The 72,089-nt window shown below is 41.7% G+C and overlaps 1 protein-coding gene, 1 long non-coding RNA gene and 1 pseudogene across 2 annotated transcripts; 1 reads left to right on the top strand and 2 right to left on the bottom strand.

Moving 5' to 3' along the window:
- Positions 1 to 21,078: 21,078 nt before the first annotated feature.
- On the bottom strand, positions 21,079 to 22,593 carry LOC121049238. Its single transcript, XR_005799500.1, has 3 exons — positions 22,463 to 22,593; positions 21,318 to 21,386; positions 21,079 to 21,240 (listed from the first exon to the last, which is right to left on the bottom strand). It is a non-coding gene; the product is annotated as an uncharacterized LOC121049238 (long non-coding RNA).
- A 3,546-nt stretch (positions 22,594 to 26,139) lies between these two features.
- On the bottom strand, positions 26,140 to 27,000 carry LOC112164406 (receptor-like protein 3). Its single transcript, XM_024300601.1, has one exon. The coding sequence runs from the start codon at positions 26,998 to 27,000 to the stop codon at positions 26,140 to 26,142; it is 861 nt and encodes a 286-aa protein (XP_024156369.1).
- Positions 27,001 to 43,525: 16,525 nt separating this feature from the next.
- LOC112164407 lies at positions 43,526 to 47,691 on the top strand (annotated as a pseudogene).
- Positions 47,692 to 72,089: the final 24,398 nt, after the last annotated feature.

A 72,089-nucleotide genomic window follows, 5' to 3' on the forward strand; every position in this document is an offset into this window, starting at 1 on the left:
TCTCTTTTCCTTTCTTCTTGACTTCATCTTCGACTTCAACACAGAGTGAGATCAATTCATTCACAGTCCACTGCTCCTTTTGAGTCTTGTAGAGTGATTTCAGATTATCATACTCTTCTGGTAGTTTGTTTAGAAGCATGTAAACCAGAAATGAATCTTCCACAGCCATATTCAGTCCCCTTAGTTTTCCAGCAACATTAGAACCTCTCATGATGAATTCTCTAACACTGCCTTTCCCATTGAACTCCATTCTCATGAGTGATTTCATGAGATTATTTATCTCAGCCTTATCTGAGATTTTAAACTTCTCAGCAATGGAGTTGAAGAACTCCTTGGCATACTCAGAATCTGGAATGCCTCCTCTCACATTATCAGGTATGCTTTTCTTGATCATGATCAAAGCCATTTTGTTGTGTTTGTGCCATTTTTCAAACTTCTCTTTGGCCTCCCTGCTTGCAGTTGGTGTCAATTCCTCAGGTGGATCCTCCTTGAGCACATGATCATAGTCAAGTATTCCCAAGTTGAGCTCAATGTCCGATTTCCATTTTCTGAAGTTAGAGCCATTCAGAAGCTCAATTTGGCTGATACTCATAGGGAAATGCATGGCTGCATATCAATAAAATTTAGTAAACATTCTAGTTTGCCAAATACCAGAATATTTTCGAGTCCCAAAATGAAATGAAAGTTCATGTTTTGAAAATTCATCCATGCCAAATCATATAAACAGAAAAATGAAACTCAATCACTTTCAAGATTCTGACAACCTTTGTGGTGTACTCATCTCTAATGATATCTAAATGTTCACAGTTATGCATATGCACAATCAAAAAACCAAATGCTTGATGCATGTTTCTTTGGAAATTAACATCAATTTGATTTTAAGTTTTATGATGTGATCTTGTATGAAGTAGACAGAATAGGTAGATAGTTTCTTGTATACTAGGCTACTTTGATAGCATGAAGTAAATGAAACTTATTCTGTCAATTTTATTCATGTCTTTATGATCTTCCCAATTCATTGAGGAGGATTAGACTTGTCTCAAAGGGATCTGTCTAAGATTTTCCTCCTCACCCGGATCCATCTCAATGGGATATTACCTCTCCAAGATTTGTCTAGAGAATATTTTACCTCACTTGAATCTTCCTCAATGAGATTTCTTCTCACTTGGATTTGGCTCAAAGAGATTTCCAATTGTATCAAAATCACAGAACATGTGATATACATACTTATAACAACTAGTTGAAGCAATTATTTTAATGTAAATTGATGAATTCATACTAATATTCTGTATCATAACATTCAGATCTATATATGCATTCAAATTTAAACGATATATATTGAAACCATATGCGGATTATTGTGTGATCCCAGAATTCAAATTGAAAAACACACAGAACATGTAATTCACATGAATATAGACATGCTCTGATACCAATTGTTAGAACTATACATGTAAGTAAATACAAATCTATATCCAAAATGAATACATGTAGATAGACATTTCTGTGCAAATAGAGCAAGGATACATACAGCATCATCAATCCCAGAATTCCAGTAAATATTAAAACTAGAAGAACTGCATACTTACTTGAAGAACTTGATTCGTTCATTTTGATCTTCTCCTAATTACACCTTTATGATTCTCTACAAGTAGATGGGACTATTTTATGAATGAGAAAAGGGACGTGTATCAGCAGGGACCAAAACCTGATTATATAGAGTTTAACCATGCATGGCAGTTTCTTCCATCAAGAAACTGTCATGCCATTTCAACTGCAATTTCAAACTTGTCCTAATCAGATTTATCCTAATAACTGTACTCATTTCAATTTGAAATCAAAACAGATTAATGAGGTGGACTAACATGATTTAATTTAGTCTGCAACCTCAATTTGATAATTGAATTCCATACCAGTAACATATATATGTCTATGTCCAGCTTAATACAATGTCTTGTTCTTAAGACAAACACCTTTTGTGTTGTGGTGTGGCTACAAACCAAGCTTAAATCATTTCCATGTGTGGGGATGTAAGGCAGAGGCAAGAGTGCATAGTGTTGAAGCTGGGAAACTTGATTCTCAAACCTTGAGTTCTTATTTTATTGGTTACTGTGACAAATCCAAAGGCTACAGATTTTATTGTCCAAGAAGAGGGACTAGGATTTTTGAATGTCACAGGGCTATTTTCTTTGATGAGTTGATTGATCAACAAGAAAGTGTGGATGATGACATGGATACAACAAGTTCAGTGCATAGCAGATTTGAAGATTGGTTCATATATCCTACTTACTGTGATGATGTTGAAAGCAATAATACTCTTCAAACGGAATTACTTCCATTGCAACAAATACAAAATGATCAAGTCAACATTGTGGGAGAAGTCCAAGGTGAAAATGCAGAAGTTGCTCAAGTAAATGCAGAACCTGAAATTGTAGAAACTGAAATTGTAGAACCAGTAGTTCTGAGAAGATCAGGGAGAGAAAGAAGGTCAGCAATCCCTGATGACTATCATGTTTATCAAATAGATGCAGAACCTGACATAGGAGCAGAAGATGATCCAACATCAGTTAAGCAGGCAATGCAGTCTATAAACAGTGTTAAATGGAGAGAAGCCATGGAGGATGAATTGCAAAGCATGTCAAAGAATGAAGTATGGTCCTTGGTGGATAAAACTGATGCATGTAAACCTATAGGCTGCAAATGGGTTTTCAAGACCAAAAGAGATGCAGATGGGAAAGTTGAAAGGTTCAAGGCTAGACTAGTTGCTAAAGGCTTTAATCAGAAAGAGGGAGTTGACTACAATGAAACCTTCTCACCAGTTTCCACAAAAGATGCATTCAGAATGCTTATGGCCTTGGTAGCACATTTTAACCTGGAGCTGCACCAAATGGATGTAAAGACAGCATTCTTGAATGGAGATTTGAGTGAGGAAATCTATATGTTGCAGCCAGAAGGTTTTGTGGAAGATGAAAGAAAAATTTGCAAGCTTAGAAAGTCAATATATGGGCTCAAGCAAGCTTCAAGGCAGTGGTATCTGAAATTTGACAAGGTGATTACTGATTTTGGTTTTCTGGAAAACAAGCTTGATGAATGTGTTTACATGAAGACCGGTGGGAGTAATTTCGTCTTTTTGATATTATATGTGGATGACATTTTGCTAGCAAGCAGTAACATATGTTTGCTAAAAGAGACAAAAGTTTTTCTTTCAAAGCAGTTTGATATGAAAGACATGGGGGAAGCACATTATGTACTTGGAATTGAAATTACAAGGGACAGAAAACAATGTGCATTGGGACTGTCACAAAAGAACTACATAGATAAAGTACTCCAAAGATTTGGGATGCAGGATTGCAGGCAAGGAGAAGCACCTATATCTAAAGGAGACAGATTGCACAAACGGCAATGTCCAAGCAATATTCTGCAGAAAAGGAGTATGGAAAATGTACCATATGCAAGCCTAGTTGGAAGTTTAATGTATGCTCAAGTATGTACAAGACCTGACCTATCTTTTGCCATAAATATGCTGTCAAGGTACCAAGCAAATCCAGGATATGAGCATTGGGTTGCAGGTAAGAAGGTTTTAAGGTATTTGAAGAAAACCAGGGATCATATGCTGGTTTACAAGAAAATTGAAGATGAAGATTTTGAGATAAAAGCATATGCAGATGCTTCATACAAGTCTGATATGGATGATTTAAAATCCACTTCAGGCTATGTTTTTGTTTTGGCTGGAGGTGCAATTTCATGGAAAACTGCCAAGCAAAGTTTGACAGCAACTTCAACATTCCAAGCAGAATATATAGCTATTTTTGAAGCAACTGGTCATGCACTGTGGTTAAGGAATTTTGTATCTCAATTGAAGCTAGTGGAGTCTATTGAGAGACCTATGATCATCTATTGTGACAATGCATCTGCAGTGTTCTTCTCAAAGAACAATAAAAGATCATCTGGATCTAAGAACATAGATGTGAAGTATTTTGCTGTTAGAGAAAGTGTGAGAGATGGTGAAATAGAAGTGGTCAAAATTGGAACAAAGGATCAACTAGCAGATCCTTTGACAAAGGCATTACCTGTGTCTGTTTTCATTGAGCACATCAAAACTATGGGAGTTTTGGGAAGTTTGGATGCTGATGTGAACTGATCACATTGTACTTGATACCATGTGTTCTGGTTTTATTCATTAAGAGTGAGTAAAACATTGTAGTTCATTTACATTAATGTATTTAATGTATTATTTGCTGCAAAATAAAGTTGTACAATTATAGATGCTGTGAATGTAATGGCATATTTGCAGACAAATGTTTTAGTATGAAGTTAATTCAGTCTTCAATGTATATTGAAATTTTGGTAGGACTATATATATATATATGCTTAACTGCAGATGATTGCTCAAGTTTAAGCATATATTCACTACTGTATTTTGAGGTAATTCATGTGGTTTTACTTGCTGCATTGTGGCTTTGGAAAGCTGGTGATTTACTAATTCACCAAGACATTCTTTGGTTCATTACAGTTTAAGTGTAACTGACAGAATTTTGAGAACAGATTTGTGATGTGAATTGAATTCAAGTGCACACTCTAGAATGCTATGTCATATATGTATATCTAAGTCTTAAACAATGTCTAGTTCAGTGGGAGATTGTTAGATGTCTTAAGAACAAGACATTGTATTAAGCTGGACATAGACATATATATGTTACTGGTATGGAATTCAATTATCAAATTGAGGTTGCAGACTAAATTAAATCATGTTAGTCCACCTCATTAATCTGTTTTGATTTCAAATTGAAATGAGTACAGTTATTAGGATAAATCTGATTAGGACAAGTTTGAAATTGCAGTTGAAATGGCATGACAGTTTCTTGATGGAAGAAACTGCCATGCATCAAGAAATTGTCATGCATGGTTAAACTCTATATAATCAGGTTTTGGTCCCTGCTGATACACGTCCCTTTTCTCATTCATAAAATAGTCCCATCTACTTGTAGAGAATCATAAAGGTGTAATCAGGAGAAGATCAAAATGAACGAATCAAGTTCTTCAAGTAAGTATGCAGTTCTTCTAGTTTTAATATTTACTGGAATTCTGGGATTGATGATGCTGTATGTATCCTTGCTCTATTTGCACAGAAATGTCTATCTACATGTATTTATTTTGGATATAGATTTGTATTTACTTACATGTATAGTTCTAACACCTGTGACTAATATGATTTCTGTGCTACCATTATAGCTACCATAAATTCATTCACGCTCTGACACAATTGCACTTCGCGCATATATGCGGCTTATGTCTATCTAAATTCAATACCCCATTAATAACACGGTAGCTTGATTATCATCTTTAGGCTTTGCCTAAAATATATGGGGTTCAAATTCATATCTTGATATCTACAGGTGCTCACGTTGTGAGAAACTCGCAAACCGCATCTCGAGATAAACTGCACATGCTGTGATAAAATTGTTTTGGTTATGCGCTTTCAACACAACGTAGACACACAAGCATGCTATATTTATTAAATACTGGTGGCATGGTCCATAATTGAAATAAAGTCTACATGCACACCCTACTTACACGTACAAGCATAGGCTTTGGGCCAAATTTATTCTTGCAAGCTCTAGTACGGCCTCAGCTTTATAATATGCTAGCTATGTGCCTACTTATAATTACTCTAACTAAATCAATCAATAGCTCCATATTGCCATGCATATACGGTATCGACAATCAAACACATCATGTTGGGTAGTCACAATTCGTATCCCCTGAGCTCATCCATATAGGCTCTAACACCTACATATAAATTGATATTCATGAGTTTGCTCTACTGCCCTCCGTCCTCCGATAATGGATTGCTCACATAAACTCGGCATATCCCAAGCCGTAGTCATGAATGTGCACTAGTATAGTGATAACACGACTTGCACTTCAATTTGGTTGGTGTGTACAATATTTATTCAAACATTGCAGCAAAGCCATACGAGCATATAATGTTTTAATTTAGTCTATTAAACATTTTGAATAAGCTACTACTCACTTGCTTATTTTCGACGAGACATTATCACCCCAACGGGAACCTCTCTTATATGAGCAAAAGAAAGTGCACTATATCGGTACTCGCTAGCCGACATGGAGTCTTATATATAGACAACTTCAATCTTTCTACAATATCTTCACCACTTATGAACGGCTCCAGATAAATTTTCATCTACACCTCTTAATTTGAGCTAATGTCATATTTCACATGCTTCATTGGTTACTACAATCTAAGCATATGTCTACAAACTGTGATTGTCTTAGTAGCATATTCACTATGCCTCAATGTTGATGCAATGTTTTAAATGTCTCCATGTTATCAAGCATGACTATAACATGCACAATGTTTAACATCTCCACTACAATTACATGCTAAACACATGACATACTTCTATCTTAATTACATTGCTACATATATACATGCGATACTCGCTTCACAAACTATGACATTTGTCATCAGTAGGAGCTTGAATTTGCTTCAATTATGACTCACTTGAGTATCGAGCATAACTCTCCCTGGTTGGGCCATGCCTACATGCTCAATGTTCATTGGTTCACTCATACCCAACTTGCTCACACAGTCTACCTTCATATTCTAATGAACCCAGTGGTCCAAAACTCCAAACAGTGTCATGCATCCAAAAATGCCCATTGAGCTATAGTCAATACTCTTATTTACACACTTTTAATCTTATATCCACTTATTGCTACATGTTTAGCACATATGTTGCTTATATACACATGAAATTTCACTAGCGAGATCAGTCCTCGCTCCTATCATGACAAATGTTCTCGTTACTGGGGGACTTGCACACCCTACCCTCCATACTCCAGTGGCATACACTCGCCATGCTCTAGCAGTATCTTATATATGCTACGACGTGTTATCTAAGCTTCAGCGACCTATACTCGCTGCACTTTAGCAGTATATTATTCATGCTTCAGCGACCTATATCTTATTTATGCTTCAGCAACATATTATCCAGGCCTCAACGATATCTTCCTTATGCTCCAATAGTATCTCATTTATGCTTCAGCAGTATATTATCTACACATCAGCAATATTTCTCTATGCTTCAGCAGTATCTTATCTATGCCTCAACGAGCTTCAGCAGTATCTTATCTATGCCTTAACGTTATATTCTCCACACTTCAACGATGTACTCGCCATGCTTTAGTGATACACTCGCTTAGTGCATACTCGCTATGCCATAACGATTCATGTCACCATGTTTCAGCGATGTACTCGTCATACCTCAATGACACACAATCGTCATGCTTCAACGTGATATATCCTCCTATATGATAAATGTCACACTCGCCATGTTTCAACGATACACACTCGCAATGTTGTAATGACATGCTCCCAATGCTTCAACAACGCAGTCACCATGCTGTAATGACATACACTCAATACTTGCCACGTTTCACCAATATCGTATTTGTGCTTCACCAGTATATTATCCAGGCCTTGGAAATCTCTTCTCTACGCTTCAGTAGTATCTCATCTACACTCTAGCAGTATCTCACTTATGCTTCAGCGGTAACTCCCCTATGTTTCAGCTGTATATTATCTATCTTTTAGCAGTAATTATCTATGCTTCAGCGTCATCTATGCATCAGCGATATATCCTTCATGCTTCATTGACACGTTCTTCACGCTTCAACAGTATCTTCTGTAGACCTTAGCGATACATTTTCCATACTTCAGCGATGTCATATACATGCTCTACGATATGTTATTTATGCTTCAGCGGCATCTCACCCATGTCTCAAGCAACCTACATTCGGTATATCTCAACATGGCGTACTCACCATGTTTCAAAGGACATGCTCACCATGCCTCAGCTGCACACTCGCCAGGCCTCAGAAACATATTCAAACTCGCCATGCCTTAGCGCCACATACTCGCCCATACTTTTGCTTCACCCTTATACCCTAGCAGGCACTCTTTTAACTCCCTGCTCGTACCCTAGCAGCACTCGGGACTATACTCTTACAAACCTGCTCCTCTGGAACTCTACCAATTCTCCAATGATCGCAACGTGTTCTCCAACGGTCTCAATGTATTCTCCAATTATCTCAATGTATTCACCAATGATCGCAACGCGATCTCCAGTGACCTCAATTTATTCTCCAATGATCTCAATGTATTCTCCACAATGTTCTAAAAAAGGGGCTAGGCGGCACCTAGGCGCTGGGCGTCGGCATCCCGTTCCGATTTTGGCCTGGGCGAAGTGATTAGGAGTCAGGCCTCCAGGCGGCGGCCTAAGCGGATCTGTTGGGCGCTGAAATTTTTTTTTTCTTTTGATTCTGGTAAGGTATCAAAAGGACGAAGAAGAAGATTCAAAAATCAAAACCATTTAGAGACTACTCTTTGAACTAAACCCAGTCCTCGATTAAGCCCTTGATTCAAAATTGACAACCCAGCGTCGACGACTTGACTGGACAGTAGTGGTTCTGGCGATGACTAGAAATGAAAGAGGGAGGAAGGGAGAGAAAGAGGGAGGAAAAGAGAGAAAGAGAGAGGGGGGGGGGGGGGTTAATTTGGTTCTGGTGCGAGTGAGGCTGCTCAGATGTGGGACTGTAAGCTGAAGATGCAGTGAGGCGAAGGAAGAGAAGAGAGAGAGAAATTGGAACCCAGCAAAGGAGGTTTCATTTGCAAATATTATAAAAGGATATACATGCAGTTTGCAGACGTGTAGCAATCAACACCCACTAAAATAGTGTAGTCATACAACACACCAACTAAAATAGTATACTGATATGACAAACTCAATCTAAATAAAAGGATATATGTCATATAACAAATGTGTAATTGCTAAATTCTTAATTTTATTCTATATTTTGACTATTTTTAAATTTATAATTAATTGTTAGACTTTAGATATTTTTATTTATATAATTATATGTCATAAAAATAATTAAAATAATTAAAAAAATAAAAACCACCTAGTCCCGGCCTAGGCGAGGGCGCTAGTCCTTGAGGCACCGCTCGACTAGCGCCTAGTGTTTTTTAGAACCTTGATTCTCCAATGATCTCACTGTATTTGTAATGATCTTAATGAATCCTCCAATGATCACGATATATTCTCCAATGATATCCTCCAATGATCGCCATATATTCTCTAATGATATTCTCCAATGATCGCCATGTATTCACCCACGATCGCGGCGTATTCTGTCATTGCCTTTGGCAGTTTTCAATGAAATTGGCTCGATATCGCCATTTCTTATATCGCTAAGGGCATGGGTATGCTGTATAGCAATCCAAACTATTGCCTAATGCATAACCAAACCGCAATGGCTCAAATCAATAATATCACTACTGGCTGGTTGTGCTGATATAGCACTATAAGTGCTATCACTCATAAACCCTTGTATTGCCAATGCGATCACAATGTGAAATGTTCAAATGCGATCACAATGAGAAATGCGATCACAATGTAATGCTTAAATGCGATCACAACGTAAAATGCTCCAATGCGATCAACGTGAAATGATTTGATGCGATCAACGTGAAATGCTTCGATGCGATCAACGTGAAATGCTCCAATGTGATCAACGTGAAATGCTCCAATGATATTAAGCCAAAAGGGCTAAATGCGATCAAAGTGAAATGGCTGAAATGGCGAAACGCGATCAAGATGAAATAGTCAACACTAAACACTACTACAAGCATGGTTGTGGTGACATAGCCTAGCACTATCCCATAAAACACCCAAGATCTCCACCAAGCATGATTACAACGCACTCTCCTTTATAAGCGATATCGCCATGTGTTTTCTCTCCATTATTTGATATCGGCATGAGTTATCTTCCTCTAATACGCAGTATAGCCGTGTTTTATCTCTCTACAATACGATATCGCCATGCTTTATCTTTATTATACAATATTGCTATGTTTTACCTCTCTATTATATGATATGGCCATGAGTTGTCTCTCCAACACGCGATATCGCCATATGTCATCTCTCCATTATATGATATCGGCATGAATTATCTTTCTTCCACACTCGGTATCGCCATGTTTTCTCTATTACGCGATATCGCCATGTTTTATTTCTCCATTATATGATACGATATTGCCATGGCTTCTCTCCATTATACAATATCGCCATGTCTCATCTTTCTCCATTATATGATTGCATGCCACTACATGCAAAACAAAAGGCTGTGCCAAGCTTAACAATAGTGATATCGCCACATACATTCCAGCCACTATCGGCTACATTCATTACAGTCATTATCGGCTTCATGCCAACTTATTACTATCGTCACATGCAAAAATGGGCTAATATAGCCAAGGCTACCCTTGCAGACACCAAGTGTATTGAGTATACCTTATATCGAGCATACCTGATGCCATATGCTAGCAGACCCTAGTTTAAACCCTCTGACCTCGATCTCGAGGGACTGGAGGACTAGTCACCCTATGAAACAAACTCTCGCCAAACGTCCAATGAATGCTTACACAGTTTCTACTTAGAAAACAAATTCACCACCCCAGTCAAGACTCCTCTTAGCTAGGGATTTGGGGGACTGGGGGTAGGGGTTGCACGGAAGTCACTTGCCGAGAATGCTCGGCTTGCACTTCCAATATTTCTACCATGACAAACTCCCCACCCAAGAGAACTCTTGACCAGGGACTTGGGGGACTTGTTGGTATATATACCACCTAGCCACAAATATCGGAAGCACGAGGCTCACTAGCTACTTAGAATGATGCCGATAACGCCCAGACATAATGCCGATACCATACACCAGTGGTATCGGGTAGGCTACACCTAGTCCCACATTGGAAACAAAGGGGTGACAAGCCTATCCCCACACTATAAATACATGCCTCTCTGATAGGAGCATTTTAATGTGATATTTTAGTAGTTAATTCCTCATATTTTGCTTAGTTAATTCCTTAACTGAATCGTTTTTTAACTGAATTTCTATTTTTAGGTATATTGGAGTAGATGAAGAAGAAACGAGTGTTAGGTCCATAATTACCTAGAAATGATGCAGAAAAATGGAAATGCACTAAAAAGGTCAACTTTACACATTTTCCTACTCCGGCTAGGAGAAACCAAGCCAAGTAAGGAAGAAGGTGAGGCCACCCGACCAAATGAACTCCAAATGAGCTGAAACTCTCCAGATCCATTCTAGACATCCCAAGGATCATTTCTTATGAAGAGTTCGAGAGCTAGTTTTGAGTGGACAGCCTTCAAACAATTAGTCTAATTTTCTGCAGAAGCAAAACTGGAAAACTGGACCTGTAAGGAGTACAGCAGCGTTTCCGGCCCAACCACATGGAATTAAGCTCTGAAATTCCACCACAATGATCTGCACTCATTACGGATCATTTGATATGAATAAGTCAAAGGCCCATTCTGATTTCTTGGTAGAGATATAACTGAAGGAATGAAGGAGCAGAAAGTGGCTTAAACCTAACAAATTCCATTAGTGTTTAAGTGCTTAAACCTAACAAATTCCTTTAGTGTTTAAGTGCTCAAACCTAACCCATCATGATTTGTTTGAGGCCAAACACTATGGCTTGATAGCATATATATAGAGGCTACAAAGAAGTAACAAGACATTCCTTCATCCATTACATCTTCCTTTCTCTCTTCATCTCATTCATAAAACCTCCATATCCACCTCCCAAAAATCCAAACTCATAGTATCCATACTACTCTTTCTCCTCCATCACCACCACCATTTCATGTCCTCTACCTCCATTAACACCATCACTACTACATCATTTCTCCACTCTCTTTTCTATCATCATTTTCTCCATCTAGTCCACCTATTCACACAATACATAATACAAGCTTCACTATCTTTTATCATCAATGTTTCAAGATCAAGAAGGAGAGGGAATCACCACCACCATCATCACCATCAAGACGTGAGCTTGGGGACCATCCGACACACCACTAAGCCAACTCTATCCCTTTTACTCTAGATTATATTTTGGTGTTTAATTTGATTATGAAGTTAGTATATGTAATTATGAGTGATTAGTACTTTGTAGGGGGTAGGGTTGAAAGCCCTAGCCAAACTTGTATGAATTGATGTTTTAATTTGCATTTGATGTTATTTGTCATTTTCATCTTCATATGCTAATTCAAGAAGTGAATGCATTCATTCAAACTTAACTATTTTGAATGTGTTGTGTTTGTCATCTCATGAAAAAATGTTTAGGGAGTAGTTAAACTTGAACATTAATAGCATGATAGCATCCTCTATGTGCATATGAAGGTTGTGAGTTAAAATCACCTAGATCTAGGATTGGTTTGCTTGCATGATTATCTAAACTCAAAGCTTTATGCATCTAGGAATAATGAATTGAGACTTAACCGGTAATAAGATTTGTTCTTAGGTAGTTAATTCTAGACTTATCCAGTTGGAATTGATACCATTAAAGGAGTTTAAGCCTTTGTAGTCTTATCCGGATGCAAAGAGGGTAATTGGGAAATTAGAATAGCATCACTTGTATTTGAACTTCAATACTTGCAAGGGAGGTTAGTGTAGACAATTCAACACCTAGCTTCATCCATTATATTACTAGTTTAGTTTAGAGTAGTTTAGTTTACATTTGAGCATTTAATTTAATTTGGTTCACCACTCTATCCAACAAATAATATCACTACCACCACAATGCACATACTCACCATGAACCTAGATTTCTTGTGAATTTAGGTTTGTGATTGTACATTTGCATATTCTAGCTCTCCTTAGGTTAACACCCTAGCTAGTGAAAGGAATCCAATCCTCGTGGGTTCGACAACCTTTCTTAAATCCCTATACTATTACGTGTACCCCTTATACTTGAGGGTGGCTATTTGGCTAACAAGTTTTTGGCGCCGTTGCCAGGGGTTGGACTAAAATCCGATTCCTAGCTTGGTTTGCCTTCGGGTGGCTAGAAATTTTACCTTTTTTGTGTTTCAACTTGTGTTCTTATATTTTCTTTGTTTTGTTAATTTTTGTGGTAGTCACCTTATTTTCGAATTTGTGGTAAGTACTTTGATGAGTAAATTAGTAAATTGTGGTAAGAAAAAGATAAATTGTGAGCTTGTTGAAAATAAAAAAGAATTAATCTTGCCTATTTGCTATTTGCTTATTACTTATTGCAATTTCACTTTCTAGTTGCAAAATTAAATATTTGATAGTTAGATTTATTTCTTTGGATTAGAAGTTGGTAGGAAAAAAAAAAAAACTTGTAAAAATACTTTTCATGTTTTATACTCACTTGTGTACTTAACTTGTGTCTTTTGTACATTGTACTTATTAATTTTACTTGTAGTTTGTAATTAATAGTTATACTTGTTTATATTTTGTATCTCTTTGTTAATTATAGTCACTAACTTTATTTAATGTAGGTACCGTCTGGCTGAAAAACGTAAAATACAAGCGCTGCTTGGGAGGCAACCCAATTCAGAATATAATCAGATTTGTTTTCTCTTTCCCTATTTCTTTCTATTTTTCAATTTTTCTCTTTTGTTTTTATTTTAGGATTTGTTTTCGTAAATGCCTTCTATCTATGTTTACTTGTTTCATTGCATGCTTTTAATTGATTACATTAAGGACAATGCAATCTTTAAGTGTGGGGGAAGGGATTTATATTTTTGTCTTTCATTTTGAGTCCTATATATTAAAAAAAAAAACCAAAAAAAAAATTACTATACTAAGCCAAGTCAGCAGCTCCGGAGGAGTTAAGGCTGAGCTCAAGGGAAATGTGAGAGCCACCGTTGTAGCCGCCCAAGCCACCAGAGTAGTGGCCATAGCCGCTACCTCCCTCGGAAGTAGTCTTCATATTGCCAAAGATATCCTCACCATGCATGGGAAACAGTGGAAGGGTTTCAATCTCCTTAATGAATCCACCAACACCAGCTGAAGAAGCGGAAGCAGATGCAGAAGATCCGAAGTTAATATGCTTATCCTCAGGTTTCCAATTGGTACCATTACTAACAAGCCCTGTTCTTTGCATGAGCACATGAACATCCGAAGTGATCTTCTTCTTCTGTTTATCCCGAGCCTTGTGGTTCTTGAACCAATAAAAGACATTCTTGCTCTCGATCTTTCCGTACCGTTTCAACTAGAAATAGATCCACTGAACCTACTCTACGGTTGGTGACAGGACCCGCACCGAATTCCACCCTGGAATCCGAAGTGGCCCTGCGGGACCCACTTTTAAAGAAGGTTTACCAAAAATTCGGCATAGCCTCCCTTAAAAATGGACAACCCAAAAACCTGTGGAAAACAATTTTTATATCTAATAATCCAACCGACCCAAACTCAAATTAAATACAAGTGTATATCAAATACTTCAAGTCTAAGAAACTCCAATTTTTAAGACCCTACAATCCACAAGGTTAGGTCGTAGACCTCAAATATAAATCATTACAAGTCTGGGTCATAATCCCATAGTAATCAGAGCAATTCTGGGAACATAAATTAACATAGAGTGCGGTAGGTTAAACAGGTAACCTACGAAATGTGATGACGGAAGCGGATGCGGTCACTATGGCTCACTCCTCAACGCCGAGCGGCAACACTGAAAACTGGGCATTTGAAACCGAAGGGCCCAGGGGAAAAGTATTGAAAACACGTTAGCGTGAGTGGACAAAAATAAATAGTTCTAGACAAAATGAAATTTATACTTTCCCCATTTAATTCTTAAGAAAATTCCCGATGCATGCAATGATTAACGAAAGTAAAATAAGAAGAGTTCCATTCATGAAAACCGACTAGCCCCGCTAGTCAAAAACGATTAAAGAAAAGATTGAAACTCTCTCAATCAAGAAAATAAAACCAGCCCCGCTGGCTAAAATAAATCGGACTAGCCCCGCTAGTCGAAAATAATAAAATGAGTAGGGGAAGACGATAGCCATACCAGTGAGCCTCCCAGGCTCGGGTGATAGCCTCCTAGGCTAAAGTACTCCCATTACTCCCGTAATATACCCTTACGCCACTAAGTGTAGCGATAGGATACTGGGCTTCAGAATTACTGTCACAAAGACAGTAACCAGCGCCACAAAGGCGGAGGGCTTCGGTGATCCCATCACCTCGCCACAAAGGCGGAAGATCAAAGCTAGCAATGATAAGTCACCCTAAGTATGGCAAAGAAAATCCGAAAACCTCATAAATCCATAAAACTTCCCCACTCTCATAAAAGAACTCTCATGACGTGTCCCACACGCCAAAATAACTCAAATCAATAAGTATAAATATAATATAAAAAGTATAGATCCGGAAATCCCATCGGAAATAAATAAATAAGAGACGATAGGCATAACCTAATGGCATGACCCCGCACGCCATAAAAATCTTCAATTAATCAAATAACCAAATCCGTTTCCGAAATTAGCCATATGCTTGAAAAGTAATACGGTAAACAATTTAACATTTCAGAAGCGATATATAAAAAGATAAAGAAAACAATCAATAAATAAATAAATGCATTCATCATTCTTTTGCAAATAAAAGTCCACTCACAGAGTACGGCTAATCCTGCCATCGATCCGAACCCTCCTCGAGGGAATCGTCCTCACGTCCTGTACGATATAACGTTCGTAAATCAAATATTATAGGATGGAAATTAATTTTACGAATATTATAAATTGGAATTTAAAGCGTCCCCCGTTAACATCCACCTCCTAAATTTACATCGAATTCATCCGAACATCCCATTAATAATCATTCGTCGATAAACAAATTCTAGAGTGAATTCGAAGGAAATTCGGCGATCGAATTCACGTAAATCAAATAACAACAATTCATACTCAATCGTAACTTCCTCCAATTTCCACCAAACTTCATGTATAAGCTTCTATAATCATTACAGAATTTATGGAACTAAAACGGTAATTAAAATGTAGTTCTACGCGCCACCCACAGTGGCGGCACGTGGGGCCCACGCGCCTGCGAATTACTAGCTCCGATGGCCACCAAATTCCGGCAACAACATCATCTCAACAGACCCAACCATTCTCTCAACTACAACACTTTCCAATTTTACCTTTAAACGCCCCAAATTGGCCAGTGAAGCAAACCCAGAAAAAACCTCCGAACCCTAGAAATGCAAATCGTTAATTCAACCTCTACAATGCAAATTGGAATGAAATACGTTAGGGGAAATGATCTCCATCAAAAACCGAACCTTCGACGTTAACTTGGTGGCCGGAGGTGGCCGGAAATGGCGGAAATCGGTGGAAAACCCCAACTGCAGCCGGAGAGGATTTTGCTTCGATCCGAGCTTTTCCGGCCAAATCGTCGAAATTCAAGGTCACCAGGGTGTTGGGAGGGAGGAGGCGCTCCTATGGTAGCCGGCTGCACGCCGGTCGGTGGCCGGAAAGTGGAGAATCGGAGGGGGAAGGGAAAAACCCGAAAGGGAGGGAAAGGAGATCGGGGAAGAAGAGAGAGAAAGAGGAAGGGTGGGTTTCCGGTTTTGGAAACCTACCCTGGGTAACTTCCATATTTAACCAAACTTTTACCATGAACAGTAAATTCTGTAATTCACTCATAACTTTCACATACGAACTCCATTTTTTTCGTACCACACATTCACGGACTCGGTTTAACGTCGCCTACAACTTTCGTGAACAAAATTTTTTCCAATTTTGACCCGAACAAAAAGTCAACTTCTAGCCCTCCCCCTAAAAGGTAAAACTATAACCTCGAACGGTAAAATCAAAAGTAATTCACTCGAACACAGAAAAAGGGTAAATTAGATACAGGGCGTAACAGTTGGGGACCTAACTCCCTTGCTGTAGAAAAGCTCATTGAGGATTCTTATCTGATTTCGAGTGGGAGTTCACCTGGTACTACTCCTCCTGCAAAGAGCACTACTCCCGACTGCTTTGTTGCTTCCTCCATCCTCGATTGGTTGCTGGGTATGTGGTTCCATTGGTGATGGGTTGAGAGAATGCGACAACTGAAGATCTGAGAGAGAAGGACTGAAGATCTGAAAGAGGAGAACTGAAGTTGACAGAGAGGTGTTCGTAAAAAAAGGAAGGGTATTGTTGAGGATCTGAAACTCAGAGGAAGGTTTTTGGCGTGAATGTTCCCATCCCCAGAATGCACCTAATGATAAGAACAGGGTATGCAAATCTCCACCCTTGGATGGACAGTCTCGGAGAGTCAAACTACGCGTCCAATTAAAATTGCCCTAAAACACGGAAAAGAAAGGATTATTGGAGTGTGGGGAGCGCGTGGGGGAACCAAACGAATTTCGAGGAGTTGTGACAAACAAACAATAGCCAAAAGCTGCCGTAAATCACGGAAAAAAAAAGTCATGGCATGTCTCGGATCAATGCCCTCAACTGTAGCTGTGGATGGAGGCCCGATGTACAACCATTTCATGGGCCGGCCTACAAGACTGCCATTGGTTGGACTCTAGTAGATATCAAAGGGGATCAGCCCAACCACATGTGTCCACCGGATCTTGTTATAAGATGGTGCCAAGCCCACATGAGAAGCCTAAAGACGTCTACATCAGCCCATGATGAAGGTGGTCCAAAATGAGGTGATCAAGTTGCTAGATTGTGGGGTGATCTACCCCATTTCTGATAATAAGTGGGTCTCTCCAGTGTAAGTGGTGCCCAAGAAGTCCGGGGTGACAGTGGTGAAGAACGAGGATAATAAGCTATTTGCAGAGCTCAAGAATGAAATGGGCTAAGTGGTGGATTTTATGGATCGGATTGCTGAAACAGGGAAGCTGCCAAGCAACATGGTGCCTAACCCAAGGAATGAGCAAGCCCAAGCCATCATCACTAGGAGTGAACGTGTGCTAGTGGACCCTCCCAGAGCCCACAAGAAGGCCAAAGTGGCCCATAATGAAGAAGAAGACGCTGTGGAGGAGCCATCAACGCAGATTTGCTTTCTTGAACTCTTCCTTCTCTTTTATTTTCATGAATTTTAATTTGTTTTAGGTTTCGTTGCGTTAACTTTCTCTTCTATATTTGATTTATGCTTTGCATGCTTTATATTTGTTTATACATTGAGGACAATGCATGAATTAAGTATGAGGGAAGGATTATTGCATTATTGTGTTTTTAATAGTTAGTTTTTGTAGTCATATAAAAAATAATAATAATAATTAAAAAAAAATTAAAAAAAAAAAATTGGTTTTGTTTTTGAGTCATAGGATGTCCTTTCAACTGTCTAGGATGAACTTATATCTTTGAAATTATGGCTAAGAGAGGATCACAATATCGAGATGATTTTAAAAGATATTATTTGGTTAATTGAGATATTTGAAAAGCATATGCATGAGTAGTGGATACGGATTTCGTGACCTTGGTACAGAATATGAGCATGTTAAGATGAGTTTTGATTCACAAAAGCCCATGTGAGATATTTGAGCCCATGTCCCTTTTTCTTGGAGTGATAAATGAAAAATATATATATTCTTATTTTCTTGGTGATGTTTTGATGATCTCATTATTCTTCATTTGATTGATTGCTTGCCATAGATTAAGTTTAATGGACTAGAGAATGCTAGAATTTACTCTTATGCTTGTTGAGACCTTTATCAATACATGTCCCTGATTCTGGAAAGAATAAAGGCACCTTAGGAATTACCACAATTGCCAAATATGTCATGTGTCCCTAATTGTGTGCACAAGTTGTACACCCCTTAGATAAACCCCTTTGAGCCTACATGTATAAGCCTTTCTTTCATCACCCACATAATCTTCACCATGTGAACCTTAGTATAGTTTTGACTCTACCCTTGTCCTTAGGGCCTAGTAGAGCTTAATTTTGTGATGTATTGTGTGAAGGGATGATGAGAAATAAGTGTGGGGGTGGATTTGTCCAAAAAAAAAAATTGTTGGACATGATTCTTTGTTTGTGAATTAGGAGTTTTTGTATGATGAAGGCCCAAAATCATAATATGAGGCCTTTGTTCTTTTTCACAATGATTCAAGGAGTTGAAAATGATGGTTGGGCCTAACAAAATGACATCTAGCCTTAATATGGAGACATAAGATGAATTGTAAATGCTCTGTTAGGTTTTTAGGACACTTTGTGAAAATCCTTATCCCTTTGTTTTTTAAAACCTTGAGCCTTTGCCCCATTAAAACCCTTTATAAGACCTTTTTGATCCTTAAGATGGGACAGCCTTTGATCTGTGGAGATGAGTTATAAGAGTTGAACCTATGGCTTGGGTCTCTTTGTACAAGTAGTTGATATCTTTCATGAGATCTTGAAAAATTATATTCACAAAGTACGTTTCGTTTCTTATATATGTGAGCTATTTGATTGCCTCAAAATATTTTCTCTCACATATAATTGAGTGATTATAAGCTTTTAAGCATCGCCTTAATCTGAGTGAAGAAAGAGTGGATATACCTTGTGAGGATATGAATCATACTTGTCTGAACCATTCTAAGCTCCATCCCATCACCATTGTTACAACCAAGTCCTACTTATGTATATGTGGATTATATGTTTGAATTAACTCTTGAATATCTAAATATTGATTATTGATTGAGTGCTAATCTTAGTGCTATGAAAGTAGGAGATTTCTGAGGCTAAATGTTGAAGGGTATATGTCGTAACGTCTTTGTCTTTTCTTTCGTTAAGTTTTCGTCGAGTCTAAGTTGTGTCTTTGTTTTGATTTTGCTAAGGGACTAGCAAAAGCTAAGTGTGGGGGAATTTGATAGGAGCATTTTAATGTGATATTTTACTAGTTAATTCCTCATATTTTGCTTAGTTAATTCCTTAACCGATTCGTTTTTTAACTGAATTTCTATTTTTAGGTACATTGGAGTAGATGAAGAAGAAATGAGTGTTAGGTCCATAATTACCTAGAAATGATGGAGAAAAATGGAAATGCACTAAAAAGGTCAACTTTACACATTTTCCTACTCCGGCTAGGAGAAACCAAGCCAAGTAAGGAAGAAGGAGTGGCCGCCCGACCAAATGAACTCCAAATGAGATGAAACTCTCCAGATCCATTCTAGACATCCCAAGGATCATTTCTTATGAAGGCTTAGTTTGGGATTGCTGTGCTATGAGAAGAAACACTTCTAAACTTGCTGTGAAAGGAAGCACTTCCTAACTTGCTGTGAGAAAAAGTAGCTGAGGTGTTTGGTAAACTGTTTTTAAAAGTGCTGTGAGAACGAAAAGCAATTTCTAGGTGTTTGGTAAGTTGCAAGGCAAAAGTGGTTTGACTGGGTATAATTACCAAAATAGTCATACATGCCAAGATATGCTACTAAAATACATAATTTTATTTTTTGATTATGTAACCATACCAAATAAAAAAATTTCTCATGTATTATCTTTGTACCCTTGCTTAGACCGAATAAAAGATTTACTTTAAACCCTTCAATATGCATATTATGTTTTACTATTACACAAAATAAGTCTAAAATATTTGGATTAATTTCCTGACCATAGTTCAACAGGAACCATTACACAAAATATATTAAAGTCACTTGAAATTTGCAACTAAATGCTAAGTAGATGCATTCATTAGACTTTATAGTAATATAGCCATAAGCTCCAATCCTGGTGTAAGGTTTCCAGGCAGATTCATATAACTTCGTGGCAGTTGCAAGATTATCTTTTATCCACCAAATACAAAGTTTTGTTCCAATTGAATGCAAGGTATACGTGGTAAAGCAATAGAGTTGCAATAAACACGGAAAAAAGTTCAGAAATTTTTTGGTGAGAAAACCACAGATCATAAGATAACCACTACCAGAAAAAAGGTCATTTACAGCCCACAATGTGTGTGGTAAATGTCTATTTACAGCGCACAAATGCAAGCCGTAAATGAATATGTTGTAAAAGACAATTATTATTTATGGCACACATCATGTGCGCCATAAATGAGTCTGGACGTGCGTCGTAAATGAGTCAAATGTACGCCGTAAAGAGGGGGGGGGGGGGGTACATTTACAGCACACATACAATGCACGCCGTAAATGATGGTTAAAAAATTAAAAAATCCAATAGTTCACAATTTATATATTTCATGTTGCTATATTTTTATTAGTAAATGAACTTCATTAATCTATTTATTGTACTTCATATAAAATTCGCTTATGAGCAAAGAAAAATATATAGCAAGCAAAAACAATCCTTCGTTGGATATTTTAAGCTATCAACCACATTTTGCTGTAAGCATGCTCCTCATCTCCCTGAAGGTCAGCCACTTAGTGATGTCTCAAAGACTCTGTGCTTGAGTCCTTCTGAAGCAATCTGTTAACAATCCATTGAGTTGTTAACAGTGTGAACTTTGTTGACAATTACAAAGAAATAAATTCAAATGTTCTCACCCAAGTAATACCATATCGGTTGGAACCCACATCAAGTCCATATCTAGTGCATATTGCTTGTGGAATAACCTGGCAGAATAAAAGCAAACACCAAATCAAATTTTGCCTCAACCATGAATGAGCACAAAGGTTGGTACTTATCTCTTTTAGGTACAAATATCATTTCCCTTTTCTTGAAACCAATGGCATTGTAACTATGGATGACAACCGTGTTGGGCCACTATATAAACATATCAAAGTGAACATTGTGCGTCTAAACTACAATCCTTATAAGTGAGCATTTGAGGCCTGAAGCAGAGGTGAATATCCAGGAAACTTATGTTAAATTCCAAACCATAATGGATGAAGGAAACCTTTATCTGCCTGAAGTCTTATTTGATAGAAGTAACTTAAAACTATTGAGAAGCTACATTTATTCTTAACTGATAATCTAATAATACGAGATTATTATTTCATTAAACTAAAATGTTCAAAACTTACCTAAATTCCATAACAATCAAATATGAGCAAAAGAAAATGAATGAATGTTACCTCATAGGCAGAAGCAGTGCAAATCTCTTTTTGATTAGGAAGGAAAGTAAGAACATGATTAGTAGAACAGTTCAGAAATGGTTGTCAACAAATTAGAATAATATAAACATCTGTACTTCCAGCACTAGGATTGCTATTCCTATCAACTCAAAAAGAGATAGCAACGATCTAGGCATCTCAAAGCTTAAACTTTTAGCTATAGATACTGGCCTAAGTTGGTATTAGAGAATCTGAGATACCAATTGCAATAGATGCTCAACCCCAAAGTCCTCAATTAACAACAGAAGATGTCAATTGTAGCATTGCCATATCAATTTTAACAAAATTGCAGGCCCCTTTCAGAATCATTATACAAATTACTAACAAAGCAAAAACCATGCATTCATGAAATACTAACCCTGGGCTAACTCAAAACAGACATCAATTCCCAGCAGATATCAATTCCAAATTGCTCTAGCAATTGAATTTGGAGGAGACCCATGGGTTAATGAAATATTGACAACAAAGGAGAAGAAAAAAATCATCCAAAAATTGCAAAATACATATAGAATTGACGAAGAATGATTCATCTTTCTTTAAATTTTACACATGGATCTAGAGGAAGAGAGGCATACCTTTGACGATATGGGTTGGCTCCTTGCCAATCAAAGAGAAGAAGCAGTGAGAGAGCGGAGGATGTGGACGTGAAAGAAGAAACAAGAAAACTAGAAGGACAATTTCGCCAATATCAGAAATTTCATTAACACTTCCGTGTCTTCAACTTGATTCCCGCAAAAGCAGATTTCCAAAGCTAAGAAATTGAGCTTCCTGATTCTGCGGTTCAAGGAAGAGCTTCCAAATGGAAGCTGATTCTACAGGTTTTACCAAACAGCCCAACTAAATTGTAAAAGCGCTTTTGGGACCAAAAGCAGCTCCAAAATCAATCCCAAACTGGGCCGAAGAGTGCTAGAGCTAGTTTTGAGTGGAAAGCCTTTAAACAATCAGTCCAATTTTCTGCAGAAGCAAAACTGGAAAACTGGACCTGTAAGGAGTCCAGCAGCGTTTCCGGCCCAACCACATGGAATTAAGCTCTGAAATTCCACCACAATGATCTACACTCATTATGGATCATTTGATATGAAGAAGTCAAAGGCCCATTCTGATTTCTTGGTAGAGATATAACTGAAAGAATGAAGGAGCAGAAAGTGGCTTAAACCTAACAAATTCCATTAGTGTTTATGTGCTTAAACCTAACAAATTCCATTAGTGTTTAAGTGCTCAAACCTAACCCATCATGATTTGTTTGAGGCCAAACACTATGGCTTGATAGCATATATATAGAGGCTACAAAGAAGTAACAAGACATTCCTTCATCCATTACATCTTCCTTTCTCTCTTCATCTCATTCATAAAACCTCCATATCCACCTCCCAAAAATTCAAACTCATAGTATCCATACTACTCTATCTCCTCCATCACCATCATTATTTCTTATCCTCTACCTCCATTAACACCATCACTACTACATCATTTCTCCACTCTCTTTTCTATCATCATTTTCTCCATCTAGTCCACCTATTCACACAATACATAATACAAGCTTCACTATCTTTTATCATCAATGTTTCAAGAGCAAGAAGGAGAGGGAATCACCACCACCACCATCACCACCAAGACGTGAGCTTGGGGACTATCCGACACACCACTAAGCCAACTCTATCCCTTTTACTCTAGATTATATTTTGGTGTTTAATTTGATTATGAAGTTAGTATATGGAATTATGAGTGAGTAGTACTTTGTAGGGGGTAGGGTTGAAAGCCTTAGCCAAACTTGTATGAAATATTGATGTTTTAATTTTCATTTGATATTATTTGTGATTTTCATCTTCATATGCTAGTTTAAGAAGTGGATGCATTCATTCAAACTTAACTATTTTGAATGTGTTGTGTTTGTCATCTCATGAAAAAAATGTTTAGGGAGTAGTTAACCTTGAGCATTAATAGCATGATAGCATCCTCTATGTGCATATGAAGGTTGTGAGTTAAAATCACCTAGATCTAGGATTGGTTTGCTTGCATGATTATCTAAACTCAAAGCTTTATGCATCTAGGAACAATGAATTGAGACTTAACCGGTAATAGGATTTGTTCTTAGGTAGTTAATTCTAGACTTACCTGGTTGGAATTGATACCATTAAAGGAGTTTAAGCCTTTGTAGTCTTATCCGGATGCAAAGAGGGTAATTGGGAAATTAGAATAGCATCACTTGTATTTGAACTTCAATACTTGCAAGGGAGGTTAGTGGTAGGCAATCCTACCCCTAACTTCATCCATTATATTACTAGTTTAGTTTACATTTGAGCATTTAATTTAATATGGTTCACCACTCTATCCAACAAACAATCTCGCTACCACCACAATGCACATACTCACCATGAACCTAGATTTCTTGTGAATTTAGGTTTGTGATTGTACATTTGCATATTCTAGCTCTCCTTAGGTTAACACCCTAGCTAGTGAAAGGAATCCAATCCTCGTGGGTTCGACAACCTTTCTTAAATCCATATACTATTACTTGTACCTCTTATACTTGAGGGTGGTTATTTGGCTAACACTCTCCATGCCACTCATTCAAGGTAAGCCACCACTCTCCATTTACTCCTACCTAGTCTACATTCTTACATGTATCTGACTTAGGCATCGGAGGGTTAAAGGACGGCTAGCCCGGTCTTCCCTCTGACCTCTGTTCATGGTTGGCAGGTACGGAACTCGGAGATAGAAGCTCTCACCACCACCCGTTTCTACCACAGGAACATATTGAATGAAAAACAACCTCACAACCAAACAATTGAATGAATGAGAAGCACCACAAGTCCAAACAAAACAACAACTTTTAATTAAAAGCCCTCCGGTCAAATTTCTTCTTTTGTCCACATTAGGACCACACATGCAGTACTGTATTAAAGTGCATAAAGTAGCTCCCCAACAACCATCACATGTATTCTTTACACTTTAATTGACTTTACACCACAATTTCTCTAAACCATAAACACAAACAGACAACAGCTCAATCGAATATGAAAGATGCAACAATAAAGCTACACACAATCATTTATAAACCCATTCCACCCACAATCAAACCCCTAAAATATTCATTCACATTTCCAAACACCAAATCAGAAGCACGTTTAATCCCTAAACCATCAGCGCAAACAGATAAGAAATGTACAAACTTTGCCATTAATAAACCCATTCCACCCACAATCAAACCCCTAAAATATTCATTCACATTTCCAAACACCAAATCGTAAGCATGTTTAATCCTCAAAACTTCAGCGCAAACAGACAAGAAAGGTGCAAACTTTGCCATTTATAAACCCATTCCACCCACAATAACATCCCCTAAACCTGTACAGCAAATCAGAAGCTTCAAAGAGGGCTAAACGATGCCCTAAACCCTTGCTTATAGCAATAACCACCAAACCCATTCCTAATCAAACACCCAAACCCTCAAAATTTCAAAACCATTGTTCAACCCACTCTAATTGAAGAATGGATTCAAATTTTCTAAACAACAACAACTTACCATATTTAGGAATTTCGTCAGCAACTCTATCCCCACCCATTTCGGGCTCTCAATTCATCCATTGATGCTTCAAATGGAGGATTTCTTTGATAGGGTTGCCCGATTTTAGGATTGATTTCGGTGCTAGATTTTGGGGGAGATTTGGGTCGCTCGGGGAGGATTTTAGGAGAGTGAGGTGTTTGATTTCGTTCAAAATGAATTATGTTAATCGAGTGGAGGCTGACGTGAAGTATTAGGGGCATATTAGGAATTTAACCCTTCTTGTGGGCCTTCTTGCTGGGCTTGTTAGAGCCAGTCAGCATTTGACGTCTATTTTGGACGACCCACAAAATTTTGGCCACGGGTGATCGAAATTGGTACCTCAGGGGTGTTGCTGATCAAATTGAAAGGACATGAACTGACATGATGTTAAGTGCAAACCACAGGGTACTAAACTAAAATTTTCCAAGAAATAATGTATTGTTATTTCCTCTGTGTGCCAACTAAAGGCACTGATCTACACCGCATAAATTGTAAGTAAATATATGTGAAAATTTCATGCTTGTCGATGAAAATTTGTGGGAATGTTTTATTATGATTATTACAATAAGAGTAGTAGAGTACTATGTCTACTATCTAACTTCTAAACAAACTTTCTCCTCATGCTTACCATACACTTTGCTATCATCACATGGAACCTGTCTTGTACATTGTCTAGGAAATGGTAATATGCATACCTCCACTTTCTCATAAGCACCAAGGGACCACAGACTCCCCAAAATCCTGTAATGAACCCAAGTGCAACAGAAACATAAATGGAATTTGATGCTCCTTGGTGTCTGCATCTTGGGTGCTCATATCAGGTGCATCAGCACCCTCTGTTGTCTGACACTTATTTGGAAGTGGGGCACCACAAAGTTTCAGATTCCCCTCAAATGCAGAAGCATTGAAACTTTGGAGTTGAGTACTTGATGGTATTGGTCCTCCGAGATTATTGTACGAGACATTCAAACTTGATAAGAAATTAAGACCTGTGAATGATGCCGGGATTTTTCCAGACAAATGGTTCATGGAGACATCCAGTACCTCCATGTACTTTAGGTTAGACATCTGGTCTGGAATGTTGCTAGAGAAGTTGTTAGCACTAAGATCCAGCTGGTTGAGAAGTTGCAATTGGCCAATCTCAATAGGTATTTTCCCACTAAGGCAATTGTGACTTGCGTATATAAATCGAGTATAAAATACATAATTGTATTGTAAAGGTAATGCATCAGCACTAGGATTGTAGTAGATAGGCAGTTCAGGATAAATACGACTTACTTGAGCTACAGTTTCTCCAGATACTAACATAGGTAGTGTGCACAAATCCTTTGGAAATTCTCCAGAAAGTTGGTTGAAGTGCATCATTAAAATTTGCAGCCTTGGAAAAGTCCCCAGCCAACTTGGAATTGAGCCAGTGATTCTGTTGTGATTCAGAACCAAGACCTGTAACTTTTTCAGCTTCGATAACCATGAAGGAATTACACCATTAAGATTACATGAACTCAAATCTAAAATTCGAAGATTTTGAAATCCATTAAAATCTGCCACTTCAACACCGTTCGGCATTTCCTCACCTAAAAAGCTAGATGCCAAGGAAAGGACTACGAGACTTTTGCAACCCATCAGCATCTTCAATACCCCTGTCAAATTGGTCAGACCTTTGTTCCAACCAAGTGAGAGGAAGGACAAGTATTCCAAGGAAAGAATTTTAGGGTGTATTTGAACCTCTAGATTATTATAGCTCAATCGAATTGCTTTCAAGAACTTGCATGAGTATAGGCTTATAGGCAAGATACCAGAGAAGTTATTTTTTTGCATGTCAAGTTTACCAAGTTGACCTAGCCTGGAGAAATTAAGCACGGAAATATTGCCTTCCAAGTTGTTCGATCCCAGACGAAGTTCTACAAGGTTCGTGCAATTCATCAAAGATAGGGGAAATGAACCTTCCAGATAGTTGAAATCAAGGAGTATGTGTTTCAACTTGGAGAGCTTCCCAAGATGGACAGGGAGGACACCACTCAATTGGTTATAGGAGAGGTCAAGGGTTGTAAGGTTGGTGAGGTTGGAAATTCTATCACTCACTGCTCCATACAATGAATTTAGTGGTAGTGAAATCTCTTCAAGTGTGGTAGAATTAAACATATCTTCTGGAAGCGATCCTAATAGGTAATTATAACCAGCACGGAAGATCTGCAGTTTGGAACACTTCCCCAATCCAGAAGATATACTACCAGTGAAATTATTGAAGGAAAAATCAAGGTGTCGTAACGAGGAAGAAGAAGGATGACAAATAGACGATGGGAAAGGACCTGAAAAGGTGTTGTTACTGACATTGAAACTAGTCAAATTCAAAGCTTGTTGGAAAAAAAAAGATGGAACTACACCATGTAAACGATTGCTGGAAAGATCCACCATCCGAATATGACTGGATGGTAGAGAAGATGGTAACACTCCAAAAAGAAGGTTATAGCTCAAATCTAGGATTTCGAGATCATTCAAGGACAAGAAGAGTTCAGTTTGATCTAGAGAACCATAAAGTGAATTGTGGGACAGATTCAAGTGGGTGAGATGTGTGAGATTTCCATGTGATGATGATGGAAAAATACCTTCTTTGAGTTTAAGTCCTTTGGAAGGTAACTGCAAATGGGTGATCCAACCACCCTGATTACATGTGATGCCCTCCCAATTGCAACAATCTGCGGATGTCCAATTCAATTGAGGAGAAGACAGAGTGAGAGCTAAGAATAGCAGAGAGCTGCGTTCTCTTTGGTTGCAAGCATGTATGTTTTCAAATATGATGTTGGAAGAAAATATCAAGAGGAAGAAGGAAAGGAATGCATTAGCCATTTGGTGATAAAGCTGCACTAGCAAGTCTGTTCGTTGTTTAGATTAGATTTCACTCATGTTTGTATTTATATTGAACTAAAACGAGATCGATCAGCATTGCCAAATTAATTGATGACCACATAAGTCCATAACCCCGTCTGACCGGCATTAAGAAAGATCGGTATCATTTTCATAGAGACAAATTATGGAAGATATTTTGGCCCATATTTATAGCAAGTTTTGTGACAGAGACCTTTCTTTTCCTGATTTCGTGTAAATGCAGTCAGCTTGTCTTCCTTTGCTCATATAATTATCTGCTACTGGTCACTGTTAACCTGGAGAGTACATAGCCTCAAAATTGAAAAAGATAAAAAATAAAGAAAAGATTTTTTTTTTAAAAAAAGGTATAATTATTCTGAGAACGAACTGTGCCTTGATCAGTTGAACCCATGTTATGTTCAATTGTTCACTTTGATCAGTTTGTGTACAACAAAAAGAACATTAAAGGGAAGCTGAGTTTCGGCTTTATTTTCGATGTGTCAGGGATTCAAGCCAAGAAGCTATTTATTTGGGTTATTGTGACAGGGATGTCAAATCTAGTAATCTATTTCTGTATATTCAAGCTCGTTCTTACATGTTTACAATTCTGCTCTTATAGAGCTGCTACCATAACTATCCTACCAATAATATAGTTGAAGGTTTACTGATACATCATTAAGATACAGATAAATAAGTCAAGGCATTAATGTAGTATGGACAACTTTGTCAATGGTGGAGATATGTTGATATAGAGCAGATCTCTTTGTCAAGGCTGGTGTGCTAAGCATCTTTGATATCTCTCTTTGTTAGTAAGCACTTGGTCTGGATATTCTGCTAATTTGTGATTTTGATCCATCGATGTATCTGCTTGTTTACATGCTAGTAAACCAGTCTCTATGAGTAAGTCAACGACATATTTCCTTTGAGATAAAGTAATGTCTTCTTTTGATCTAGCTACCTCAATGCCCAAGAAGTATTTCAATCCTCCAAGATCTTTAATTTCATCACAAAAATAGATGATAGATGTGCTTCTAATTTCTTGACTTCTTCCAGGTCATTACCTGTCACAATCATATCATCAACATAAATGACAAGTGCAGTAAGTTTATCTTTCCTACGCTTTAAAAACAGTGTATGGTTAGAGTTGCTCTGTTTGTAACCAAACTGTTTCATAGATTGGCTGAATCTTTCAAAAACCATGCCTTAGGAGACTGTTTTAGTCCATAAAGGGATTTTTTTCAACTTGCACACCATTCTTGCTTGTGAACATAGAGAATAGCCAAGAGGTAGATCTACGTAGACTTTTTCCTTCAAGGCTCCATGTAGCAAAGCATTCTTTACATCAAACTGCTTCAGAGGCCAGTTTGGGTTAGCTGCTAATGACAGTAGTACTCAAACGGTATTCATCTTGGCCACTAGTGATATTTAATACCATATGTCTGAGTATACCCTTTGGCGACCAGCCTGGCTTTGTATCTATCCAGTGTACCATCTGCTGCGTACTTCAATGTATAGATCCATCTGCACCCTATTGTTCTCTTCCCTACGAGTTTTGGCACTAGTTCCCATGTGTGATTCTTTTGCAAGGCTTCCATTTCATCTTCTATAGCTTTAGTGCACTTACGATCTGCTAGAGCTTCCTGCACTTTATTTGGAATGACAATAGCAGATAAATGAAATACAAAAGACACATATGACTTGGATAACCTATGGGATGACATGTAATTGCTTATGGGATATTTGGCCTTGGCTTTAGGATCTAGTTCATATTGAGCCTTTGGTTGACCTCAATTTTTCCGAAATGGCAATTTATAAACCCCTATGATGTTACTTGGTTATGTTTCAGAGTTAGGCTCAAAATTTAAACTATCATGAAATTCAAACATAGGGTTATTAATTACCTCTGGATCATCCTCAGGGCGTATTAGTGTTGATGGGTAGTAGAAGGGGAAGAAATATCTCTCACTACTGATTCTGGAGTTGGCAGCTAATTTCCATTTTCAGCGACTTTAGAATCTATTTCTGATGTTGGTAACTGGTTGCTCCTTTCAGTATTTCCATGCTCAATTCTTGTTTTTCTAGTATTTCCATGTACCTGGATATCCATGGTTCTAAGGGACACAAGCAATCCCTCAAAGACTACTTTTCCTCAATATAACTCTCCCCCTGAAGACTGGTCTTCAGGGAGAAATATAGATCATGTTCAAAGAATGTAACATCCATGGAAACATAGGTACGTTTAGTAGTAGGGTTATAGCACCGATATGCCTTCTGAGTGAAAGCATAAACAATAAAGATACATTTTTCAGCATAAGCATCCAACTTAGTCCTCTGGTTTTAATGGATATGTACATAAACTACACAACCAAAAATCTTTGGATCAAGGGCATGGGTAGGTGGTAAAGGTAAATGACTGGCAAGGGCTTGAATTGGTGTTTGTGGTGGTGGACAATTTTCCTTGGCTGTGGACTGAGGGGCTTGTGTAGGAAGTCTATTTATGAGGTAGGCAGTAGTTAGGATGGCATCACCCCAAAATTATTCTGGCATATGAGCTCCGATCAACATGGGGCGAGCAACTTCAAGAATGTGGCGGTTCTTTCGTTCCACCACACCACCATTTTGTTGAGGGGTTTGAGGAAATGTGGTCTAATGAATGATGCCATGGGTAGCTAGATATTAGTGAAAGAGATGATTCACATATTCTCCACCATTATCTGAACGAAGGACTTTAATGGGTGTTTGGAACTGAGTTTGGACCATAGCATGAAAAGTTTGAAATACTGAAAAAACATCACTTTTATTTCACAGCAAGTAGATCCAACTCATCCGGGTGCAATCATCAACGAATAAAACAAACCATTTCATTCTAAAGTCCGTTGGTGGACAAGTCCCCCAAACATCAGAATGAACGAGATCAAATGGAGCAATACTTTTATTTGAGCTCAAAGGATAGTTTACACGATGACTCTTACCTAAAATGCAAGTGTTGCATTTAAAGTCTAATGGTCTGTTGTGCTGAAATAATAACGGAAAGAGAGTTTAGAGATAACCAAATGATGGATGTTCCAATCTCTTATGCCATAACCAGATTTGTTCTTCATCTGTGGAATTTTTTTTTTCTGAAACTGATGCACTTCACTTACACAACGATTGCGAGCAGTGGTCAACTCTATATAATATAATCCCCCCTTCTCAATACCCTACCCAATGGTTTCCTCTGTTAGGATGTCCTAAAATATACAACACCAAGGGTAAAGAATTACACAACAATAAAATTATCTGGTTATCTGTTTGACAGACAAGAGATTATGAGATAGGGAAGGAACAAGTAACATAGTATCAAAGGTAATGGATTTTGTAAGAGTGACAAACCCAACACTAGTAATGGGTAGGAATCGCCATTGACATTAGTTACGCCAGACCAGCGAACTAGAGTTAAATGGTGAATAATGCTAGAGTTATTAGTCATATGGTCAGTTGCACCCGAATCAATTATCTACAAATCTTTCCAATTAAAGGCATAGTTACTCGACAGCAAAGAGAAAGGTGTACCTAAAGTGGTCATGAAGGCAAAAGTGGAGTTACCAGAGTGATCATCGTGAGAAATGAATAATTAATGAGGAGAGAGGAATGGACCTTTTATAGGTGAGGAAGAGGCTGACCTTTTCCTTGTTTTCGATGTGGGACTGATATGCTTCAGTTCTCACCTTTTGATGCTTCAACGATGTGATCTTGGCGCTGCGCATGGCGGCGCGTCAGCGGTGATCTGGGGGTGAGCCGGGCCTCCGTTGATAGCTTGTATTGCTGTGTTTCTGTAGGTCACACCCTTGATGGTTATTAATATCGCTGGTGGTAGCATGAGCGTAGCTCATTATGGATAATTATGCTTGGCAAATGCTCATGTAAGTACAGTGAGATAGCCAAGTTTGCATCGGCTAGTGATGTTCAACTTGGCATGTTTAGACCAAGAAATAAAATTGGTGCTATCCAATTTTTCTAGAGCAATAGGGCCATGATCATTGGATGACGATCGCCCTTTATATTGAGAAGAAGCTTTGGAGTTGGTTGCTGATGTGTGGGTTGAATCAGTGTGTAATTTGACAGGACCCGCCCCGGATTTCACCCTGAAATCTGAAGTGGCCCTGCGGGGTCCACCTTAGAAGAAATTCTTCTAAAAATTTGGCAGAACTTCCCCTAAAATGAACTATCCAAAACCTGTAGAAAGAAAATTTACACTCCTAAATCAACCCATCCTTATCCTCCTGGAGCCACCTGCTCCCCAAACCACAACTCCAATTTCACATATAACAGTCTCAACCCACATTATAAGATTAATTTCACAGGTTATCAGAGCAATACTATTCCATTAGGTAACAAAGATCACAGAAATAGAATGAGTACGCGGAAGCAATGCTGTTGGCTATGCCTCGACTCCATGTACGCCCGACCTCATCTAATTTCGCCTGCAAACTGGGCATTTGAAAACCGAAGGGCCCAGGGAAAAGTACGTAAAACGTTAGCGTGAGTGGACAAAAATTAACAAATTAAAAAGAAAAGATTTCATACTTTCCCAAGTTTATTTCTTTAAAAACCCGATGCATGCAGCAATAAGAAAACACATTTAGCTTTAAAACCAAGAATTTCAAAACGATACACTGACTAGCCTCGCTAGTCACAACATTCGAAAATTATAATGAAAAACAGAAATCTCGTTTGTCAAGAAAAGAAATAAGACTAGCCCTGCTGGCTACAGTGAAAATCGGACTAGACCCCGCTAGCCCAGCAATAATACAATGAGTAGGGGAAGATGATAGCCATACGAATGAGCCTCCTAGGCTCGGGTGATAGCCTCCCAGGCTAAAGTACTCTCATATACTCCCGTTATATACCCACACGCCACTAAGTGTAGCGATTAGGATTCTGGGCTTCAGAATTACTGTCACAGAGACAGTAACCAGCGCCACAAAGGCAGAGGGCTTCGGTGATCCCATCACCTCACCACAAAGGCGGAAGATCAATGCTAGCAATGATAATAGTCACCCAAAGTATGGCGAAAGGGTAATCCGTAACCATATAAATACATAAGGCTTCCCTAACTCTCGCACAAGAATTTCCAATGACGTGTCCCACACGCCAAGATAATCTCAAGTTCAAAAATAAATAGGAGATAAATAAAAATAAAACATAATCTCCATAAATCGAAACAAAACCAATTCCAAGAATCATCATCGAGGCATTCCTAATGCCAAAACCGAAAGTCGATAAATAAATAAATATGAAGACTAACTCCATCGAAATCTCATTTCGAAAATCTCTTAAAAATCCCAAATCGACGAATATAAATATAATATAAATAGCATAATTCCGGAAATCACCTCGGAAATAATTTGTCGAAAATCAAAATCAATTATAAATTCGAATCCGCGCATAACAAATTAATATCCGTAATTCACAACCGGTATAAATCATAAATACTTCATGCAAATCATTATTGACAGCAAATCCATAAATCGAAATCAAATTCCGAAATCAATTCATATGCTCGGAAAGTAATATGTTAATTAAATAAAACATTAATTCAAGAAAAATAAACGCATGCATCATTATTTAAAACAAAAGTCCACTCACAATATACAGCTAAGCTTGCCATTTATTCAAAGTTTCTCCCCGTGTGGTTCCTCCTCACGTCCTGTATAATATAACGCTCATAAATAAATAAATACAGGACGAAATTAAAATTTACGATAATTAAATCGAATTCCTAAACGACTCCTTTAATCTTAACTCCCTCAATTCTCCTTGATATTCATCCAAACTTCACCAATAATTTATATTCATCGATTTACAATTTCTAAAGCAAATTCGAAAGAAATCCGACGGTCGGATTCACGTAAATTTATAATCGAAATTCTAAATTTCAGAATTTCATAATCGATTCAAAACTCCTCCAATCTTTATCAAAATCACATATACAAACTCTACATCAATTATGTGATTTAATTAGCTAAAAATAGAATTTAAGTTACTGTTCAAGCACAGCCACTGTTCACGCGCAGCCACTGTTCACGCGCAGCCACTGTTCATGCGACGGCCAACTCCTCCTCCGGCCACCAAATTTCATCCACAGCATCATCTCAACATTCTAAGCATCTTTCATAACTACAATATTGATCAATTTTGAGTGTACAGGGTCGATTTTTACTTGAAAACCGGAACAAAACCCTCAATTTTGCTCAAATCTCCGATTCTCCTTCCACAGCTCAAATTTGATGATGAAACTTGGTAGGTTGGTAGAACATGGCAAGAGGAACAAAGCCCAGTGAGCCTCAACATCCGATTTGGCCAGATATGGCCGGGATTTGAAGAAATAGCCGAAAAACCCAATTTACAACAGTAAACTTCTTGGCTTCGATTCGTCGTCTATAGTGCATGATAGGATGTAAGGGATATATTGATGGAAAGCTTGTTTCAAGACGAAGAGATAGGTACTAATTTTACGGCCATAGGTGGTCGGACGAAGCGGTAGTGACGTCGGGAAGTTAGGTCGGCGGAAGAAGCATGGAATTTTCTGGGTATTTCCAGAAATGGCAAGTCAGACTTGCTATTTATAGAATACGTTTTCAGCAAAATTACAAAACTGCCACTGACTTGAAACCCTTATAACTTCTTCGTTATAACTCCGATTTTAGCGTGCCACATGTTTACGAACTCGGTTTAACGTCCTCTACAACTTTCATGAAGGAAGTTTTCTCAAATTTTGGCCCGATCAAAAAGTCAATTTTTAGGGCCACAAAAAATACCGAATTACGGTAAAAAGTGAAAGTAGTTGTCGTTTACCGTCCAAATGACTAGTAAACGGGTAAGTGAAGATACGGGATGTTTCATAATTCATCAAGAACCATGGTTTGGTACTTACTAAGTAAAGAGGAGAGGAATTTGATCCTTAGGTGTTGTCTATCGTGCAACCTTTCTGTAACTCTTTTTAATGTGACCAGGTAAGGAGGATTAATATTTTGGTGGAGCAATGCTCACTTTCCAACCTTTCGGTTACCTTTCTCTTATTCGATCTTTGGCCTAGACATCGTATTAATTAGATGGGCCTAATTGTGTTGAGTTTGTAAGCTTGACATTATAAGGATAAAATTTCTAATCTAATTTACTTTTATTTTTTGTAATCAGCTTGGTATTGGAGTTGGTCGGGTCGAAACTGATTGGATCTTGGTAACTCAGAGTCAAAAGGGCCGGATTTGGCTTGGGCCTCAGTGAACGGGTCGGCCCGGAGCTGGTGGGTATATTTGCTTCGTGCAATCTGTCTAGGTTTCGCGCTCGCTGCAATCTGAGCTTGGTGGGTATATTTGCTTCGTGGTCAGACTAGATCAATCTTCACCGGCTTGATGAAGCAACAGCTTCACGATCAGTTTGGAATTTCTAAAAAGAATGGAACTCTAAAACTGATCCGGAATGGGTATGGTTTGGGAATGGTGAGAAAGGAATCAAGGTACTTTGATTGTCTTCCTAAGTGTAGTATGGGTACTGTGTATATTGAAGAACCGAAATTGTTCTTGGTTTTCTGGGTATGAGTTTGTGCTCGATCTTGAGCAAAAAACATGGTTATGGGTATGATCTGGGTTTGTTCAGAAAAGAATCAAGATCAGTTGATTTTGTCTGAGAATGGATACGGGGAAGAAATAAGCTTCTTGGGTATGATATTGGTATGGATATATTTTCTGGATAAAAATGAAGAAACACAGTTCTTCTGTGTCTGGTACTGGTATGGTTTAGAGTTTCTGGTGCTGGTATTTTCTGGGTACTTGGGTAAGATGAAGAACAGAGTTCTTCTCTTGGTATTTCTGGCAGCAGAATATGGGTATGGGTAATCTAGATTTCTAGAGATGGGTTATCGTTCTTAAGAGCAAAACCGCTCTAATACCATGTTAAATCTGGTAATGTATTTCTGTATATTCAAGCACGTTCTTACATGTTTACAATTCTGCTCTTATAGAGCTGCTACCATAACTATCCTACCAATATTATTTGGAAGTTTACTGATACATCATTAAGGTACAAACAAATAAGTAAGGCATTAATGTAGTATGGACAACTTTGTCAATGGTGGAGATATGATGATATAGAGCAGATCTCTTTGTCAAGGTTGGTGTGCGGAGCAGCTCACGTAACAGGGGATGCATATGGAACGAGGGTCTGATTCAGTTGAGTTTTACATTGGGGCTCTGTCCGAGAAACTGCCTGCCAAACAGTTCGAGGATATTCCTGCTTGTAAGAGCAATGCTTGCCGATGAGGAGCTAGTGTTAGTCTATGAGGTAAATTTGGATTTTTACTTCGAAAGAAAAATAATGCCTTTACTGCTTTTATGTGAATTATATGAGAAAGACTGGATTTTTTTTTTGTTTATGAGTTTCCTTTGCTTTTAGTTTGGGCAAACAAAGCTAAAAACTACAACCAATATTTACTTCTGCTTCAAGTTCAGGCTAAAGATTGAGTTTCTTTTGGTAGAGAATGTGTTATTGTACATAAAGAATCAGCTTACAAGTTTTTTTATTATGTCCATATTCCTAGTTAAGTTAAAGGACTTAAAAGATTTTTTATTTATGGGTAGTACATATCTTGCATTGAAATTGACATTGATTCGCTACTGTTTATGGGTGATTTTTTGTGGGAAAGACTGGATTCTGTGTTTTTGAGGTTTCTAATTTTACTTTGAAGAGTTGGGCAAATAAGCAAAGAAACCATAGCCAACATTTACTTCTACTTCAAGTTGAGGTTGAAAGACTGAGTTTCTCTTTGCAGAGAATTTGTTATTCTACATAAAGAATGAGCTAGGTTTTAATTGTGTCAATATTCTTAGCTAGTTAAGGACTTCGAAAGTTCGGAAATTTCTGTTTTTCCAAGTGATTCAACTTATAAGTGTGAAATTTTTATGCCATTTTGATGATAACCAAATCATAGTATCAAACAAAGGCAAAGGAAGATAACGTTTTTGATTGGTTTTGTATTAGAGCAACAATTGAAGGATCAAAAGATTCTTGTAGTCATTTTAACAGGAGATGCCTGATGAACTATTCAATAAAATCATCTTGTTGAACCTATGCTATGTCTTTGCTTTCCATATTTCTGAGCTTATGATGAATAAGAAGTTTTTCCATTATTTTTTTTAATGGACTAAATTCAGTTTAGTCCCTTAAACTTTAGGGCTAAAATCACTTTGGTCTCTAACTTTTTTTTTTAATCACGATGGTCCCTGCACTTCCAAATTACATCAACCTAGTCCAAAATTTGACTTTAACTCAAAATATGACGTCATGTGTTAAGTTGGAACCGACATAGGGGCCCACCTTTCTGATTTTAAACACCCAAAAAGGGCAAAATGGTCATTTCTATTTTTTTTTCTCTTCATTTTCTCTCTTTTCTTCTCTCTCTCTCTCTCTCTCTCTCTCTCTCTCTCTCTCTCTCTCTCTCTCTCAGTGACTCTCTCTTCCTCTCTACAATTTCATCTGAAACAAAAGTAACTCCCTTATGTGAATTTTGAACTCCCATTGGGTGCCAACAATAGCTGTACACCAACATTACCACTATCACATTTCTCCAGATAACCCACTTCTGTATCATTTTGAGCTTTGAGAAGAAAATGTCCTACTTGGACTGCAGTGGAGATGCATTTTTCTTCTATTGCCGCTTCTCCAGACACAAAGACCACTAAGTGATCCAGGTCTGGTCAATTAAATTTCCACCAACGAGGTCCTTGAGCAGGTTGGGGACGAAGCCAGTAACTAAGGCCAGAAATCAACTCCGACAACCACCATCGCCGCTGTGCACAGTAACTACACGGTGGTCAGCCACTGCTCAAAACCTAACTTTATTCAAATCTCATCCAAACTCAAATTCAAGTATACAGAGAGGTAAAGCTCAAAGAATTGACCAACTTTCATACCTGAGTTGAAACCAAAGGTAGCCGGAAAAGGAAGAAAACCCACCTTGAAACCCGTACACCATCTCCTTCGATTCTCGCTCATGCTTCATTTTTGGGACAATCTGACATCATAGGGACGTCCACGATATCGAAAGGAAGCTTCGGCTATCAGTGAGTAGTCACGAACTAGCTGGAATCGAAAAATTTGTCGGCGAACCTGAGAAGCTTTCGGGCTTCGATTCTCTTTCACCGGAGCTCTTCTGTGAAAACCAAAGTGGGATGAGAGTGGTGTCGAGAGGAAGTTTTGGCCACCGGTGTGTCGTCGGCGGGGATGGTGGTGACGGCGGCGGTGATTACCTCGGAGATGAGGGGATTGGAGAGGGAAACGTCGTCGTTTTGGGAGATGGGGGTTTGGTGGCGGTAGTTGAAGTGGTGGGAATGGGAGTGGGAGAGGCGGGTGTAGAGGAAAGGAGGAGAAGGAGGAGGGCGGAGATCATGGCTCAGATCGGGTTTTGGGTTACGCGAATCGAGAGAGAGAGAGAGAGAGAGAGAGAGAGAGAGAGAGAGAGAGAGAGAGAGAGAGAGAGAGAGAGAGAGAGAGAGAGCGCAAGAGAGAGAGAAGAAAAGAGAGAAAATGAAGAGAAGAAATAGGAAAAAAAATTAGAAATTGATTAAATTGAAATGACCATTTTGCCCTTTTTGGGTGTTTAAAATCAAAAAATGGGCCCCTATGTCGGCTCCAACTCAGCACATGACTTCATCCTTTGAGTCAAAGTTAAATTTTGGACTAGGTTGATGTAATTTGGAAATGCAGGGAGCATCATGATTAAAAAAAAAAAGTCAGGGACCAAAGTAATTTTAGCCCTAAAGTTCAAGGGACTAAACTGAATTTAGTCCTTTTTTAATCTAAAACCTGCTCTTTGATAAAGACAATATCCGTGAGAAGTTTGTAGGTGTGTTGCTCCAATCCTGCATTTATGAAGGTTTGGAATCTCAAGTTTCTTACTTGCATCATGTATGTCTATGTGCATGTTTCTGTGAAATTGCAAAGTTTTCTGTAATCCTCTCACTTCGTATCACTTCCATCTATGTCTAATTCTTGAGGTCAATCATATGTACTGCTCACATGTGGGTGGGTTCAGGTAAGGAAGAAAGTTCTCAGCCTGACTTTTAGCCTCCAAAAGATAAAAGTAAAAAAGTTATCGTCCCCATCTGTACTGTCTACTATAGGAAATTTAGATGATAAGTGAAATCATCTCGTGTTCATTGTTGTCTGAATCACTTGTTCATTCAGTATAGAATGATAATGCAATGTCCTTTGTCCTTTTGATTGAATATATGGTGGAGTTTCAAAATCTTGAAATCTGTCCAAGTTTACTCCAGGAAACATTTAGCAGCAATTTGAGCCTATAGTTCTTCAATTGTATTATTGTCATTGATCCTTTACAATAAACATTAGGCACATGCATAATCAGCACATTTTTAAGGGAACACATTCACATGTAGAAACTGATGCCTCTGGAACTATACGAAAACCAAATTTGCAATCTTTAAGCTCTAAACCTAAACCTTCTATGTCATGTTGCTGTTTGATGTGTGTGGATCAGGAAGGCTTTTGTATGAACAGTCTGCAGCTTCTTAGCAGTGTGTTTTATGTCTGAAGAAAATTCTTCAACTTTACAATCGAGGACACATTCCCATGTTCAAAGTTAAATTCCCTTTTTCTCACCTATCATCTTCATTGGTGTGAATAGGCTCGAACTAATCACTCTATTGAGGTCTACTCCATGCTGAACTTGCTCTCCATGACCTATATACATCTCATTTAATTGCCAATTCGAAATTATGCTAATCTTTGGAGGTATAGTGAAGTTGCCTTGATGGTGTTGCAGACAGAAAAAAGTCGATGGAGTTAGAAATTGGAAGAAGGACAAGGTGTGCAGAGTTTCTATCTTGCAATCACTTTGTGCTAGTTGCTCTCAAGGTCCCTCTACAAGTGGCCTACACAAGCAAATATATGCCATATCAATTTTTTTTTGGGAGCCACAGAAGGAAATAATGTATTGTTATTTCCTCTGTTTGCCAACTATGGACACTGATTTACACCTTATGAATTATGAGTAAATATGTGTAAATCTCATGCTTGTCAATGGAAATTTATGGAATATTTTATTATGATTCTTACAATAAGAGTACTATCTAACTTCTAATAAACCTTCTCTTCACTCTGGCCATTCGCGTTACAATCATCACCTGGAACCTATCTTGTACATTGTCTAGGAAGTGGTAATATGCATACCTCCACTTCGTCACAAGCACTAAAGGCAGTGGCGGATCTAGAAAAATTTTTCAAGTAAGGCAAGACAATGGCAGGTTGAAGGAAAAGGGGAAGAGCGAAGCTATAAATTTTGGAGGCAATTGTGAAGATTTTGGAGGAAATTGTGAAGAGTTTACCCTGATTTTGCCATGGTTTTGCCCTATTTCTGCCATTTTCTTCCCCAATTCACCTGATTTTGCCCTATTTCTGCCATTGGTACATACCTTGCTTATATCAAACCTGTGTAAATTCAAAAATTCAGTCTAGGCAACTGCCTAATCTGGCCTCTTTGTGGATCCGCTAGTGACTAAAGGGCCACAGACTACCCAAAGTCCTATTATGAACCCAAATGCAACAGAAACATAAAACCATGGAAATTTATGCTCCTTCATGTGTGCATCTTGGGTGTTCATCTCAGGTGCATCAGTTTTTTTTTTTTTTGGATATTAATGAAACTTCATTAATAAATACCAATGAGTGTAAACTCAATGGAAGGTGCCCAAAACAAGGCCCAAGTACAAATAAACCCGATAAGGAAAATTACAACTCAATCATAATCCACATGGATAGGGCAAAAGAGTGTAACCCCAAAAATTAAATAAAACATCAACTCCAACACTAACACAGCTGCCGCCACCCAAACTCTTCCTCACAACTGCCGCTGCAATCGCCGCCGCTGCCAGAAGCCAAGAGGATGCGAGAAGTGCTGAATCAAAGTGAAAAGTATCGAATAGTCATTGCAAGAACAATCCCAAAAAGAAAATCCAGTCAAAACCAAAATTAAAGGGGATGAGAAAAAGGAACCAATACCACACACTGACTCGCACTTCTCCACCAGAGAGACTCAAACCGGGAAGGGGAGAAAGCCACCGAGATGGGACAAAAGCCAGTAGCAAAGAAAAATTCCAGCGGATAATGGGGGGTGGAACACCAATGCGTGAGCATCCATAATCCAATCGGTAAGTGATTCTCACTTTTAAGAGGTAGCCACGAAATCCTTCATGGAGAAGGTCATTGGTAGAAGGAAGGGAGTTGGTGTGAGGTGATGGGTGAGGGGAATCATGGGGTTTTTTGAATCTGAAATTTTTTTGGGTTGATCGGCAAAGAAAGGAGGAACAAAGTCCTCTAGAGCTGGACATAAGCCAGTCAATCACCATAAGATGGGTGTAATTCACCACAGGGGTGTGAGAGAAGTAAGAGAAAATGATGAAAGACAGGAACTGAGAAAAAGATAGGCCAAAATGAGAGAGTCTGCCCCCAACTGTTAAGCCATCGATCTAGATCCGGAGGGATCAAGATCCGAGCAAGAGAGAAGGGGGAGGGAGATGGGTTTTCTCAGAACTGTTTTCTCTCTCTAGGTTTTAGAGAGAGACGCTCTTGTTTAGCGACTTCGTATACTCAATTGCAAAGATTGCTCCTCCCTCAGGTGCATCAGTGCCCTTAGTCGTCTGACACTTATTTGGAAGTTGGGCACCACAAAATTTCAGATTCCCCTCAAATGCAGAAGCATCGAAACTTTGGAGCTGAGTGCTTGATGGTATTGGCCCTTTAAGATTATTGTACAAGACGTTGAATTTTGATAGGAAATGAAGACTTGTGAATGACATCGGGATTTTTCCAGACAAATGGTTCATGGAGAGATCCAACATCTCCATGTCCTTTAGGTTAGATATCTGGTCTGGAATGTTATCGGTGAAGTTGTTGTTGCTAAGATCCAAAGTTTGGAGGAGCTGCAATTGGCCAATCTCAGAGGGCATGTTCCCTTGTAGGTTATTGTTTCGTAGGGATATAGATGCAGCGTAATATAAGTAATTATACTGTAAAGGTCTTCCATGATCAATACTGGGGTAGAAGATAGGCAGATCAATAGGAGTACGATCTACTTGAGTTGCAGCTTGTTCAGATACCAACATAGGGAGTGTCCACAGTTCCTTTGGAGGTTCTCCTGAAAGTAGGTTGAATTCCATACTTACAGAACAGAGCCTAGGAAGAGTCCCTATCCAACTTGGGATTGAGCCTGTGATTCTATTCTGATTCAGATCCAAGAACTCTAACTTTTTGAGCTTTGATAGCCATAAAGGGATTTCACCAGAAGGTTACAGGAACTCAAATCCAAAACTTGAAGATTTTGAAATCCATCAAAATCAACTATCCCAAGATCAGCCGGAAGTTCCTCACCTACAAAACTAGATGCTAATGATAGGACTACAAGGCGTTTGCAACCCATTAGTATCTTCATTGCCTCATTGACATTTGTCAAACGTTTGTTCATACCAAGTGAGAGGAAGGACAGGGATTTCAATGAAAGAATTTCCGACTGTATTTGAACCTCTAGATTATTGTAGCTCACTCGAATTGCTTTCAAGAACTTTCACGAGTAGCTAGAGGCTTCTTGCCAAGATACCAAAGAAGTTATTTTTTCGCAAGTCAAGTTTACTAAGTTGGCTAAGTCTGGAAAAATTGAGCATGGAGATATCACCTCCCAAGTTGTTGGCTCCCATACGTACTTCAACAAGGTTTGTCCAATTCATTAGAGATAGAGGCAATGAACCTTCCAGATAGTTGAAATCAAGGAGTACGTGTTTCAACTTTGAGAGCTTCCCAAGATAGAGAGGGAGCACACCACTAAATTGATTATAGGAGAGGTCAAGTGTTGTGAGGTTGGTGAGGTTGGCAATTCTATCATTCATTGCTCCTTTCAATGAATTTAGAGGTAGTGAAATCTCTTCAAGAGTGATAGAATTAAAGATATCTTCTGGAAGCGATCCTGACAGGTAATTGTTACTAGCACGAAAAACCTACAGTTTGGAACACTTCCCAAATCCATGAGATATACTACCATTGAAATCATTCAAGGAAAAATCAAGGTGTTGTAACAAGGAAGAAGAAGGACGACAAATAGAGGACGGGATTGGACCTGAAAAAGTGTTGTTACTGACATTGAAACTAGTCAAATTTAGAGCTTGTTGGAAAAAAGAAGATGGAATGGCACCATGTAAGCGATTGCTGGAAAAATCCACCATCTGAATATGACTGGATGGTAGAGAAGTTGTTAACACTCAAAGAGAAGGTTATAGCTCAAATCTAGGATTTCGAGATAATTCAAGGACAAGAAGAATTCAGTTTGATCTAGAGAACCAGAAAGGGAATTGTGTAAGAGATTCAAGTGAGTGAGATGTGTGAGATTTGCAAGTGTACTCCTCCACTGAGTATAGATGTTGGAAGGCAAATCCTCAATAATCACTCGACCACGTGCCCTCAAGTTTACACAGCCGCTATTGCCAGTCTTCGTCGAGTACTGCATCTTAAACATCGAATTAAACTCGTCTATACTGGGACACTGCTGGCAACTGATTTTCCATAACACCAATACTCCCAGCATCTGCCTCACAGTGTTGGGCGATAATTGATCGACAGAAATGTTCAAACAGGACAACAAATACTGCATCTCCTCGGGTATCGGAAGCAACTACCCGCACTTTAGCTGATATTCATAAACACACGCCCACCCCATCTTCGATGGCTAAAAAACTCGCATGCCCTGAGGGGGCGCAACAATACATCACCTGGGATCTCCCAAGTTGCCATCATATCATCAATCTGCTCTTGTGTCATGCTTGGACCGGGCTGGTCAATCGGCATATCATCAGGAGCAAGCAGCAATAGCCCACGCGGCGATTAAGGAATCTCCAACACTTCATACTTCTTAGACCCAGCGTTCTCGCCATCTTACCGCCCCCCCCTCCCCTCTCATGCCGCAGGAGGCCTAACCTCTCCTGGTTTGGCCTCGGAAGGCCCAGTAACACCACTACAGTCTCAAAAAGACCCTTCCCCACTTCCCCCCACCATGAGTACGTCGCTCCTGATCTATACTGCAAACAGTATGCCTAAGGTTAGTTAACTAGCCAACACTTCATATCACCTTCTCCCCCCAGCCCCATGACAAAAATTTTCAAAATACCAAAGGATAGTCCTTTGGAGTCATAATACCCAGACAAATACAAAACCCAAAACCCATATTCCCAAAACTCACCACAACACATTAAAGGCCAAAATTCCCCAACCAAGACAAACACGAACCCATTCACATCCACATTCTCCAACATTAAACAAAGCAAAAGCACAAAACCCAACAAAGGGAGGAATTATTACCTGCCTGTATATCTTGGCGTTCTTCTCAACGGAATCTGTTGAAACAGGCAGCAACTGCAAACGCTGGAAACTTCCTCACCAATTAGAAGCACTCACACAAGAAAAGACCCAAACTTCTGGGTATTTCAAAACCCAAAACTTGAAATTGGCCTCTTTCCCTGAATACATGGTCAAAATATCAAATAGTAGCCATCTCCATCTCTTTCCTCAGCTTATATAGGGACCGCAAGTGCACAGGGACCGTTGGAAGTGAAAAGACGACACTGCTAGATCTCGCCACTTTTCAGACACGACTGACATAAATATAGATATGCACCGTTGCCTCGGTGACCACCATTATTACAAGTTATGGAATCTAGTACGCGAAACTTCTTGCACACGAAATACAAATGACACCAAGACACATGTCGCCAGGGCATAGAGAATACGCCAAAAAGACGCCTGAAACCCTACTCCACTATCCCGATAGCGATACGTAAAAAAAATATTTTAAAAAAAACTCTCCCCTTCACCTTAGTCAAGACTCCTCTTAGCCAGGAAATTGGGGGACAGGGGATACATGTACGGAAGTCACGCTCCAAAGAGACTCTCCTTGCACTTCTGATATTTCTACCATGACAAACTCCCCACCCAAGAGAACTCTTGACTGGGGACTTGTTGGTATACATACCTCCTAAACACAAATACCGGATGCATAAGGCTCATCTAGCCACAAAGAACAGCCAGAATACTCATAGACAAGTGTCGCGGTACCTCCCCTCGGGCGGTATCGGGAACCCAAACATCCCACACCGGAAGTAAGGGAAACCACATTCTCCTAAATCCTCTACAAATGGGTTATCGATCTCCAACATCCTAAAGAAGTAATTGTTCACTATCGCTCTCCACTTTCTATATCTTATAACCAAATTGACTTAGGCATTGGAGTGTTGCAAGCCGCGCACTCGGTCTTCCCTCTGACCTCTGTTTGTCTTGCAGATAAACGAGAGCAAGGAAGGTGATAGTGATCCCACATCCCGTGATTCTGCTGGACTAGACCATCCCTCTACTCTACAGAAACAATTTTTCCTAAGAATAAAAGAAAAGAAAATGGTCAGTAGTACGGTTGAATCAGAATGACATCTAACACCATATAATTGGGACCCACATCCATTCCGATTCTCTTACATGTAAGTAAACGACGGAATTCTCTTATTCTGGAATTTCATCCATTCTCATTCCGATTCCGAGGTAGTAAACATGCCATTAGACTACACGAGGAACCATTAATTCTATCCGATCATCAATATCCTCTCCTTCAAGCTCCGAGGATTTTAAACGCTTTTCCACGACGCGTTATCTCCACCATCATGATGACACTTCCAAAACAGACCAACAAAGGCAATGGGAAAAGGCCGAGAAACAGAGGAGCAAAAGTGAGGCAAGGAGAATGAAATCGAAAGACAATGATAAGAAGTAGCAGAGCGCGTATGAGATTGATGATGATTCTGGGTCTTCGAGCGGTGGTGATCTACAAGCGGTTGTGCGAGACTTGTTGAAGGAATTTCGTAATATTGGGTGCGATTTGAAACAGCTTTTGGAAGTGATTGATGGGGGCAAAGCGGTTGACATAAATGGACTAGCTCAGAAACATCTGATCAAGCCTCTCAGGACTCTATTCCTTTCCTTGAATCTCAAGGAACTGAATCACGGAGGTTTTGTACTGCGTCCAAATGTTCGTCTAACTTTGGAGGTTGTTGGTCCCATGATTGCGCCATCTTTAGATCATGTTGTTCCTCCTGAGAGAAGGCCAATTGGCCCGGAGAAGCCGTCGCCGGAGATACTTGATGCTGCAGCCAAGTTGAGAGATGCAGAGGCCGAGTTAAGGGAAGCTGAGTTGGAAGAAAAAGATGATGGGGTTTTTATTGGACCTGCACCACGTGTTGTGGCTGTTGAAGCTGAATCGGCTAGCCAAGATGATTGGTTTGAAGAGGTGACAAGGATCATGGAAGCAGAGGATGATAGCTCCTATGAGATACTAGGAGAAAGCCATTATGCGTCTGCTGATAACATTAAGAAAAGGTACTGGAAGTTGTCACTTTTGGTGCACCCTGATAAATGCTCACACCCTCAAGCCAACCAAGCATTTGTGAAGCTGTACAAGGCCTTTAAAGAACTACAGGATCCGAAGAAGCGGAGAGCGCTGGATGAGAAGATTGAGCTCAGGGAGAAGCAGGAGAGATTCGTTGTTAAGTTGAGGGCAATGCGGGAAGCAGCAATGTGGAGAAAGATGCAGGGGATTTCCATGGAGGGTGATGAGGAGCTACTAGCAGGAGATGTGAGTGGTGTTAAAGTGGCACGAAAAAGAGATGAGTGGATGACAGAGCTTCCACCGGAGAGGAAACATGGTATGAGTACAATGCAATCGACAATGTTTAGCAGGAGTGCTAAACAAGGGCGTGGGGATATTAGTGGATGGACTGATGCTCCTTCTGAAAGAGCTTGGAAAGCTAAGATGGATTACTTACAAGCCTATAATGAGTTTTCATCACTTGCTTCGAATGAGGAGGAGAGGAAGAGGAGTCTAGAAGCAGAGTTGATGGACAATTACAAGAAAGATAAACGATCAAAATCATTGCTACAAAAGCACTAAGAGGAGATTAGAGCAAAGAGAAAATACTCCAAGCAACAGGCAGAGGAGGAAGACTGGGTGGGGAAACATCCGTGGAAGCCTTGGGATTGTGAGAAAGATTTGGCAGGTGGTAGACAACGTGTGAAATTGGATTCAAAAAACATGACTCGAGGTTTGTCATCTCTGTTTTTTGGAGGATCATACCAGAGGAACTTCCTTTAGCCAAGAAATGGGTGAGCATCTTGGTTTTTCCACGCTTTAATTGATAAGTCTTACTTTTTACACTGAATGGACGCCTTGCCTTGTAGTAATTATAAATGAATGATTGTTGTCTTGTATCAAATTTATTGTTAACACGAGGAGAAATAGTTTGGATATTTCTATGTATTTTGGGGGTGAAATGTAAAATTTTATGACATGCTATATATCTTCGTTTTTTCTTGAGTAATGCCTTTCACTGTTCTTGTGTGAATTATACTGGGAAAAACTGGATTGTTCGTTTCTGGATTTCTTTTTACTTCTAAGCATTTGGGTAACAACCATCAAGTTAGCCACTTTTTCTGCGCTGTCACTGCTGTGGGGTTTGATCTTTGTTAGAAATTATAGAAAATCAGTCTATGAGGTTCTTGATAGCATGTATAGTTCTAGTACATAAAGGACTCGGAAGATTTTTGATTTTCTGGGTGCTTAATGTACCATTTCTCGCAATGGAGTATAGATTGGTTCTTTGACTGTACACCTTCGAATTGATAAGCTTTGTTGATTTACTGGTTTGCATAATTAGACCAACAATTGAAGGACATCCTTCTTCCTTCAGGCCATTTTGATAGGAAATGTCTTGTGAATTTTCTTGTTGAACTTTTTTATGTCTTTGCTTTGAATTTTTTTCTTAGGTCATGATAAACAATGAAGTCGTTCAATTTTATTTTTCAAGAAAAAACTTGCTTGCTTGAATTATATATATGGAACATTTACTCAGAAAGAACATGGCTTTGGATAAATTGGTAATATTTGTCAGAAGTATGTAGGTGTGTGACCTGAGCCCTTTATCTCAGCATTAGTGCGTGTGTGTGTGTGCACGCGCATTTTTTTTTTTTAATGTTTCTATATGCACTGCTCACTCTCAAGCGGTTCAAATCGGGTTGAAAGAGATCTGCCTCATCTTCAGCCTTTCTGATGCAAGACAAGAATTGCAAATTAAAAATAAAACCTTTTCTGGTGTGTTGTTATGCTCTTTGTACTAATGTTACCCTGTATCTGTTTGGCTCCAAAACCAGCTGGTGTGCAAACTATCTCTTTTTTAGCGTGTGCGCAGGCGTGCCAGCACTGTGGGGTGCAGTCGTTGGGGTAGTCCCTTGACCTGACTTCTTCTTCAAACGTTGTGGACGAGGAGAGCACCAACCTCGCCACAAGGTTCTTCTCTAGCCTTTCGGGAAAGGACTTTTGCCTTACGGATAAGGACTTGGGGTGTGATCTCTTTGGTCACCAAATCGATACTCAACGTTGTAGGTTGAGCAGAGCAATCACTGGGAAATTCTGAGAAAGCACGGGATTTGCTAAAGCGTATCTTTAGCTTTGCTGGGTTGCGAGGGCGTTACCCTTGCTTCGCTGCTAGTATCTGTGGCAGTAGCACTGACAGTCGGCTCGGAGAGACTAGGACTGAGAGTACTGTCACCGGGTTTCAACAGGGTTGAAGGTTTGCTCCAGGAGGCTTTGTAATCGCTGGGATTGATTGATTCGAGAGAGGTCTATTCTTTGCTGCTTAACCCTGTATTTATACACCTAGGGTTTCGACTGCTCCTTGCCTTAGAAGGATTTTTAATTGAAGTTTCCTATTCAATCTCTGCTAATCGATCCCAACAAGGTTTCGTTTTTCTTATGGATCATGGAATGGGTGAAGCTATACCCCAAACCCAAGTAGGCTTATTTTTGGGCCACAGATATTGGCCCGCTGGCTTGAATCCACCAAAGGATCTTGCCAAAAATACTTTTGGGCTTAAACATTGCCCCCCAGGCCCCGAAATCGGGCCCACGAAGATGTAACTGATTGAAGGGGACTAAAACGACGCGCCGGTCGCTTGAAACGATGTCATTAATGAAAGTCGCGTCCTTTCGTTCGCAAAACGCCTTTCTGTCGTATCGTTTCCCTCACAAAATTCCTTATTTAAACCCACGGCCGCATAAGACCCGTCACATCAGAAACCCTTTCAGTCTCTTAAACCCAGAAAAACTCATTTCCTCCAACATCTCCTTCGCAGAAACCTAGAAATGGCTCCCTCGAAGAAGATATTCATCGATCAAGAGGAAGAATTGCACGAGAAAGTTGCCCATACTTGGGGAACCAACATCGGTGCCCGCATTCATCTCCACACATCTATCCATCGGCCCTTGCTCCTTCGATTCTCCGACCACCACACCGGATTGGGGCCAGCGCCGCAAGATGCTATTCCTGCTGACGCTATCACTCTCTACGGCCTACCCGTCCGTCGGTCCATTCCAGTCTTCCGAAGGACTTCCGTAGATTTCAGTAGTTAGGGTGCCTAGAACCATCGAGCCAAAATAGAGCATTGGCAGTCCTCCATCAGCCCAGCATAACTTTCTTGGTATCGCGAAACACGGGCGCTAGATCTGGCTCGCTGGAACGTAGCAGGTATCACACACACTATCGATCTATGTTTCCATCTTCCACGAGGCGGCAATCGTTCGCCGCTCGCTGCCTTTCTTTGTTTCTAGAATACCGCCACAAATACTTTTGATTTTAGATTCGGTCAAATGAGTATTACCCTGCTGGATATTCTTGCCATCACCGGCTTGCCCGTCGATGGCGAACCTTACTTGCATGGTCAATTCGATTCTATCACCTTCACCTCGACCATGGCCCAACATGGTCGCAGTTCTCACAGTAGCTCTTACCCACGATGGTTGGCGTATTACAGTCGGAAGCACAATGCGACCGACGGAATCACTTTCTTGGAGTATTGGCTCTGTAAATTTATCTTCTGCACTTCCTCTTGCAAGCCCACTGGTACTTAGACTATTCTGGCGACAGCCCTCTATAACTGCCGCAACGTCGGGCTCGGGCAACCGGTGCTAGGAGCCCTTTATCGTACTTTGTATCAGGCTACTATGCACCCATTCAAGACTAGCATGTCTGGCCCCTTTTGGATCTTGGACTTCTGGATCCAAACTTACTTTCCATTCTTCTGCCGCGATGATATCCCGCTACTTCCGCCGGCCGACCAACTCTTGGGTCAATGGTTCAACCGCGAGGAAAGGTACTCATCCCCTCCTCACTCTGAATGTTTTACCTATCAGTACCTTCTGAATGAGATGCCATACTGCGATATAATATTGGGTAGAAGATTCCCACCTTTACTTGAAAACGGCTTCCTTCCCGGCGCTCCTCGCTACAGTGATCGCGCGTGCTTGGCTTTTCGCCGCGCGATCTCCTGCTCAGATATCAGGATCGCTGCTGAAGAACTTAGTTACGAGCTTTACGCTCCTAACCACTTCACTCGCCAATTCGGCCTCGTCCAATTGGTGCCATTTCCTCTGTATGACGCTTGGAACTACAACACTTCTTGGCGTAGATCCGATTCGGGCCCCCTACTGGGCCTGTGCCAGCACAAAGTATGCTCGCGCTGGTCGATCTTCCTGATTGGGCTCAGGTTATCGACGCCGTAGATGGGACTGAGGAAGGATACGAAGAATGGTGGAAAGAGGTCTCCGTCAATTGCTGGACACAACGGGATGACGAACTCTTTGCAGCCATCATTGGAGAACTGAAAAATCCCTATCCTGCCGACATTGAAATGCTCGCTAGCTTCTCTGAGGATGCTGCACGATCCCTGCCTCCTCTAGCAACACAACCGGTGCGAGCCCCACGACAAGCCCAGGTTGGTATCATAATCCGCTAGCCCCTTTCAGAGGTAAGTATCTTAGTTTTATCTTCTGTATCTTCCTTCACTACTTTCCTTTCACTCACTCTTCGCTATATCAGGGAAACGTGCCACTTTCTGGCAATAGCACAATCCATGCTTCCCCAGCCACTGGCCAATCTGGAAAGCAGAAGACGGTGATCGCGGCGCCTGAAGTTGAAGATTCTTCCTCTGACGACGATAATCCGCAAATAGTAAGAACCCTTTGTTCTTAAAACCATGCTTTCTCCGTGAGCTAAGTCTAATCCTTTGATTCTGGCAGGTCGCACTGCTTTAGCTCGTAAGCGTAGCCGCTCGGACCCTCGTACTGACCCATGGAAAGAGGATGAACCAATCGCTGATCGACTGGTAAGAGACGGGAAACCCATGTTAGAATTTATTCGCCTTCTAGTCCAATTCCTATAACTGTCTTTACTCGCAGGTTCGTCGCCGGTCCTCTGGACAAGCTGGGGAAGGCTCTTCGGCCGCTGGTGAAGGGACATCTGCCTCGCAGACCCAAGCACCCACCAATTCTGGTAATCTTCCACCTCCTGCCAGCACCACGAGCGATGCGCAATTGGCCTCAATTCCGGTGCAGGTCATAGACGACAACTCGCCTGAATTGGAAGAAGGAACGGCATCTTCGGACCCATTGCCTGAGGAACCGATCGCCGCACAACCCCTAGCACAAATAGCGCTTGATCGAATTCCCGATGAAGCAGCTCAAGAGCCTGCACCTATAGCAATCCTGCAAGAGCCTCCTGCCGCAGAGGTACACTCTATTCCTGAGTATAATGCCTCGGTCCTTATTTTATTCTCTGTGCACTAATAATTCTTCCTTAACCACAGAGTCCTGGTCCTGTTGAGGAAACATCTATCGCTGCGGAGGTACTTGTCGCTGATCCTGCCGGACCAGTCGGTGAAGACATGGTAATCCAGGAGCCTTCCCCCCATGCTCATGAAGTGGGAGAAGGGGTGAATGTCGAACCGGAGCCGGCAGTGGTCCCTGTTATAGAGCCTCAGGAGGCCCATGCTGCTGCTGCTATTCCAGGTCCACTGCCTGAGCCCCCTTCTAGACTGGAAAGGCTTGTTCGCGTACTCAAAGTGGCCCCTCCCGGAGTTATAGATGAAGCAAGGGATGGGCTACAACGTCTTCTGAGCCCCGACATCTTACTGCCGGGTGCGTTTGCCAGAGCTCAGGAATACTTGATGGTTCTTCGCCGCAAGCGAACTATCACTGAGGCTGAGTTTACCGAGATATATGAGCTGCTACAGAATCTTCCCCAACAGATCAATGAAAGAGCCACCGCGACCGCGCAAGCTAGGCAAGCTTAGGCCTACTATCGGGGCCTCGCGCAACAAACAGATGCTTCTTGCAACTTCTTGGGAGATAGGGCTATCCTTGTTAGAGATCTGCGAATTACGCAGCATCACCTTCGGACCCAAATCCAGGAACTTCAAGCCCAATTGACAGCGGTGACGGCCCGGCTTGAACATGAGGAACCTTTGCTAGAGCAGCCCCTAGCGGCCTTCGAAAGAGTTAGCTCAAGCATGCGAAGCAGCCCGACAAGCAAAACGAGCTGCTGCTGATGCTAGCTTACGTGTGGATGAACACTTACTTAGCTTGACCCATGCGGGCCGAAAACTTTAGGCCTCTTATGTTAGGCCCTTTTTGTTTTGTATGAACAATATTATAATTAACAGGTTGAATATTTAGCCCACTTTGTTTGGCCCAAATATTACTTTAAATTCCGGTAGTTTATCACCTCTTTATTGATATCGAAACTGTTGAAAAGATAATTCCAAATTGGGCGGTTACCACCTTGAAGATTGCCCTGCTTCCTATGCGTTTTCAATTTCCTTCATTTTCGAGATTCTAGCATTCAATTCCATTGATACTCTCATTGATGGCGTTGAAAGTACTTCAACTGTCCATCACGCGATTGAGATTACTGCAGCTGGAACTATAAATACCCGCACTTAGGGAAATCACAAGGCCAAGCATCCATGTCTAAAATCTTGCTACTTTTCCTTCAGTTTCTAAAATCTTCCCCCCGTAATCTCACCCTTAGCCACAAATCATAGGCTTCATGGCTTAATCTCAAGACCTGGGTAGGCCTCATGGCCTAATCTCAGGTCCGGTGGCATGTCTTTGGTTTCTGGAAATTCGGACGAGCCCGCCGGTCTCAGTTAAACCGAAGAGCACGCCACGCTCCTAACGTTGCAGAACCAAATTCTGAGGGGTCCGTCCCCTCCGACTGTCAGCGTGGAGCAGGAGGCGGAGAGGCAGAAGGCCACTTTGAGGCCTACTGTTCTTCCTCCGTGGTCTACCTCTGGGGTCCGACCACGAGGCTTCTGTTTTTCCCCTAGAGGTAGATGTGGTTGTGAGTCGCGCTCGCTCTGGATACCATTTCCAACCCGGAGGACAATCTCCTGGAAAGGGTATGATGGATTATTCCCTTCCCGCTTCCTCCGGTACAGACGATAGCAGCTGCGACTCAGATCGGAGGCGGATCTGGGTAAAGAGAGGAAGAGTGCCGGCGGTACTGCCCAGATCCTCCTTGCCACAACCAGATCCAGCCACTTTTAAAATTTGTGTTTCTTACAATTTTTAAAGCCACATTTGGCCTTACAATTGCAAGTGTAACCGTGTCAATCTGTTTTTTGTATGCCTTTGGCCGCAAAGCCACTTTATGAGTGAATGTTTCTCTGAATACAAAAAAATGCAAAAAATTGCAAAAATTTGTTGTCCTGAATAATAAATCTTGAATACTAAAGCCTCATGAATAGGCCCTCATGTACATTCTTAACACAATTTGTCAAGGATCGACAAGTATGAATATAGACTTAAAACCTGATGAATACAATAATAAAGCCTCATGCATAGGCCCTCACGTAACCATCACGTAACTATGGCCTCAACTAAGTACGATAAATATAGAGAGTTGCCCCCAATGTTCATCGGTGAGGCAAATACATGAGTCGAAGGCCACAAAGAAAAAAGGCCTGAACAAATACTTAGAGTTGATGCGAACCGATGAAGATTATGGTTGCCCCCCTGTCTGGTCAGAAGGTGGATTGAGTGGATCCTCGAACTCCCAAACACTAGGGTAGTATTTCTTCAAAAAATGCCGGTTGATCGGGTTGTGATGGATGTCGCCATTGATGTCTTTGAGGTGAAAAGCCCCGCGTTCCAAGATACGGTGAACGACAAAGGGTCCCTCCCAGCACAGAGTCCACTTACCGCGGCCGGTTGACTTCTCACCAAGGGGTAAAACAGCTTTTCAAATCAGGTCTCCTTCTTTGTAACTACGACCACACATCCTCTTATCATAGGCGCGGGCGATACACTGTTTCTCCATTACCAAATTATCCAAAGCCGCTAAGCACTGCTCACTCAAATCTTCATGTTCTTGCCACATTGCTTGGACGTAATCTTCACCGATCAAGTGATGCTGCTCTTGTACTTGTAAAGAATGAACGTTGATCTCCAGGGGTAAAACCGCCTCATGACCAAACATAAGTGCATATGGTGTCGTAGCGGTGGGATTCCTCTTAGATGTACGATAAGCCCAGAGTGTCTCATACAAAGTATCGTGCCACTATCAAGGATTCTCTACCAGCATCTTCTTTAACAGGGTAATAATAATCTTGTTGCTGGCTTCCGCTTGACCGTTGGACTGAGCATAATATGGAGTGCTATGGATGAATTGGATGCCGAAATCATTGATAAGTTGCTCGACAGGACCTCCCATGAACGCTGCCCCCCGGTCTAAAACGAGCACCTCGGGGATACCAAACCTGCAGAGAATGTTATGAAAAATGAACTGGCGGATGGTGGTTCCAGAGGCCTCTTTCAAAGGTTCAGCTTCAACCCACTTGGTGAAGAAGTCAGTAGCCACGATGATGAACTTATGTTGGAGAGAAGAATGGGGGTGAATCATCCCAATCAAGTCCAATGCCCAACCTCGCGCAGGCCAAGGCTTAATTATAGGTTGCATGGGAATGTTGGGGACATGCTGGACTGGACCATGTGCTTGACAGTCTTCACATCCTTTGGTGAATGCAATGCAATCCTTTAAAATGCTGGGCCAATAATAGCCATGTCTCCTAATAAGCCACTGCATCTTAGGTCCAGCTTGATGAGCTCCGCATACCCCTATGTGCGCTTCACGCATTAATCATTTTGCTTCGCGGCCATAGACAGACCTGAAGTCTATGCCATCTTCCCCACGTCGGCGTAGCTCATCACTCCTGAGGAAGTAATTTAAGACGAGAAAGCGAGTCTTCCTGTCGGCCGTGGGTTCTGGTCGCTTGAGGTAATCGATCAGCGGGATGCACCAATCCACATCAATAAGTTCTAGCACCGCGACGACTGGATCCTCCTGCGGATCAGGACGTGCGAGCCATGAGGGTAGTGTACGACGCTCGACTTTCAAAATACGCTCGTGAACCCCGTACTTCAATGTAATGCCAGTGGCCAGTTGAGTGAGCTCATTGGCCACGAAATTGCACTTGCGAGGGATGTACTCCAAATCGGCGTCGTCAAATTGATCCAAAAGCTCAATGGCGTGATTCAAATATGGTACAAGCAACCAACTACCACATCTGTATTTCTCTTGAAGTTAATTTATCCCAAGCTGAGAGTCGCCGCGGATCTGAACATCCCTCACTCCTAGTTCCAACAAAACTTCTAGCCCGATAATAAGGGCTTTGTACTCTGCCTGGTTGTTTGTACATTTAAACTCCAACTGGAAAGAGTAAGAGAAACGATCGCCCGCTGGATTTTCCAGAACAATCCCTGCCCCTGCTAATGTTTCCATTCTGGAGCCATCAAAGAATAATACCCAGGGCTGCAAGGAGACTGTGGCTTGGTACCATACTGCGTACTTTGGGATGCGCGCCAAATTTGGACAAGTCGTAGTGGCGGACGCTATCTCTAACTCCTTCATCGCGAGTATCTCCAACATAGGATGATGTGCCAGAAAGTCCGCGATGGCCTGTCCCTTTACAGCTTTTTGAGGTACGTATTGTAATGAAAATTCCGAAAGGGCCAGTACCCACTTGCCAATGCAGCCTCTTAAAATAGGGCGCGACAACATGTATTTGACCAGGTCAGTTTGTGCGTTGATGCAAGTAGTAAAGGATAACATGTAGTGTCGTAGCTTGCATGCTGAGAAGTACAAAGTGAGACACAGCTTCTCCATAGGGGTGTACCTTGTCTCACAGTCTGTCAGTGTCCGGTTTAGGTAGAATATAGCATGCTCAATACCTGCTTAATCGTCCTGAGCGAGTAAACTGCCGATGGAAGCTTCGGCCGCTGATATATATAACTTCAATGGAAACCCGGCCCTCGGCGGAACCAGCACTGGTGGACTCGCTAGGTAGTTCTTAATTCTGTCAAAAGTCTCCTGATGTTTAGGCTCCCATACGAACTCATTCTGCACCTGTAACTTCAGCAATGGCAAGAAGGGCTGGATTTTACCTGCAGAATTAGAGATGAAGCGTCTCAAGAAATTGATCTTACCCAGCAAACGCTGTAATTCCTTCTTCGTCCTCGGGGCAGACGCGTTGATGACTGCGTTCGCCTTATCTTCAGGGACTTCAATTCCTCGCTGATAGACGATGAATCCCAGGAAATCTCCTACTTGGACCCCAAAAACGCATTTAGCGGGATTCATCTTGAGCTTGTGTCGTCGCATTCGCTCGAATACCTTCCTGAGATCTGCGATGTGATCCCTCTTTTCTGAGATTTCACAACTACGTCATCGATATAAACCTCTAGGATCTTCCCCAGGATATCATGGAAGATTAGGTTCATGGCTCTATGGTATGTCGCGCCGGCATTCTTCAGTCCAAAGGGCATGACCACATATTCAAAAACACCCGCGAACCCGGGACACCTGAATGCGGTTTTATGTATGTCCTCTTCAGCGACCGGAATCTGGTGATATCCTACAGTGCCATCCATAAAGGACAACAATTCATGTCCCGCTACGGCGCTACGGCGTCTACTAACATGTCCGCGACCGGCATGGGGTAAACATCTTTAGGTGTAGCAAGGTTCAAGTCTCTGTAATATACGTAGACCCTCATCTTGCCATTCTTTTTCCGAACAGGCACTATATTAAATAACCACTGATTGTACTTGGCGACCTTGATAATGCCCAATTTATGCATTTTCTCGACCTCCTCTTTGACGAGAACTTGGGTTCCTGAATTCATTCTTCGCGGTTCTTGCTTCACGGGCCTCTTGTCAGGGAGCGTTGGTAGTTGATGGCAAACCAACACCGGTGACAGGCCGGGCATGTCTTCATACTTCTCCTCAAAGCAATCTTTAAACTCCAGTAACAAATCGGTGAGCCTCTGTTTCTCGCTAGGCTCTAGATAAGCACTGATAGCCACTTCCATAGGCTCGCCTGCTGTTCCCAGATTGACCTTTTCAGTAGGGTCTCTGACTTTAGGAGGCGTATCGTCCAGCGCTGCCGGAGCAAGCTGAATGTCTATTTCGTCCTCTCGCTCTTGATCAGAGAGCTCTTCATTGACAACCTCCAAGGTCGCGATTTGATCATAAGCCTCTTTTTCTACTAAGTATGATGACAGTCGTTCGTATATCGAGTGGAAGGCCTCTAACCCATCCTCTGAGAGGTCGCAATCCATTAATTACTCAAGGATTTGGGCACAGCATGACCAGGCCTCTCTAGGCCTTCTTTTGCGAGCGTAAGCCCCCACTGTGCCAATTCAGAGGCCGTCACCCCTGTGGGGCGGCCTTTGTCATCGATGCCACTAACCTGCAATGGAGTAATAGGTTCCAAATAGTACCTGGCATCTACATAGTTCGCGGAGACTGGGAATGGACGAGGATCCGCTTTGATCACCTCAGCTGTGTCTGTCTCTCTGTTCCACATAACCAGCTCCTGATGAAGTGTTGATGGTACACAATAACTCCTGTGGATCTAGTCTCTGCCCAAAATAGCATTGTAGGCCGCATAGCAATCTGTTACAAAGAAAGCATAAACCCCCTCTGTTGGGCCAACCTTAATGCGTAAGAACAGCAATCCTAAGGTCTTTGTTACAGTTCCCGCGAAATTCTTGAGCGTAAGGGATGTAGACTGGATCTTCTCCCTCTTGATCCTGAGCAAGTGCATGGTCCTGGTAGTGACGACATTAACAGCGGCTCCTGTATCAATCATGATTTTACTAACTTTGGTGCCGCCAACCTCTACCGTGATGTATAGTGGTCTCATGTGTTGGACCATAGCTGGCGTTGGCTCGGAGAAGTTCATGAATGGTCCTTTGTTTAGAGCCTCCTCTGTTTCATGAGGGACAGCCTCTTCCACAGGTGTCACGGCCGCCGATGTGACCTGCAGCGGCTGCACATTCTCTTCTTCAGCTTCCACACAGTCCTGAGCAGCGACTGGTAGTGCATACCTCGCGGGGAGCACATAGACCATATTGCAAGAGGCGTCAATCATATCTATCTCCTCCATGTCATCTTCCAAGTTAAGCTTAGGTTCCTCGACAGGGGTATCGGCCTGGAACTGCTTAGCCAAACAATCTACTAGCGATCCTTCTGTGAGGCCTTTCACCTCGCATTGCTCAAGCTCTTGTACCACGGAAGCCTGTTTAAAAGTTTTTGGTTCCATGCGCACATCTGAGGCAGCGACGACTATACTTTGGACTTTCTTGGGTCTCCACTATAAAGTGTCAGTAGTCCTGTCATTACCCCCCAGTCTCTCAAAGACTAGAGTTTTGGCTTCCGGCTCTTCACGAAATAACCTGCGCCTGACATGTGGTCGCCGAGTCGGCGAGCTCTCCTTTCGCGCAATCGGATGTGTCCTCTCCTCAGTAATCCTGCAAAAAACACTGGGCTTAGATGCCCCTTTTAGCGAACTTACTTACTTGCTAAAACTGCTGGGAGGCCTTAACGGTTTAGCAGCTAACGCCTCCATTTCTCTCTGATACTGCTCAGGTGACTTGACCAGTTGTGAAGGCTTAATCAGGCCCTGGTCCAGAGCCTCTAGAGTGCGCTTAGCTTCCCCAAACCTATGCTGCAGTTTCCTCTTCTTGGAGGTGCTTATTTCCACTGCCTTTCCCTTCTCCCTGGTGTACCATTTTCCCTCCTTGATGGTAGCGGTGGGCGCCGGCGGGATGTAAGACTTGGTCTGTACGTCTTTGCCCCTGTTCGTGAGCTTCTCTTCATGTTTCTGATCAACTGCGGCCGCTCTCAACTTCCTGAACAAATTGGAGTCCTTAGGGGATGGTGGTGACTCCATTTTCTCTCTTTCTCTCGGGCTAGAAGGCTGATAGTTCCGCGATGACGAAGCCCACTTGACCGGCGGTAGAGAGCCAAAGCAAAATGTTTGCTTGACTTCTTCATGCGATACTTGAATGTCGCATTCTTCTTTGCATTGCGAGCATAGGACCACGGGCGAGGCTTGACTGATTGATTTAGCTTTATCCTTCACGGGTGTTTCGTCAGCGGCGGACTTTTCACCTCGCCCCTTTGAGCTCAAATCCAAAGTCGGTCTCCTTTGCTTCTGCTTGGTCCAATTCACATCGACCGTGTTGATTCCAGTATCAGGGAAGGGGTCTAGATCTACTAGCGCTGCTGCCGTGACCGGAGCTTCCACTTGCAAACTACCATTATTAAGCCATACCTGAATTTGGTCTTTGAGTTTCACACAGTCCGCGGTATTATGGTTCCACAAATTATGAAACTTGTAATATTTCTTCCCCTTCAGCTGTTCCGGTTGAGGAAAAGGTCCAAAAGCAGTCTTCACCATCTTCGCGGCGATCATTTCGTCGAGAATCTCGTGCGCCTTGTTGGCATCATATGTGTACGTCGCAAACTCAGGTTTGGTGAAAGCCACCGATTTGAGCTTGACAGGTTCCTTGGAAATTTTCAGTTGCTTCAAAGATAGATTCTTTTTCCCGGTTAGCTCGTAGGCAGCGATATCATTCTCCTCTTCCTCTTAGTCATCATGGACCACCTCTTCATTGTTATGATGGTAGTAAGGGTCATAGGTAGCCGGCTAATAGCTCAGGGCCGCTACGGTACGATGTTTTCCCGGCACGTATGTTCCCCTGGATGCATTCTTCCTTGCATCTGTTTCTCTGAGGAGATGCTCGAAGCTGCCTACTTCTGTGATGAGTTCTCCCATCGACAGAATCATGCAGCCATGCTGCTTCTTTCGTTGACGTGGTTCCAAACCCTTGACCGCCAACTTGACTAACTATTTCTCCGACAGGATGACGTTTAGCTTGGCTTTCTGGATTTGAAAGCGCTGAAGGTAGGCCACCGCTGATTCTGTAGGCTGCTGGGCCATTTGGGTGAGAGAAGCCAAGTCTACCTCAGGCTTGATAGTTCCGAAAGTTTCTCAGAAAAGCAGTTCCATTGCACGCCAATCCGCCACTGTTCCCAGTCGAAGCTTGGAAAACCATCTGAAAGCAGCTCCTGAAAGAGAAATACCAAAGATCCTGCATTTGAGGATATCATCATTCTGGTACTGGCCACACTGTACCCTAAACCTAGCCAGATGTGTCGCCGCATCCTCGGTGTCCTCCCCTGAAAAAGTAGAAAATATGATATTCTTATAGCCCCTGGGAAAAGGTGCGAGCATGATATGTGGTGAGAAAGGTCCCTCATAGACCCCATCCGGCTGGGCCCTAGGGTTAGCCAACCTAATCATCTCCTCTACCTCATCGCGTCTTACATACTCTGGGCCCAGAGGAGGAAGAGGTGTCACCACAGTCTGGCGAGTAGCCTACACAGGTATTGCTTGGTTTACAGTTGTCGGCCCTTCTCCGACGTGCACAACGCAGGTGGTAGCCTGCTGCTGAAGAGTCACTGTAGGCGTTTCCTTTGACAAGGCTGTTATCTTGATCAGGGTGCCGGCATGGTCGATCCCGTAATAACTTCTTGGCAGTTCCTGATACACATTTTCTGCCTCATCACTGTCGTATTGAACGAACGTAGCAGAGTTGGATGAAGTTCCTGCAACTTTCGAGGCCTGATGCTTCTGTTTGGTGGCCTGTCCGCTCGACGAGGTAGATTTTTCCTTGCTGCCGCCAATAACCAGCACTTGCTCTTTACTCTTTAACGGTGTGTAGCAACAGTAGCTGAGGGAGAAGCAGCATTGCTACTAGTCTTCTCACGCTGGTTTGGCGGCACGTACTTGCTCGAACCGGATGGCTGGCTAAGAGAGCCAAGGATAACATTAGGATCCCCTAAAGCTTTGTTCAACACTTCTCTCGCTTGGTTCAATTCTGCTCTCTGCATGGCCACCTCGGTCGCTAGGTTAGCACCGTCCTTGCGAAGACATGCTATGTCTGACGCGGTCTGCTTGGCTTGGTTCGAGATAGCCTCCATGATTTCTCTCTGACACTGATTCTGCTCGCTAGCGATACTCGCGGCATGGGCCTTCACTGCACTCTCTAATTGTGCGATCTGTTGTCTAGTATCCTCTGCATGTTGAGTAATTCGCTGATCTAGTTCGCGAATGAGCTTATCTGTCTTCGCGGTTTCTCTTTCAAAATCAGCGGGTATCTTCTTGCGATGATTTTCAATATTCTCCATGTTGATTGCGAACCTTACCTCGGAGGTCGCTCCTTCTAGAATAAGCTTCGGAACAAAAGCCTCTCTTTCTCCACTCCCCACTATAGTGGTGATAGCGGTGGGGATAACAGGCTCGCTGGCCTGATTAATATTGACACTCTGACCCTCAGTAACGATCGGGTGATTCTCTTCTCGTTCAGATGACATATTGGGTGATTGGGACTGACGAGAGAATCTTTGAGTTACTTGTTCTTCAGAAAGATCACAACAGTCCGCGCGAGAGTGCGGTCTGTAAATGGAAGACTTATGCTTTGAGCAGTTAGCGTAAACCTTTTGGTAAGGGTTTTCGCTAGACTTCCCAATGGCTACGTTCACGAAGAGACACTATTGCAGGTCCCACTGGGCGTGCCAAAATGTTTGGCTCCAAAACCAGCTGGTGTGCAAACTGTCTCTTTTTGAGCATGTGCGCAGGCGTGCCAGCACCGTGGGGTGCAGTCGTTGGGGTAGTCCCTTGACCTGACTTCTTCTTCGAGCGTTGTGGACGAGGAGAGCACCAACCTCGCCACAGGGTTCTTCTCTAGCCTTTTGGGAAATGACTTTTGCCTTACGGATAAGGACTTGGGGTGTGATCTCTTCGGTCACCAAATCGATACTCAACGTTGTAGGTTGAGCAGAGCAATCACTGGGAAGTTCTGAGAAAGCACGGGGTTTGTAAAGCGTATCTTTAGCTTCGCTGGGTTGCGAGGGCGTTACCCTTGCTTCGCTGCTAGTATATGTGGCAGTAGCACTGACGGTCGGCTCGGAGAGACTAGGACGGAGAGTACGGTCGCCGGGTTTCAACAGGGTTGAAGGTTTGCTACGGGGAGGCTTTGTAATCGCTGAGATTGATTGATTCGAGAGAGGTCCACTCTTTGCCGCTTAACCCTATATTTAAACACCTAGGGTTTCGACTGCTCCTTGCCTTAGAAGGATTATTAATTGAAGTTTCCTATTCAATCTCTGCTACTCGATCCCAATAAGGTTTCGTTTTCCTTATGGATCACGAAATGGGTGAAGCTATACCCCAAACCCAAGTAGGCTTATTTTTGGGCCACAGATATTGGCCCGCTGGCTTAAATCCACCAAAGGATCTTGCCAAAAATACTTTTGGGCTCAAACAGTATCTGTTCATTTCCATAAAGATGGTGTGGAGCTATACTGGTAAAAATCTGATTGTGAAGTGTGCAAGTTTGTTTCAGGGCACATTCAATAGCAGATTTAAGCATATAGATGTTCTAACTACTAATTTATTGCATGTCATTGATTACAATTATCATGTTCCTTGAACAAATAACATATTCACATGAAGATAAAAGACTTTCTAGGTTTGAAATGAAAGACCAATATATACCAAATTTGCATATTGAAGCTCTAAACATTCTATGTCGTAGACTTGTATCAGTGTTCTGTGTACAAGGCTCATTTATGAACAATGTGCAGCTTCCCTAGGTGTGTATTTTTCTGTTTGAAATAAAACTCTTAATCCCAAATTAATAGTGACAATTGAAGAGGGAGGTCTGTTCCCTTCGTCCCATGTAGAAGTTGAAGTATCCATTTAATTCCAATTATCTTCATTTTTGTGAAGCCAGTGCTTAGTGGACTTGCTCCCATTCTATTGACCTAAGCTAGATCTTAATAGTTGCTTAGTCAAAATTTACACTAATCTTTAGAGAGCTGTTGTAGGTAGAAAAAAGCGCAATGGATGGTGGAAGGATATGAACAGCAGATACGTAATCCGTCTTATTTCCTATCTGATCTCATCACTCCAAACAACAGATAGAAGAAGACTATAGTATATTTGTGAGAACACACTCTGAGTGCGCCTTACATTATACATTATCAGCAAACAAAAACAGACCAAGTAAGTACAAACCTAGAGATATGTCATCTAGCTTCTGAGCCTTAGCTGCATACTCACTGTTATCATCAAAGCCTATTATGTACATTTTCCAGAGTGTAGAACCACAAACTCCCAAAAATCCTACAATGAACCCAAGAACAGCCGAAAGCCATGGAATTTGTTGCCCATTAATGTCAAGAAGATATTGACTGTTGTTGTTGCCTTTCTCAATGCCTTTATTTGGATTTGATAGGCACTCATTTGAAAGTGGTGGACCACAAAGTTTGGGATTCCCCTGAAATGGAGAGGGATTGAAGCTTTGCAGCTGAGTACTTGTTGGTATTTGTCCTTCAAGATTATTGTATGAGACATTGAAAGATGACAAGAAGTTGAGACCAATGTTTTCAAAGGCGATTTTGAGGCGAGCCCGGGGCGCGCTCCTGTGTGAGGCGACCGGAAAATGCCTCGCCGGTCTAAACTGAGGCTTGCTGTTGGAAAAGCGTCCGCCCAGGTGTCGGGGCGGCCATTTTTGCCGAAGGCGAGGTCTGATGCGGCGGGAGGCGAAAGGAAGAAGATGGAATAACGTGTATTTTTGTTTCTCCTTTTCTTCAACCAAAACGACGTCGTTTTATACAAGTCCCTTTTCTGAAAATTTCTTTAGGCCAATCCAATATAGGTAGGTAACATGCAAAAGATAATGGCCCATTTACATATTCAAAGACAAAAGCCCAAAGAATTCAATAATCTGATGATATATTTATTTGTTTATATTTTTATGTATTTGAATATAATTTATAAATGTAATATATTAGAATAATATTTGCGGGAAAAGCGGTCGCGTCATCGCCTTGAGGCACTAATAAGACGCCTTCGCCTTCGCTTTCGCATTTGAAAGTTAGTCAATGACAGTGGGATTTTCCAGACAAATGATTCATGGATGGATCCAAATTCTCCAAGTTTTCGAGGTTGGACAGTTGCTCTGGAATGTTACCGGAATAGTTGTTATTGCTAAGACTCAATGTATGAAGAAGCTTCAAGTGACCAATCTCAGTAGGTATGTTCCCATTAATGGTATTATTGGCTATGTATATTGCTGGAGGAAAGAAAGTCAATTTGTACTGCACTAATGTTGAACCTTGGAATCCATAGATGGACAATTCAAGATAAATATCATCAACTTGAGCTGTAGAGCGTTCAGATCCTAAGATCGGTAGTTTACAAAGCTCTTTTGGAAATCCACCTGAAATTCGGTTAAGTTGTCCAAACCTATATAAAAGAGCCTTGGAAGATTTCCCAACCAGCTAGGAATTGTTCCTGTGATTCTATTAAACTCAAGACTCAAGATCTGTAGCTTCTTGAGCTTGAATAACCATACAGGTAGTTGGCCTGTCAGCTCACATTTACTGATTTACCCAAAGCTAACATTCGAAGATTTTGGAATCCTTCAACACCAGCCGTGCCAAGATCAGCAGGAAATTCCTCACCTACAAAACTAGATGAAAGGGATAGGACTACGAGATTTTTGCAATGCATCAGTATCTTCATTGCCTTTGTGATATTTGTCATTCTATTATAACCAAGCGAGAGGAAGGACAAGAATTTCAACAACAGAATACCGGGTTGTATTTCTCCTTCTAGATCATTAATGCCCAGCCGAATTGCTTTCAGGTACTTGCAAGAGTAAGGGCTTATTAGAATTATACAGGTGAGATGATTCTTCCTAAGATCAAGTTTACTGAGTTTATTAAGTCTGGAGAAATTAAGCTCAGAGATACTCCCTTCCAAATTGTTGGATCCCATATTCAATTCTGTAAGGCTTGTGCAATTCATCAAAGATGGGAGCAGAAAGCCCTCTAGATTGTTGAATTGAAGGAGTAAGAACTTCAATTTGGAGAACTTCAATTCATCAAACGTTTGCCGATGCTTTTAGGGAACATGCCAGTCAATCCATTAGTGTTGAGGTCAAGAATTGAGAGTATTTGGCTCCAAAACCAGTTGGTGCAAACTGTCTCTTTTGAGCGTGTGATTGCGCAGGCGTGCCAGCACCGCGGGGTGCAGTTGTTGGGGTAGTCCCTTGACCTGACTTCTTCTTCAAGCGCTGTGGACGAGGAGAGCACCAACCTCGTCACAGGGTTCTTCTCTTGCCTTTCAGGAAAGGACTTCTTGCCTTACGCGGGTAAGGGCTTTAGTTGTGGTCTCTTTGCGTTCACCGTATCGATACTCAACGTTGAAGGCTGAGCAGAGCAATCACTGGGAAGTTGGAGAAAGCACGGGTTTTGCTAAAGCGTGACTATAGCTTCGCTGGGTTGCGAGGGCATTACCCTTGCTTCGCTGGGTGTGTCGGTGGCAGTAGTACTAGCAGTCGGCTCGCGAGGAGACTGGGACTGGAAGCACGGTCGCTGGGTTGATCTAGTGAGGCTGACAGTCGGCTCGCGAGGAGACTAAGACTGGCGGGCGGTCACCGGGTTTCAACGAGGTTGAAGGTTTGCTCCGGGGAGGCTTTGTAATCGCTGGGATTGATTGATTCGAGAGAGGTCCTTGATTTCTCCGCTTAGCCCTGTATTTATACACTAGGGCTACGACTGCTCCTTGCCTCAGAAGGACTCTTAATTGAAGTTTCCTGTTTAGTCTCTACTACTCGATTTCAATAAGGTTTCTTCTCCTTACGAAACACGGAATGGGCGAAGCTATAACCCAAACCCGAGTGGTTTTATTTTTGGGCCGCAGGTATCGGCCCGCTGGTTTGAATCCACTAAAGGATTTTGCCTAAAATTGCTTTTGGGCTCAAACATTGCCCCCAAGGCCGCGAAATCAGGCCCACTGGGGTGTAACTGATTGAAGGGGACTTAGAAAGACGTGCCGGTCGCTTGAAACGATGCCATTAATGAAGGTCGCGTCCTTTCGTTTGTGAAACGTTTTCTATCACATCGTTTCCCTCACAAAATCCTTTATTTAAACTCACGCCGCAACCTCGCCACTTCAGAAACCCTTCCAGTCTCTTAAGCCCAGAAAAACCATTTCTGCCAACATCTTCTCTGCAAACTAACTGGCAATGGCTCCCCCTAAGAAAATTATCATCAATCAGGAAGAAGAATTAAATGAAAATGCTGCTCGGACTTGGGGCACCAGCATCGGTGCCCGCATTCATCTTGAAACCTCGATTCATCGACCCCTACTCCTTCGTTTTCCCGACCATCTCACCGGGTTGGGCCCAGTACCGCAAGGCGTTATTCCGGACGATGCCATCGCTCTATACGGCCTTCCTATTCGCCGGCCCATTCCCATCCTCCGAAGGACTCCTGGAGACTTTAGCGGTTGGGGTGCCCAGAACCATCGAGCCAAGATAGGGAATTGGCCATCTTCCATTAGTGCACAGGAGACTTCCTGGTATCGCGAGACGCGGGCACGTGATCTAGCTCGCTGGAACGCGGCAGGTATCACCCACACTATCGACTTGTGTTTCCATCTCCCCCGCGGTGGTAATCGCTCGCCGCTCGCTGCTTTCCTCTGTTTTTGGAATACCGCCACCAACACATTTGACTTTAGATTTGGTCAAATGAGTATCACTCTGTTGGATATCCTCGCCATCACTGGCCTGCCCATCGATGGCGAGCCTTATGTGCACGGCCAATTTGACTCTGTCAACTTCACCTCGACTATGGCTCAACACGGTCGCAGCGCTCACAGTGGCTCCTACCCGCGATGGCTGGCGTATTACAGCCGGGAACACAACGCGACCGGTGGGATTGCTTTTCTTGAGTATTGGCTGTGTAAGTTCATATTCTGCACTTCTTCCTATAAGCCCACCGGCACCTGGACCTTTTTAGCGACGACCCTCTACAACGGCCGCAATGTCGGGCTCGGACAACCGGTACTAGGGGCCCTCTATCGCATGCTGTACTAAGCGACGATGCATCCATTTGAGACCAACATATCTGGTCCTTTCTGGATTTTAGATTTTTGGATCCAGACTTACTTTCAACTCTTCCGTCGCGAAGATATCCCGCTACTTCCACCGGCCGACCAACTCTTAGGTCGATGGTTCTGCCGCGAGGACAAGTACTCATCTCCCCCTTATTCTGAATGTTTTTATTATCTGTACTTGCTAGATGATATGCGGTACTGTGACCTAATTTTGAGCAGAAGATTCCCATCTTCGCTCGAATATGGTTTTCTTCCTGGCGATCCTCGCAATTCTGACCGCGCTTGCCTGGCTTTTCGCCGCGCGATCTCCTGTTCAGATATCAGGATCGCCGCCGAAGAACTCAGCTACGAGCTCTATGCTCCTAATCACTTCGCCCGTCAGTTCGGCCTTGTCCAATTGGTACCAGTCCCCCTATACGACGCTTGGAACTATAACACCTCTTGGCGCAGATTCGGGCCCCCCTCAGGGCCCCCGCCGGCACAGAGCACGCTCACGCTAGTCGATCTCCCTGATTGGGCCCAGGTCATCGACGCTGTAGACGGAACTGAAGAAGGATATGAGATTTGGTGGGCAGAAGTCTCCGTCAATTGCTGGACCCCACCAGACGACGAACTCTTTGCAACTATCTTTGGCGAGCTGAGGAATCCTTATCCTGTCGATGTTGACATGCTCGCTCGCTTCTCTGAAGACATTACTGGGCCCCGGCCCCTTCAAATGATCCGACCGGCACGAGTTCCTCGCCTGGCCCAGGCTGGAATCGTAATTCGCGAACCTCCGCCGGAGGTAAGTATTATAACTTTACCTTCTGCAAGTTCCTTCACTGTTCACTCCGTTTACTCACACTTCTTTGTACTAGGGGAGTGCGCCGCGCCCTGGCCGCCGCACAACCAGTGCTTCCCCGGCCGCCGCACAACCTGGAAAACAGAAAGCAGTGCTCACTGAACCTGCAGCCGAAGATTCTTCTTCTTCTGATGACGACGATCCACAAACCGTAAGAAATCCTCTATCCTCAGGATCACGTTCTGTGGGTTAAGTCCTAATTCCTCGATTTTGACAGGTCGCAGCTGCTCTAGCTCGCAAGCATAGTCGCTCGGATCCTCGCGCTGACCCCTAGGCAGAAGATGAACCACCGGCTGATCGATTGGTAAGAAGCGAGAAGCTCATACTAAGCATTATCCACACCTTCGCCCAAACTTCCATAACCTTCTCCCTTTCAGGTTCGTCGCCGGCCGTCTGGAACCGCTGGGGAGGGCTCTTCAGCTGCTAGTCAAGGAACAACTGCTTCACAAGGCCTGCGCCCGTGGACCCTGAAAATCTTCCACCTCCTATCAACACCATTGGCGACTCGGCCTCAATTCCTGTGCAGATCATAGAGGATAGTTCACCCGAGCCAGAAGAGAATGCACCCCTGCCAGATGCGCCGCCCGAGGAGCCGATCGCTGTACAACCACCGGAAGACGTATCGCTCAATCTTGACCCCACCGCGGCAGTTGAAGAACCTGCAACAATACCAACTACAGACGAGCCTCCAGCTGCATAGGTAACCCCCATTCCAAAATCCATGTCTCATCTCTTGATTGACTCTGTATATCCTGACAAATTTTCCCCAACCGTAGAGTAACGTCCCTGTTGAGGAGGTCGCTGTCGCTGATCCTGCTGAGCCCGCTGGTGAAGGCATGGTGGCTCAAGAACCTGCCCCCCAGGTCCTAGAAGTAGGAGCTGAGATAGATGTAGCACCGGAGCCAGTCGTGGTCCCCATCGTCGAGCCCCAAGAAGTTCCTGCCGCGGCCGCGGCCGCTGTTGACGCTAATGCTATTGCCGATGTCCCTCCTCTTGTAACGTCCCGTATCTCAATTACCCGTTTACTAGTCATTTGGACGGTAAACGACTTTTATTTTCACTTTTACTATCGTTTCAGTACGTTTAGTGGCCCTAAAAGTAGACTTTTTGTTCGGGCCAAAATTTGAGAAAATTTCCTTCATGAAAGTTGTTGGGGACGTTAAACCGAGCGCGTGCATATGTAGTGCGTAAAAATCGGAGTTTGTATGCGAAAGTTATGGCAAAAAATGTGGAATTTACTGTTCATGGTAAGTTGTATATATAAATGGAAATTTACTGTTGGTAGATTTCTATTTTCAGAAATCTACCCCAACCGGGTAAGTCTCCTTTTTCTCTCTCCCCGACCCTTTCTCCCCTCTCGGCCCGATCTCGTCCACCTCCGGTTGCTTTCTCCTCCGGCCGACCCAGGGCACAATCCGGCCACCCCCAAGCTCGGTTTCTTCCCCTTGTCACGTCTGTGGAGGTAGTTGTCGACGATTTGACCGGAAAAGCTCGGATCGAAGCCAAATTCCCTCCGGCTGCAGTTTGAAGTTTTTGCCGATATCCGGCGATTCCGGCCACCTCCGGTCCCCATCTCGCCGTCGAAGGTTCGGTTTTCATCACTGATCATTTCCCCTATGGCCTTGTATCACGATTTGTTGTGTAGATGCCGAATCGACGAATTGAAATTCTAGGGTTCTTGAGGATTTCTGGGTTTTTGTTCATTGATCGATTTCGGCCGTTTTTAATTGTTATTTGGGAATGTTGTAGTTGAGAAGTTGAATCAGTGTGTTGAGAAGGTGCTACTGTCAAATTTTGGTGTCCATTGGAGTTGGTGGCAGTGGCGTCGGCGCCGCCACTGTGGGCGGCTGTAACGGCGGCTAGGGTAGCTTTTTAATTTCAATTTCTGGCTAGTTAAATTCTATAATTATCATAGAGCTTGTATGTGAAGTTTGGTGAATTTTGGAGGAGTTTGGAATTGTTTGTGAATTTCCGAAGTTTGGGAGTTTCGGTTGTTGAATTGTGGGAATCCGACCTTCGGATTTCCCTTGTTCCGATATGGAATACATCAATCGACGGATGGATATTAATGGTGAAGTTTGATTGGGTGTGGAAGAGGATTGGAGAAGTTGAGGTTTTGGGTTTTGAGATTTAATTATTGATTATCGTAAATATTTAGCAATTTGTTGTTTACGGATTATAATTGTGTACAGGACGTGATACCGACCTATCGCTCGACGAGGATCCTTACGCTTGGATACCACGTTAGCCGTATATCGTGAGTGGACCTTTGATTTTAATTGATGCATGCAAATTAAATTCCGCAAGTTTTAAGTTATTGATTTAACAACTATTTATCGAGCATTTTATTTTGGTTTGGATTATTGAATGTTTTATTGGTTTGAACTTTTGAATTAAGATTCGTTATGCTCGATTTGAGGATTTTGTTTTATGCGGATTCGGAAATTTATACTATTGATTTTATATTTATATTCAGCTCTTGGAGCTTTTTAAGAGATTTACGAAATAAGAATTCGAGGAAGCAAAACTTTATACTTCTTTATACCCTACTTATATTGGAACTTGAGATGATCTTGGCGTGCGGGGTCACGTCTTTATACACTTGGATTCTTATTTCGTGAGATAAGTGGGGAAATTATACAGATTTACTGGCTTTGGACGATCTCCTTCCTCACCATACGCGGGTCATGTGAATAGGTCTCCTCCTCACTTACTTTGTGTTTGTGAGTGGCAGTGAGGTAGCTTTCTCCTCCTCACGTGGGTGGCAGTCGAGGTGATATTCTCCTCCTCACACAATCTCTGTGTGAATGGAAGTTGAGGTTATTAGTTCTCCTCCTCGCACAATCTATGTGTGAGTGGCAGTCGAGGGTAGGTTGAGCCTGAGGGGCTCCATTCCCGTATGGTGAACCCATTTTCCCCATATTCTTTGTTGTTGTTCTTGACTAGCGGGGCTAGTCGGTCTTTTCTTAATTATTGCATGCATCAGGAGTTTTTTTGAGATAAATGTGGAAAAGTATAAAACCCTTTTTCTTTCAATTATTTATTTTTGTCCACTCACGCTAACGTTTTTATATACTTTTCCCTGGGCCTTTCGGTTTCAAATGCCCAGATTGCAGTACTGTTGCTCGGTGTACGAGTGTGAGCCATAGTGACCGCACCTGCTTCCGCCATCATCTTCTGTAGGTTACCTGGTTAACCTACTGTATTCCTTGTCTATTTATATTCCTAGAATGCTCTGATTACTAAGGGATGTGTGACCCAACTTTGATGTATTATATTTGGGGTCTATGACCGAACTTTGGTGATTGTAGTAACTTATACCCTTTGGAGATTATGTTTAATGTTTTTAACTTTGAGATGGTTTGGATGAATTTGGGAGCAGGGTGGCTCCAGGAGTTATGGTTGGATTATTAGAAGTGAATTATTAGCTTTCAACAGGATTTTGGGTTACCCATTTTTAAGGGAGGTTATGCCGAAATTTTTGGTAAATCTCCTTTAAAGGTGGGTCCCGCAGGGCCACTTCGGATTCCAGGGTGGAATTCGGGGCGGGTCTTGTCACCGAACCTCCTAACAGGCTGGAAAGGCTTGTTCGCGTACTCGAAGTGGCTCCTCTAGGAGTCATAGACGAAGCGAGGGACGATCTGCAGCGACTTTTGGGTCCT

Source organism: Rosa chinensis, chromosome 5 (genome assembly GCF_002994745.2).
Source record: "Rosa chinensis cultivar Old Blush chromosome 5, RchiOBHm-V2, whole genome shotgun sequence".
NCBI lineage: Eukaryota > Viridiplantae > Streptophyta > Magnoliopsida > Rosales > Rosaceae > Rosa > Rosa chinensis.

What these genes read in the sequence shown, in the direction of transcription:
- LOC112164406 (XM_024300601.1), bottom strand. Translation starts at nt 27,000, where the DNA reads ATGCCGAACGGTGTTGAAGTGGCAGATTTTAATGGATTTCAAAATCTT.